We start from the raw sequence: 64319 nt of genomic DNA on the forward strand, positions 1-64319 counted from the left end.
CCAACTTCCTCAGGAGTCAGCTCACCTCGAGTGAGCTTGGTCACCGTCTTCTCCAGGTCCGACGGGCAGATATAGTCATCATTGTTAAAATCTGGACCAAATGGTGCCATTGAGATTCACCATGGCCTTGCAGCAAAAGCCCAAAATGGAGAGGGAGGGGCCCTGGGGTTGAGGGACTATGAGAAGTAGGCATTGTCTGGGGATGAAGAATTTAGAGACAAGGGGTGACCAGAACAAGTGACAAGAGAGGCAGATAGTTTCCAGGGGTAAGGATAATAGAGGTAGGTTTTATTTCGGTATAAGAGTAACAGGAGCAGGCAGTGCCTGTGGACAGGGGTGTTAGGGCTGAGGATTGGCCCAAGTGAGCCTATTAAAGGCAGTCAGTGATGGGTGCAATTTTAAGTCTATTAGAACTGGAAAGTCCTTGGAGATACTCCACTTTGCCTTCCCCAGTCCCATTTATATATGACAAAACTGAGGAACAGATTGGCAAAGTCACTTGTGGGACCCAATTTTCAACTGCTTTCTCACCGTTTGGGTTTGGCAGAATTGAGACCACATTCTAGATGGAAAAAAATATCTGGCCTCAGAGTTCCTGTCTTTCCCTAGAGCCCCATGGCCAGATTCCTTTCACTTACCATAAATTTTAAAAGCATAATATGCTTTTAGATCTCTAGGAGCCATTTCACTCATCACAGAAAACATATCCAGAAAATCATCCAAGGTCATGTTCCCATCCCCATCCTGAGAAAAGACTTGAGCAATCCTCTCTCTGAATGGGTTATCCTAGAAAAGAAAAAAGGAGTTGAAAGCACCTTAGGTAGATGTAAATCTTATTGGATAGCCAAGCCCAAACAGTAGTGATTAATAGATCCAGTAGAACGTAGGCTCCTTGGAGGGAGAACCTGTTTTCTGTCTTGACATTGTATCCCCAGTACCACCAGCGCTTCCTTCTCTGCGAGGACTTTCCCAGTTCCCCCAGCTGGTAACATCCTGACTCCAGAACCTACCAGGTATTTATTTTGTATATGTTATGTATATTCTTCTTATTTATTTATATATTTATAATTCTATTCTTATATATCTACCCTGTTAGACTGTAAGATCCTCTGAGAGCTGAGACTCTTGAATTTTTGTCTTTAATGCAATTACTGAATCGAATTGAATGGCTCAGTTGTCAACTGGAGGAAGATCTCCAAGATCTGCTTCAGGGATGTGTCCTTAATCCTATTCTGTTAGAGGGTTTATTTTTGTTCATGACTTGGATGAAAGTATGATGATGTGCTTGCCAAATTTGCTGATGAGCAGGCACATCCCTGTTACTGGGGGATGTTGAAGCTGCGGGACCATTTGAGTATGGAAGTTCTGAGCTGCAGTAGGTCTAAAGCCTATCCAGTAACTACACCAAGAATAACTCTAATATGATGAGGCCCAGGAACAGAGGACTACCAGACTGGATAAGGACGAGGAAGCTGTCCCAAGTCATAAAAAATGGAGCAAGTTAGCTTTCCTACCAATCACCGTTGGGATCAAACCTGTGAGTGGCCAGTATACTTTTAGCCTGGGAAATATAGGGAGACCCAATCTCAAAAACAAATAAATAAATAAAATACAGATGACACAAAGCTAGGAGAGATAAATAAAATATTGAGTAACAGAATTAGGATCCAAAAATATTTCAGTGGATGGGGATAGGCCAAATCTAAGAAGGTGAACTGAACAGAGACAAATGGAAAATGCTACTATTGGACTCAGGAAGTTAACTTAACAAATACAGAATAGGGAAAGGCAAATTGATACCAGTTTGTTTGAAAAAGATCTGAGGGTTTCAGTGCACCATAAGCTCGATATGAGTCAACATAGCAACCAAAAAAAAGCCAACAGAATCTTAGGTTGCATGAATAGAAATGTGGGGTGGAGCATGAGAGCAGCCTTCAAGTATTTGAAGGGTTGTCACATACAGGAGGACTTGAATCTGTTCTGTTTATTTCCAGAGGTCAGAACCAAAAAGAATAGATAGGAGTTGCGAGAAGGTAAATCAAGGCTTGATGTTAGGGAAAAAAATATTCCTAATGATTAGAACTCTCCTAAAGTAGAGTAGGCTGCCTGGAGAGGTGGGAGATTCAGACATGGGCTGGGTGGTATTTCATTCATGTTTGAGTCAGACTAGATGGTGATTGAGGTCCCTTTCAGCTTTCATATTCTGTGATTCTATGAAAAATTAAGGAAATGCTCTGATTGGATGAGGGCTGGGGAACTGGTAACAAGGAAACTAAGGGCTCTGAGGATTCCTGGGCTTTGGAATTGCTAAGACTAGTCAATTACCTCAGGGCGGTTAAAATGGCATTAGAATTCTCCCAGCACTAAATACAGACCCCACAAAACTCCGCAAACATGCAGACTACCCTTAAGCCCTTAAAACAATGGCTGGTTGCTATTTTTAGGCAATAAGGAAGAGGAAGAGCCTGTGCAAGTTCCCTCACCTTCTCTACAGGTTAAACTGGGGGAAAGGGGATCTCATGGGGATAGATCAATGGGCATATTTTGACCTGTCAGCTGGACTGGCTGACATTGAGCTTTGGTAAGAAGGAGGGGCTGGGAGAAGGTCCAGGGCAGGAGGAAAAGAATTCCAAAGTGGTGAGAGGAGAGAAGCAAGAGGTCCCCAAGGTGCCCCAGGGAAGAAAAGTCTGGCAAGTAGGGAACCTAGTTGAATACCAGTGTCATCTCACAGCTGTGCTGAGGGCTGACTCTCCTCTGAATCCTGACAGACTCTCCCTCTTAACTCATACCTTTAGCTCAGGCATGCTGCTAATGACTTCATAGGGCACCTTCACACTGGGATTGCTGTTATAGTCAAGAGGAACCAGTTGAGGAGCCAGATCCTGAAAACGATAAAATAGCCTGGGATAGGGAAGAAACAGAACTGTTTAGGATGTAGCCTTTCAAGGCTCCGGGAGAGAGCTATGGGAATTGAGTGAACCAAACTGACTCCATCTTGTGACTCAATTCTGGATCTAGCTCAGTTCCCTTTCTATTCCATTATGGGTCTAGTCCAGTTTCTATCTTGTGAGAAAACTTTATTCAATTATGAGAATTGTGAGAAAACATTGTTATATCATTTTAACCTAGCCCTGCATGGCTAGGAAGCTGGACCACCTCTTAACTGCTGCTTTGTGGTTGTTCAGTCATTTCAATCACATCTGACTCTCTGTGATCCCACTCGGTGTTTGTCAGCAAAGATCCTGCAGTGGTTTGGCATTTCCTTCTCCAGCTCATTTTACAAATGAGGAACTGAGGCAGTGTTAAGTGAACACTTGTTAGACACCTTTAACTAAGGACCTAGGTGATGCTGCCTAGAAAACCAGTCAGATCTTAAGACTGATAGAAGTTTTCTCATAATTATACATCTCAACCAACCCATATGTCGTCTGAAAACAGCCCACACTGATCAATCAGTTACTGTTTCCTTGTTACTTTGAATACAGACGCTTGAGGGGGTCAGGGGAACACCTCTTTTTCTGATTTCATGGAATTGCACCAGTTTTCTCTCCCCCTCCCACTTTGTAAAGTCACTAATCTTTCCTCCTCCAATTAGAAATCAGATTGCCTAATTTTGTAGACTGGTTTATATCCTGTTTATTGTTTTCTTTTAATGCATAAAAATCTGTCTCCCCCTGCATTTGAGGTCCAGTGCCAAGCTAAGGAGGCTTGGTCCCAATTTGTTATGTAATTGGCATGCATTGCTTAATGAATTGATATGCTCAGAAGTTCAAACCTTTGCTTCCTTGGTTATTTCAGATTTCACCTATCACATTTAGCATAAATGGATATCAATGGTTTGTATTCCTATTTGACATATCCCTTCTCTGTGATCTGCCTCTGGTTCTGGTTCACACAGTTCACAGTGCCTAAAGCACTGAGAGGTTAAATGACTAATCCAAGCTGAAACAGCCATTATAGTCAGTGACAGGACTGGAACCCAGGTCTTCCCAGGTTCAAAGCTGGCTCTCTAATCTCTCTACACTGCACTGCCTCTCACCTGGCACATACAGGCACTTAATTAATGCTTATTGATTGATTATATAACGTTGCATGTAGTAATCCTGTGACCTCGGGCAAGTTATTTTCATTCTCTAGGGCTCCATTTCCTCACCAGTAAAATGAGAGGATTGAATGAGATGATCTTTAAGTCCACTTCAAGTCTAGATGATCTAGATCATCTAAGATCCAATGACCTTATGGCCTCAGTACAAGTCATGGACCTGTTGTGCTCCCTCAGGCATGTATTTTTTCCTCTTTGAGACTTAGTTTCCTCACCTACATAATGGGGCTAATAAGACATGCCTGACCAACTTGACAAGACCATTGAAAGGATCAAACATATATGTTGCATTGATTTGCCTATCACCTCCTTGAGAGCAGGGACTTTTTTTTGCCTTTCTTTGTATCTTGAACACTTATCACAGCATTTGGCGTACAGTAGGCCCTTAGCAAACGGTTATTGGTTGACTTGTTGGCTAAAATATGCTATCATTATAAAGTATTCTGAAAATGTGAGATATTATTATTAAGCTCGTATCTAGGGGATTCATTTGACGAGTGACTCTGGCTTTCCCCTCTGTATCAGTGTCTCCTTCTGAGATGAAGTCCACAAGCCCATTTAAAGCTGTCATTATTGGACAGGCCTGGAAACAATAGGGCAGTATTTTGAAAAGGATTTCACATCAATAATAAATGCCTTATTCCTGACACAATTATGAGCTTGGCCTCCAATCAATACATGATCAAACACCAACCCAGGCTTGGGTTTCAGGTACGACAGACTTCCTGACCGGGGCAGTCTGGGCTTCAGGTGAAGAATACAATAGGCTGAGGGTCTTGCAAAGGGCAGATGAATTATATAACTAGTGACGTGGCCCAGCCTGGGCCTTCTGAAGATTCCATGATTTCTCGAATGTCCTGAGAGCAATTTGTGCTGAAAGTACCCTGCAAGGGAGAACAATCTCCCTCCCACCTGTCTGACCTGATGTCTAGGGTCACAAAATCACAGAATCTCAGATTTGGAAGGGCCCTCAGGACCATCTAGTCTAACTCATGCCTAAAAAAAAGAATCCCATCTTCAACCTAGCCTTGACTCAGACAGACCTCCAGTGTACGGGAAACCCAGAATTCCCAAAAGCATTCCATTCTACTTTGGAATAGCTCTAATTGTTAGGCTACTTTTCCTGACATTGAGCCAAATTTTACTTCTTTGCAATTTTCATCCATTGTTCCAAGCTCTCCCCTCTGAGAGGCCAAACCAAACAACCAGTTCTTCTTCTAGGTGACAGCCTTTCATAGACATACAAAATAGACATGTGTCTACTTTATAGACATGAAACAAAAATATAAAATGGACATGCGTCTACTTTATAGACATGTGAAACAAATATGCAAAATGGACATGTATCTGCTTCAGAGACATATGAAACAAACAAAATAGACATCGTCTACTTCGTAAATATATATGAAATAGACATGAAATAGACACGTGTCTACTTCATAGATATATGAAACAAACATATGAAATGGACATGTGTCTACTTCATAGATAGCTATCAAGTAACCCCATAAGTCTTTTTTTCTCTAATTTAAACATCCCCAGTTTAAACTTCTCTATTTTAAACTACTCTACTTTAAATATCTTTTCTGATCTCAATATCCCTATTTTAAACATCTTCTCTAGTTTCAACTAGTCCTCTTATGGAATGAATTCAAGAACTTCCATCCTCCTGCTCATCCTCTATGGGCTGCTCTCCACTTCATCTAGGTCTTTCCTTAAATCTGGCACGCAGAACTAATCACCAGTACTTTGACATATAGTCTCACCAGGGCAGAGTACAACGCGACTACCAGCTCCTGCTCCTGGAAGCCACAGCTTTTTTAAAGCAGCCTAAGACAACAATAGCTTCCATGGCTACCATATGACACAGTGGACTCCCATTGAGCTTGTGGTCCACTAAGTACTTGTCACAAACTGCTGCTAATTATGCCTCTCTCTTCAGATTTTTACAGTGTATGCGTAAGACTTTTCCTCAAGTCCTTATTCAGTTTTATCTTATTGACTTGGATCTGATATCCTAGCACCTTGAAATTCTCTTGAATGAGTCAAAGATCCAAAGCTTAGGCTTCTCTATCAGACATACTCATATTCAGAAAGCTATCTCTCTTCATTCATCTCTATCTTTCAGAATCTTTCTCAAGTCACAGCCTAAGTGCTGCCTCCTCCATGAAGTTTTCCGTGATTCTCCAAGCTAAAAGTGTTTTCTCTCTTCCCGAATTTTCTTAGAGTACTTTTATCTTCTCACCTTTGCACCTATCACGCATCACTTTGTAGTGTTTTTATGTAATAATTTCCCCTAATAAAAGGTAAGGTCCTTGAGGGTAGAGAATGCATGATTTTTTTTTCCTCCATAGTCTCCATACCAAAGTGTCTTACATATAATAGCTTCCTAATAAACACTTGTTGTTGAATGGAAAGATTATGGACCTGGTGCTAAAATCAACGAAAAAGTTAGGAGAATGACCTAGAGGTTGATAAAGTGATAGCAATAAAAATGAGTAGATTGGATGGAGTCCAAAGGAAGAAAGGTCATGGAGGGATCATGGTACCCTAGCAGGATTGCCAGCACCTGCCTTCTCTCTTACACAGTCTGAGTTATATCTCTTTCTCCCTCTCAACCTCACTAGTTTCAAGATCCTAATAAGCATGCCGGGAATCTCACCCCAGATATTCTTTATATAGCAGCTTAAGGACAACATCTGGCATTTCCATAGTACTTTGCCATTTACAAAGCTCTCTTCTTGAAGCAATCCTTTGAAAAACAGTGTTCTTATCCCCACTTTATAGATGAGGAAAACAAATCCTGGTTATGAAACGCTTTGCTCAAGGTCCCACAGATAGTAAAAGAACCCGAATTTGGACCTAGTTCTCCAAACTCCAACTTCAAATCTCTTTCTATTAAACACTCTGCCTATGCTAAGCATAGACTCCAAAAACCCTGCAGTCTCGACCACTTACTGGATAAGGCCCACCATCTCTCTGACTCTCAGTTTCTCCATCTCTAAGATGAGAGAATTGAACTAGATTGGAGTTCTTGATCTGTTTTGTGTCATGATTCCTTTTGCAGTCTGTGAAGCCAATGGGACCCTTTTTGGAATAATGCATTAAGTGAAATACATAAAATTACAAAGAAAACCAGTTACACAGAGTGTCTCAGGAGTCTTAGTTTTTAATTTTGATAGCTTAAAACTGCGCAGTTTTTAATCTGTTAAAGTTTAAAAGTAAGACTTTTAATCTAAGTTTTCAACTTTAATAGCTTAACAGAGCTTTTAAGCTATTATGGTTTAAAACTAAGAGTTTGGGAGCACCCAAAGTATTGAAATAGTTATCCCATTTTTTTTTTAATGTTTACAGACACCAAGATAAGAACCTCTGGACCAAATAATCCCTAAACTCCCATGCTGCTCTAAATCCCATCATCTATTCTTCAAATTGCTCTCCTTTAATTTAAGGGTTTGATCTCTGTTACAATTCACCACTCCTTCCCCCAATATCCTGCCAGGGCTCATCCTTGAAGCTATCAATTAGAGAATCACATAATTTGACAGTTAGAAGGGAACTCCCCAGCCATCTAGTCTGACCCAAACATGAAGGAACGCCCACCATAACCTAACCTACCAGTAGTTACCTAGTAGCCTCTGCCTGAAGTCCTCCAGTGAGAGGAAACCTGAGCATTTTAAGCAGCTCATTCCACTCAGGGAAATCTCTAATTTTTAGAAAGCGTTTCCTAACATCAAACCTAAATTTGCCTCTTTGCAATTTCCACTCACTATCCCTGATTCTCCTTCTGGTACCAAACAGAATAAATCTAATCCCAGTCATTCCTAGTACTTTATACTTTAGTCTGAGTGAAGGCTGTGGGAGACAGATTTTGACAGGGATGAGGAAGAGGGAACATGATGTACTTCTCACTGTTACCTGTTCAATTAGGGAGGACCGGCCAAGAAGTCCTTTGTCACTGGCCAACTGAGCTGTCAATCAGCATCAAGCCAAACAATCAATAGTATTATCATCAGTTATAATCCTGGCAGAGTGACCTGATGATGCCAACTCACAGTTAAGCTCATGGTAAAAAGAAGAGAGTTTGCTCTACCCGCCCCCCCCCACCTCCATTTCTCTGTGTTTATCTCTCTTTTGAGAGAGTATGACAAGATCATTGCATACATCCCTGCCCTGAAAACAAAACTGTCAGCTTTGCAGTTTTGCTATCTGGTATACTTGTCCCGTGATGCATTGCTCTGAGCAAAACACACGGAAGAATACTGAATTGGGGGTCAAAGTATCTGGATTCAAATCCCCGCTCTGTTACTTGTTGTTGCCTGTATGAAACTTAGGCAAGTTACTAAAATATTGACCTCAGTTTCCTCATTTGTAAAATGATGAAGTTGGATTAGACTAGGGGTTCTTAACCTTTTTGGAGGGGGTCGTAGGCTTCTTTGACAACCTGATAAAACCTATAGATCCCTTCTCAAAATAACATTTTTTAAAGGCATAAGATAAAATTCAGAGGATGATCAAAGAAACCAAAGGTTTTTTAAAATAAACCCACCCAGGTTCACAGACAACCTGAAATCCTAGGTTAAGAACCCCTGGATTATATGATCTCTGAGATCCCTTTAAACTCAAAAATCCTATGATCCTATAAGCACCTACCTTCAGCTTGAACCTTCCCAGTGATGGCTGAGTGCGTCCCAGAAGAGACTTACCTCAGAATTTCTTTCCTTGTAAAGAAGGTGCAGTCCTGCAAAGAAAGGGGCATAGAGAATGTTGATTTATCAAAGCTTCCCCTTCCTCCTTTCCAGAGAGCAGGGAATTAGCAAAGATCCTCCTATTTGTGCCACAAATATGCTTTTTCATAAGGGTGGCCAGATCTCCATTGGACTTCATGAACACAGCCATCAAAGGTCAGTCATCTATCAACCTGAAAACTATAACACAAATCAACCATTTTGACAAATATTTTTCCTTAAACAGCTGAATTTCTGGTAGAATTGTTTCAGCCCCACACAAATGTAGTCTAGGTCAGCGAGTGCAGTAGCTATAATCCAAGATGGAGCAGTCTAAGCAGTCAAAAAGAGACACAAGGTCAAAGCAGAGGGCACTCATCTTAGATCCAGAGAATTCTCCCCTTTCCAGTCTGTCCTTCACATGCTTCCAGAATAATCTCCCCAAGGCACAGGTCTAGACCCTGCTCAAACTCTTCAATGGCTCCCTATCTGCAAAAGAAAATCCAAACTCCCTGATTTAATATTGAAGACCCTCCGTCATCTGGATCTAATGGACTTTTCCAACCTAATGGCAAATTACCACCTTTCTCTCTATATTGCAGTCAAACTACTGAACTCAACATCTTTCAGTTTCATTCTTCCCATCCTGTCCTTTCCTATCTCCATGCATTTGCACAAGCTATCCTCCATAACAGGAAGAGATGCCCCTTGTCCACTTCTACTGGTAGAAATCCTTCCCTTTCTTAAAATAAAAAGTAAATGTCCTTGAAGCCTCCTCTGAAGTGATCCTGCCTGACCCAAATCTCTCACCTTTTCTATTTAACCTCTTGTACGTCCTTATCACATTCCAATTTGTCTTATAGTTATTCCTATTTATCCCCCTTAGATTGAAAGATCTTTGAGGGAATAGATGTTTTTCATCTTTGTTTCTCTAGGACCAAGCAAAAGAACTCACATTTAGTTTGGTGGACCCTTAATATGTTGAACTAAACCAGGTTCAAATGGCAGACTCTTGTTCCTCCCTCTCAGGGCTCTTACCTGATATGCGTCAAGCTGTTCCGGAGTGAAAACTGTCTGCTTGCTGCCCATGTCTAAATTCAGGTTCAGTTCTCCTAATGGCTTTCCTCTTAAACTCAGTGATCACTTGATTTAAAAAGCAGGGGAAGGAGCCTGGCATAGGGGAGTCAGTCCCCTGCCAACTGTGAGGATTACTAAATCACCCCCAGGAGTATTTAAGCAAAATCCCTGACTGGCATCAGGCCCCTATGCCCTCCCTTTGCTCTCAGCCCCCACCTTCAGCCGGACTCACATTACAGCCTCTCAGGGAGCACAGCCCAAAGCTGCTTCCTGCCCATCTTGTCCAGTCCCACCCTCTGTCCAGGGAGTATATGGTAGACAGAGGAGTATGTTGAAGCCTGGACCAAGAAGCAGAAGATTCTCATCCTGGTTGTGCCACTAATTACCTATGATGTTGAGCAAATTATGCCCCCTCTCTGGACCTCAGTTTTCTAATCTGTAAAGAGTGGGTGTTAGACTAGATCAGAAGTTCTCAATCTTGTTTATGTCTGGAACCCCTTTGATCGTCTGTAAAGTCTAAGGACTCTTCAGAATCAGAAGAATAATGTTCTTAAGCATAAAATAAAGTACATAGAATTAGAAAATAAACCAGTTTTATTCAAATGCAGGTATCAAAGTATTTTTTAAAAATAAATTTATGGACCCCAGGTAAAGAATTCCTGGATTAGAAGATCTCTAAGATCACTCACAACTCTGGCATTCTGTGATCTATGGTCTAAGGGTCCTCCCAGATCTGACGTTCTATGTTATGTGTTCTAAGCTCCCTTTCAGCCCTATAACTCCTATATGCTGTTTTTATATACTGGACATGAGTTTCTGTTCCTTTTTGTCCTTGAGGCGAATGAATATCTGGATTACTTCTGCCTAAGACTAAATATATTACCATATATAGCAATACACAAGACTATTGCTGACCCCTCTCCCTCCAAGGGCCTCTCCCTACCCCCCCAGCTCTGGACTCATGCATACAGACCACATTCAGTCCTAGAGGAACCAAACTCTTAAAAAGAAGGGATTTACTCGTATTCTTGTAAATTTGACTCAGTTCTCTATATATTTTAGAAATGAGGCCTTTATCACAGACATTAGTTGCAAAAATTCTTTCCCCGTTTTCTACTTCCCTTCTAATCTTGGTTGCATTGGGTTTGTTTGTGCAAAACCTTTTCAATTTAATGTAATCAAAATTATTCATTTTGCACTTCATAATGTTCTCTATCTCTTGTATGGTCAAAAATTTCTCCATTCTCCATAAATCTGATAAATACACTATTCCTTGCTCCACTAATTTGTTTATAGTATCAGTCTTCATACCTAGATCATGTATCCATTTGGACTTTATTCTTGCGTACAGTATCAGGCATTGGTCTATGCCCAGTTTCCACCACACTGTTATTCAGTTTTTCCAGCAATTTTTGTCAAACAGTGAGTTCTTATCCCAGAAGCTGGGGTCTTTGGGTTTATCAAACAGTAGAAAAGCTATATTCATTAACTACTGTGTCTTGAGTACCTAACCTATCCCAATTGATAAACGGTCAAAGGATATGAACAGGCAGTTTTCAGAAAAAGAAATTAAAGCTATCTATAGTCCTAATGCTTAAATCACTATTGATTAGAGAGATGCAAATCAAAACAACTCTGAGATACCACATCATACCCATCAGATTGGGTAACATGACAAAACAGGAAGATAATAAATGTTGGAGAAGATGTGGGAGAGTTGGAACACTAATTCATTGTTGGTGGAGCTGTGAGCTGCTCCAACCATTCTGGAGAGCAATTTGGAATTATGCCCAAAGGGCTACAAAAATGTGCATACTCTTTAACCCAGCAATATTGCTTCTAGGACTATATTCCAAAGAGATCATAAAAATGGGAAAGGGTCCCACATGTACAAAAATATTTATAGCAGCTCTCTTTGTGGTGGCCAAGAACTGGAAATCAAGGGAATGCCCACCAACTGGGGGATAGCTGAACAAGTTGTGGTATAGGAATGTAATGGAATAATATTGTGCTATAAGAAATGATGAACAGGAAGACTTCAGAGAGGTCTGGAAAGATTTATATGAAATGATGCTGAGTGAAAGGAGCAGAACCAGGAGAACTTTGTACACAGCAACAACCACAGTGTGCAAGGAATTTTTCTGGTAGACATAGTCCTACACAGCAATGCAAAGTCCTAAAATATTCCCAATGGACTCTTGAGGCTAACTGCCTTCCACATCCAGAGAAAGAACTATGGAATTGGATTGCAGAATGAAGCAGACCATTTTCTCTTGTGTTATGTTTTGTTTTGTTTTATGGTTTCTCCCATTCATTTTAATTCTTCTATGCAACATGACCAAGGTGAAAATGTATCTAACAGGAAAGTATGTGTAGAACCTATATAATACTGGGGGGGGGGGGGGGAGGGAGGGGAAGGGAGGGGAAATATCTAAGATACATGAAAGTGATTGTAGAAAACTGAAAACAAATAAACTAATTTAAAAGAAACAAAAAAGAAGGGTAAGGCTCCTTTTCTGGTCCACTCTATCTTTATTCACTGCTACCCCCTAGTACTAGGGAAAATTACTTATAGCTCAAGTTTGGCTCATGTCTGGGGTATCCCCAAAAAGGGAAATCGAAAGGTACTCTGTACAATGAAGATCAGGTATAGGACAGCTATTTATTTCCTTCATTCAAAAGAAATGCTTAAAACACAAAACTCACAAGCATGAGTTGATCACATCAAACACAAACTTGCAACTTACAATCACTACCATGCTCTTCCAGGAGGTTGAGATTTAAAATGTTAAGACAAGGAACATTTGGTGGTACTGTTGAATGGGCATTTTATCTTCACCTTGACTGTACTATACAAACAGCTGCCTCCAGATCCATGTCTTCTGGGAAACCAGGCTGAGGTTTGAACTCATCTTCATCCTGGGAGTTCTCTGAAAAACATTACAGTAGCTTCCAGTGGGGGAATCCTCCTGAAATGCAACCAGCACCAACTGATGAACCCAAGAACTCCCAAACTCTCAGTATAGCCATTCCAAAAAGATCATCTCTCAATCACTGTTTAATCTAACAAAACATAAAAGGCAGCCAGGAGCCCAAAGCCCAGGTCAGGCTTGACTAGAAATACATGAACCCATTGTCACATAGAAGCAATGGCCAAAGGTCCCAGGGTAGGCAGGAGACATCCCACCTCCTCCACATACAGGAAATTCCAGAAGGCAAAAACATTTTTGGGCTGCTGGATATGCAACCACCTTACCATTAGACTGAACTGTCTGAATTAATCATTTCAATAGTAGGGAGGCAAGGTACCAATGTCTTGCTTCCTTTTATTGAGATTTTAACCCTTATAGTTCCTCCAATTACAGGGCTCACTTGGGAAATCCTCTTCTATCTCCCAGAATCTCATTCTCTCTGTCTCTCTCTGTGTCTCTGTCTCTGTCTCTCTCCAGTCCAAACTGCTTAGGAAATCAAGATTCCTCATTCTCCTTGGCAAAGCACTTGGGTTCAAGAAGAATATCAATGAACCCCTCCCCTCTTGGGTCAAGTGGTAAAGAATATGTCCATCTCTACCCTGTGCTTCTCAAGGATCTCTTGCTACTCCTACACAGCTTAGGGGCTATAATCTCTTGGCCTTAATTGGATATTCTTAGCAAGTGCCACTGGCTTCTGCACCAAGAAAGTCATTCCTGGGAAGAAAGTATATAGATGTATATAAATCTCATTCCTTGTCCCTCCCAGACCCCAGGTCCTCTCTGCTGAGTTCAAGTCCAGCCTTAGACACTTACAACCTATGTAACCCTTGGCAAGTCACTTAAAAAAAATTGGTTTCAGTTTCCTCAGCTGTAAAATGAAGATAACTCTACCTATCTCTCAAAGCTGTTGTAAAGATCTAGTAAGATTAATATTTTTAACACACTTAGCAAAATGTTTGGCACATAATAAGTGCTATATAATGTTAATTCCCTTCCCTTCCATGGTTAGTTGACGTTCTTTTATAATCCTCACCAGGGGTGGCTCTTCTCACAAGAGTCTATCCTCCCATGACCTTTTGTTGTTATAGTTCAGTCATTTTTCAGTCTGACTCTTTCAGTTTGACTCATCAAGGTTTCAACTGGTGTTTTCTTGGCAAAGATACTGGGGTGGTTTGCCATTTCCTTCTCCAGGGTCTCCATTTTACAGCTCAGAAAACTGAGGCAAACAAGATTACATGACTTCCCTAGGATCACACAGCTAGTAAAAGTGGCTGCCCAACTCCAGGCCCAAGTCCTTAGCTAATTAAATATCTTGGGGACAACTCCAAGTCACTGAAATCTGGCCCCTTGTAGAGACCAAACCAGCCAATCTCTCCTAGGATGACCTCAATCTTTGACAGATAATCTGGAGTTTTCTTTGTCCTCTTAACAGTGGGCAGAATGATAGTCTATAGGGAGGTAAGTTTATCATATTGATCAGGGGGAAGTCCTTTAATCAACCCCCCTTCTTATAAGAGCATCTTACTTCTTACCCAGGTTGCAATGGGAGATTATTAGAAGGAAATTGTGGTGTTTTGTTGATTTCCAAAATACTCGTGGTATGGAAACTGCTTCCTGGAGTGGGAGACATCTCTTCCAGGTGTCAGGGAGAAAGGATATTAAGGTGTATGGTCATGAGATCTGTCATCTTATCCCACATCTGAAGTTATATCATCTACCTCCACATCTAAAGTTATACCTGCAGCTCCTGGCATAGGGAGCTACCCAAGGGGCGGACGTAGAAAGGAATGGCTGATAACACCTACAGGCTTCTGTGAAGAAGCTTTGTTTGCAACAGGTACAACCCTGAACTGCAGCTTCTGACATCACCTACTGGTAATAACCAGGAACTGCAGGATTGCACATTGATGAGTTGTCCCCTACGAGCATTCAAAAATTACAGAACACCTGCTTAAACAACAATGGTATCCGATGAAATAATATATGAAATTACTTTGCAAACCCTAAAGCATTCTTTCACAATGCTACTATATATTGCCCTGCCTATTAGGAACTTTGACTGGGAATTTATATAAATTTTCCCCTCAGGATTGCTCATTAGAGAGTCTGTACATTTTCCAAGGGTCTCTTTTGATCAGGCAATAAAACTTTCTTCTTTAACTTTGCAAACTAGGAGCATTCAAGTAAGAAATAAGTGTTCGCTTCCTAGAGGTACTATGCATACATTTTCCTAGTTTTCCTAGGCTGAAGATTTCCAAAAGAGTTTTTTTTAATTCCCCAGTGTAAACAAGCCCTTCATTCTACAAAAGCTTCTGACACAAAGATTACAATAGAATCAGAGGCTATTTGAGTGTGAAGGGACCTCAGAGATCTGTGGCCTCGGGATCACAGGTTCCCCACCGCTGTATCTATTCCAACCCGTACCTTAGCAGAAAGCCCCTCTTTAATATCCCTTACACGTCATAATTCAGGAGTGGTGACTATTCAGATGGGCCATTTTGAACAGATCTAATTGTAAGGATGTTTTCCTCATACCAAACTGAAATCTATCTTTCTGCAACTTCTCCCATCACTCTTACCTAATGCAGCTCTCTGGGGCAAAGTAGAGCAAGTCAAGTCCACAAGCATTTATTAAAGCCCTACTGTGTGCCAGGCACTGCTCCATGTGCTAAGGATACAATGAAAAGCAAAAACAATGCCTGACCTCATGGGGTTCAGTCTAATGGGAGTCTAATCTTTCTTCCACATGACAGCCTTCAGATATCTGAGGACAGGTATTATGTTTCTTGAAGTTTCTTTTTCCTTAGTTCTTTTAAGTAAAAAGTAAATTCCCTGAGGTTAAAGACTTTTCAGTGTATATCTTTGGATCTCTAGTACTTCTCTTACATCTGGCACTAAATAAATGTTGATTGAACTGAATTAAATCAAAGCCTGTATGTCATGGATTTAAAAATACTTACCATTCTGGTTGCCCTTCTCCCAACAAGCTCCACCTTGTCAAGTTCCTTCCTAAAATGTGGTGCTCAGACCCCAACACAATGCTCATGATGTGGTCTGACCAAGGAAGCCGAGGGTTAGTCTATTTTGCAGCTACACACAAGTATCAAATGACCTATATTTATTAAGCACCACTATCCACAAGGCTATGTTCAATGCTGGGCATATATAGACAAAATAAAACATAGTTTTCTTCAAGGAGTTTACAATCTAACAAAAAAAGCTATCAGACAAACACAAATATGTAAATACAAGAGAGAATGTCTTGAGAACCAATGAGAGATCTAAATAGTGGTATGAAAAGTCTGATAAGTCAAGGTTGCTTCTATCCGAGGGCATCAGTAAGTAAAAAAAGCATTTAAGGGTTTACTACATGGCAAGAATCGCACTAAACACTAGGAAAACAAAACAATCCAAATCAACAAGCATTTCTAAAGCACTTACTAAGTTTCAGGCATAGTGGTGCTAAGCACTGGGGATAAACATACAAACACAAAGATAAGCCCCTACCTTCAAAGAGCTTACTTTCATCTGTTAGATAGACTTCCAGTGGGGCAGAGCTGGAAGAGGAATGAAGAAGGGCTGGCCTTAGGTCCTTCCACAAAATGGAGATTCTGAGAGGAACTCCAATGGGAGAATGGGGCCCACCAGGGCAGGACATTTCAGAGTGAGAATGTAACAGAAGATGAGGGTGAGAAAACAGCTGAGATATAGTGGTGGAATCCACAGAGTCAGAAGCAGAACTGAGAGAGAAATAGGAAAGCTGAAGTTAAAAAGGCCAAAGTCTCCCACTGCATCCTGGGCCATCACCAGTCTTCTTGACTTATGTCTTGACACTGGACTCTGATGACTCTAGAGGAGAGAGTGAGGTTGATGACTTTGCACAGCTTTGGTTCACTTAAATTCAATTCACTTGCAAGTCAAGACATCAATCTCCAGATGTCATTGGTCCTCTTCCAGAATGAAGAACAAGCAACTACAAGGAAAGCCACAATCTCTGCCCTCAGGGAGGTTAGATTTTAATGCCAGGGAAACAATAGGAAGGTTCTAAAGTAATGGAGAAGTCTAGGTTTCCAAAGCATAAAGTACCAGGGCAGGTGACAGGGCCCCAGGGGTCTAAAGAGCAATGATCATGAATAAATCAGTGTATTTGATGACTCCCCACCTCCCATACTCATCAAAGAGTTGGACTCTTTTCCAACACCTTATGAATTGCTATATCGGTCCCATGGCCCAAAACCTAGAGAAGGACTGGCTTGTGATTTTGGGGAAGGATTGATGGAAGAAATGGCATTTTACCTGAATACTGAAGAAAGTAGAGAGAGTAGTACGGTGGACAGAATGAAGAACAAGAGACTTTAAAGTCATGAGATCCAGGTCTGAGTTTAGCCAGCATTTTGCTGATTTTCTTTTGCCACATTCTAGATTACTGTGTATAATTTATTCATGTACGTCTTGTACATGTCTCTGTTGTTCAGTCATCCAGCTGAGTCCAACTTTGTGACCCCATGGATTATGCTGTCCATGGGGTTTTCTTGGCAAAGATGTTGAATTGGTTTGCCATTTACTTCTTCAGTGGACTATCTACCCCCAGTATATCTCCCTATCCCCAGTAAATTTTAAGCTCCTTGAGGGCAAGAACTAGTCATTTTCTTTTTACCTTTCACATCTTCTCAGTGTCTAGTCTATAATAAACCTTGTTGAATTGCATACGTATTAGTTGTATGTCCCTGGGCAAGTCACTCAGACTCCTTGAACTTCATCCTCCTCATCTATAAAACAGGACTGTTTTATTGTATTTCCTATTTGCAAGGTTGTTGTGAAGAAAGAACTTTGTCCCCCACAAAGGGCCACTCAAGGTCACAAGTGGCCTTCTAGGTCCTAAAGTGCAGTCCTTTGATAGAATCCAAACTTCACAGAAGAAATCACCTTAATGAAAGGATTTGTTCTGTAAAACTTGGACTCAGTCAAAAGGTCACACTCAAGGACCTCGAAGGCCACATGGTCCCAAGTTCCCCACCCCTGGGCTAAAGAAATGTGAATTGTTATTTTACACTTTCTCTGAGAATTCTGGAAGGGTTCAAGGATCCATGCAGCTCTCAAATCCCATGGTCCTCCCAGGGCTCGTTCAGGGTCTAGTGGGAGGAGCAGGGCTAGAAGGTCTGTCATCACACTTGGGAATCATGGGAGTATCTTCTACAAGTGGATGGCTTTACCTCTATAGTTGGTCCTTTTCATAGGGCACAGAAGCCTTGAATAAATGGTGAAAGATGGAAAAACAATCACCTAATTGCTTTTATTTACGAAATAAATGACTCATTCTTTTTTTGACACTAAATTGATTTCATGATCCAGCTACACAGGGGCCACATCACTTCAGATGCAAAATGGCTATTGAGGGCCCTTAACTGCCAAGCTGGCTAGGTGAGTGAGCCAAGTGTGGGTCTGGGCAGCTCTAAAGTCCTTCACATGTAGTTAACACCAGGCTAACTGATGTGGAGGCCTTGTCTGGAGACTGAAGAGGCAGGGAGAAAAGCCATGAATTTAGCCTCAGAAAACTTTGATTTGAGGTTTGATTGAGTCTGTTACTAGGTGTGTACATTTTTTTAGCAAGTCAGCGCCTCTCTGGGGGCCTCAGTTTTATCTGTAAAATAAAGGGGCTGAACTAGATGATCTGCTGTCAAGACATTAGGAGACAATTATTTTTCCAGAGCTAAGGCCCAGTAAGCAAGCTGTGCCCTGAGTTTGGCATAACAACAATCCTTTGCGCTCACCCTTTGGATGATCTCACCCTCTGGAAAAATCACACAATTATCATATTGCTTTGACCAGCATCAGGTGATTTTTTGGAGCCTGGACAAGCACTGGACAAGCTCCCACAAGTTCTGGTTCCGAAGCGCTGCTATGACTCAAACTTGTCACATTGTTTCTGTTACCCTTCATTGTCAGGGCTCCACACAACTCACTGTGCAACTACTGGTATAAGTATGAACCTTTACTCACATTAAAATAGGTCCTTCCCGCTAGGGGTAGGGCCCCAACATATGTGTCTAGTTTGCCTCCTTGCTAGAATTAAATGTCTGCTTGATTCCTGACTCTCCAGTCTTTATAAAGCCTGCTGTGTTCAACTCTGACCACCCACAGGTTAGAGGCTGATTCTGTCCAGTTGATTTTGGAAAGTCCATTCCCAACTACTTATGATAATGGTTCCTACCAAGTGCCAAGCACTTATGTACTAGGCAAGTAGTTGGTAAAGTGGATATACTGCCAGACCTGGAGTCAAGAAGTCAAGAAGACTCATCTTCCTGAGTTCAAATCTGACCTCAGACAATTACTAGCTGTGTGACCCTGGACAAGTCACTTAACCCTATTTGCCTTAGTTTCCTCATCTGTAAAATGAGTTGGAGAAGGAAATGGCAAATTACCCGGTATCTTAGCCATGAAAACCCCAAATGAGTCACAAAGAGTTGGATACCACTGAAAATGACTAAAAAATATGTGTCAGGTCCTGTGCTAAGTGTTGGGGATACAAAGAGACAAAGGCCATCCCTACTTTCAAGGATAGTAGGATAGTAGGATAGTCGGATAGAGGAGATGATATGCAAGCAAATATATACAAAGCAAGCAAAAAGGCAAACAAGGAAATATTTAAGAGGGAAGGCACTAAAATTGAGAGGGGTTTGGAAAGGCTTCCTGTAAAGTTCCCTTCTAAGTTTCTTTCACCCAGAGTCCTCAGCTGAAGACCTGAGACCTCTGCTCTGAGTTCGGAGAAGGAATGGGCTCTGCTATCTCTATTGTATCTTAGCCTCAGAGCCTCTTAGTCCATTTCAGTCCCTTAGCTCTTAGAAAGGTGGGACCTTCATATATCCAATCATTGGCTTAGGAAAGAAAACTTTCACTTAATCCCTTCCATATATAATAGCTCTAGAGATGGAAGTTACCAGTCCAACCCCTCATTTTCCAGATAAAGAAACCAAGGGCCAAGGAGGTGAATAGTCTGACAGAGGATTTGAACCTAGGCTTCCTGACTCCAGAGAGTCTTTCCACTACCACGAAAAAAAGAGAGGAAACAGTCTTCACTTTCAGAAACCAAGCAGTCCTACAAACTTGTAATACAAAATTATATGTAATAAATGCATAATTTATGTGCCAAGAAAACAATACAAAAGGTGTGAAAGGGCAGGTCATCATTGATGGGAGGAAGCCTTTTGGAGGAGGTGGTATTTGAATTTAATTCAACAGACAAACATGGAGGAGGACACACTTCAGGCTTAAGTAATACCACAAGGAAAAGCCTAATTGTGGAAAAGTACAGGGCATAATCAGTTTGGCTGTACCATAAGGTTGATAAATATTAGTCATGGTGCAATGAGCAAGCATTTATTTATTAAGCCTGTACTATGTGCCAGGCATCTCCTTACCTTGAAAGAGCTTATATTCTACCAAGGAAAACATGAACACAACAGAAAGACATCTGAATCTGAAACCCAGTTCTGCCACTTACCAGCTACTTTTTTTTTTTGCAATCAGGGTTAAGTGACAAGCTAGTGTCTGAGGCCAAATTTGAACACAGGTTTTCCTGACTCCAGGACTGGTGCTCTATCCACCGTGCCACCTAGATGCCCCTCTAGTGGTTTAATTTTAAGTAAGTCACTTAATTTCAGTTTCTTCATCTTTTTTCATCTATAAAAGAAAGGGGTCACCTATGAGGTCCCTTCCAACATTAGGTTTATGAGCTATAGAAGGAAAGCAGCTGAAGTTTCCCTTCCTAATCCAAACAAAGGTCTTTTCCAGTTCTAAATCTACTACTAGCCTAGCTGTATCTCATGAATCCTAGCTTGGGTTCAAATGGACTGAGTCCAATTCAGAAGGGTAGACCCCAAAAGGGTCTATTTTCTTTGATTTGTTGCCCTCACTCAGAGTTTACTCATATTTCCAAATAAGCTTATATCTAGGTTTCCACAAATGTGAATAACAAAATTCATCAGCTCCAATTACAAGTACTCACAGTGACAAACGTATATCAGGTAGAAGACTTTATTTTTCTATACAGAAAATACAAAAGATTCAGATCATTCACTGGAGTCCCATAAATTCATGCAGAAAAGATAAAGCCCTCACAATAGCCAATAAACTTTTCTCAGAAGAGATTTAAACTTGGAATTGCCAGTGGGGAAGGATTCCAACAGTGAACCTCTCCAACAGGTTTCAACACAGGCCTTCTCAGATTGTGTCACTGTTCTGGCCTTCCTACAGGAAGCAAACATATTCTGGGGATACGGTGCTTCCCCATTCCAGTCAGACTTGACCTGTTGAAATAATTCATGGTAATAGTGGGAGGCAAGTCTCAACTTCTTCCTCTCCCACAAAACACCTTTAATTCACTTGAAGCTGTTGGGATCATATGAGCAATTCCTGTTTTTCCCCCAAGAGATACACAACTCAGGAATTTCCCCTTCTCTCTGGAAGGCCAGATCCATTCCCTTTCAAACTTGGGCTTACTCTGGAAGAAACCCCAAGGCCCAAGAAATCTTTCCTTCTTAATTGGTTCAATTCCGGTATCATGCTGCCTGGAAAAATTTAGATTCCCTTCTCTTCTATAAGACTGCAGAACAGCGACAGATCTGCATTGTTAGAAGAGGAGAGTCTGCTACAGATGAAACTGCATTCCATAAGCACTTATTAAGCAACCACTGCACGAGGAGCTGGGGACACAACAACAGCAAACAAAAAAACTGAGACATGAAAGGTGACTTAGGCAGAGGCAAAGAGGGACAAGATGTCGAGCTCAACAAGGAGGCCAGTACGGAGGGGGCATGGATGACCTCCCCTGTGCCAGGGACTCATAAGGCAGGCTCTCAGCTAGGGGGAGAGGGAGGACAGAAGCTCAGAACAAGGACATGCCAGGATGACCCCCCGAGAAGCAAGGCACGAACGCCCTCCTCAGCCCAAGCTCCCCCTGGAAACCCTAGCTCAGCTCGGGCGTCAGACCCCAGGGGAGCCTGCCCCTCGTGGGGGATTTCTTTCCTTGAATGCAGCGCCTCTACCCATGGGGGAAGGCCCGATGCTCCGGGAAGCGTCCCACGTGTCTTGGTGTCCCCAGAGCCTGCCACGCCATCCTACCCTTCGCCAGCGTTTGTGCCAGGCGCACCGTGCCCGCAACCACCCTGAGAAGGGGGTGCGTGTAACGAAGAGGAAAGCGAGGCAGTCCCGGGTTAAGTGACTTGCCCAGGGTCACACAGCTAGGAAGGGTCTGAGGACGTAACAAATGCTTCTGGAAATCAAGTGAATGGGGGGATCCGGAACAACACCCAAACGGCAGAGCTGCAGCGTCGGGGTTCGGGCCTCCACAAAGAACGATCGCAGTCACTTCTCTCTCCTGACTTAGGACTCAGTTTCCGCCGTCTTTCTCCAAAGGGAATATAAGTTCGTTCCGCCTCCCTCTAGCCGCAAGCAGTCTGCGCAGGCGCACGGCCTATTTTCCGTCCTCCGCGGGGGCCACCAAGACACTTCCCTCTGCAGCGAGGCCGCGCAGGCGAACAGTCTAATTTCCCAACATCCTCTGCGGCGCCCTAGGCGGACTCTCTCCTTAGCCCTGGCGTCCGTGAACATAAAGGACCCCACCCTAAGCGCGGTTCGCGTCTTTCCCGTCGTGCTTTGCGTGGACCCTAAACAGGAAGTGAGGTAGAGCAGAGTCGGGCGGAAGTTGCGACTATGGCGGAGTACGAGCAGGTACAGAGGAGCGCTCTGAAGCTTAAAGGGGTGTCGGAACTGGGGGTCACGAAGCGGTAAGTGCTACGGCAGCATCGGGGCCGCCGGGGAGACTGGAGCAAGGTGGGAGGCAGGGTCCGAGGCCCGGAGCTGGCCCGTCTAAGGGGACCTGGTCTGTACGTCCGTCCAACCGTCCTTCCGTCTGCTCTCCCAGGAAGAAGAGGAAGGATAAGGACAAGAGCAAGGTCCTGGAGCAGATGGTGACGAGCAAGAAGAACGAGGAGGAGAAGCGGAGGGGGCTGGACAAGCGGACCCCGGCGCAGATCGCCTACGAGAAGATGCAGGAGAAGAGGGTGGGCATGGAGGCGTTTTAGCTTGGGTGGTTTGTGATGTTGTGAGAAGGGCGCCTCCCCCAGACGGCGTGGGGGGCGGGGGGGCTGGCACAAACCGGGTGAAGAAGCCCGGCTCTGAGGCCTTGGGTGGCGGCTAAACAAAGAGGGAGGGAAGAGATCCCCTTTACTTCTGCCTGATTCTCACTGGCTCGGTTCCGAGAGCCACAGTTTATGAGGAACATTGGGAAGGCAGAGAGAGTGACCGGGATCCTGAAGGGACTGGAGATCGTGGAGAAAGGTGGAAGGAACCGAGGGTGTTTTTAACAGAATACTGGGGAGGGGGACGTGGAGAGGAAGAGGAAAGTGTTACATTGTAGCAGCCTTAAGGTATCTGAAAGGTTGTCATGTGGAAGAGAGATTTTATATGTTCTGCCTACCTCAGAGGATAGAAATAGAAGCAGGGGAGGGGGGGCAGTGAGTGACAGGCAGAATTAGGCTTAATTTGGAAGAAAATACTGGGTTCAGATTCCACCTCTCAGCCTCAATTTCCTTACCTGCAAAATGAGGGTCATTTGTAAGTAATACCTGCTTTACTGGCTGTGATATCTTAGAGTTGGGAGGACCAAACAAGATAATACATGCCAAGCCCTTTGCAAACTTTAAAGTACTGTATATGTGTCAAATAGCATGAAGGCTGTTTCCAAGAACAGTGGTCTGCCTTACGGTACAATCAGTTCTTGAGGGCTGGATTAATACATGTCCAAGATAAGTTAGGGATTATTATAAATTGTTGCTGGGTTTTAGGAAGGAGTTATGCTCAGGTACTGGTTGTAACAGAAAATTTTCCTATTTTGATATTAAGATAATTTTTAGATCATAAACCACTAAGTGAAAGCCTGAGCAACCACTGTAGGAAACTGGGATTCCTTAGCTTTTTTTTCTATAGCAATGAAAATAATTCCCCAAACATTATGTAAGTAATTAGATCATTGTTTTGCTCGGAAGCTGCTGCACAATGGTAGAGAATTGAATATGATTTTCCAAGAGTAATGACAGCTCCTGTACCTCTGTCCCTTTCCACTTCACAGCATCCCATTCTCTTAACAGCAAAGAAGATACTGGCAATTTATCACAAGCTAAATACTCAGTTGCTGAGGGAAATGTGGCATAAAAGAATAATCATCGTGGGAATAGAATAAAAATGGCTTCATAAGGCCTGGAAGCTTCATCATGTGAGATTCCAGATACAAAAGGTCCTAGGAAGGAGTAGAAGACTAGGACATTTGGGGAGGATTGTTCAGAGCAGAGGTGGCTTACAAAAGAGAGGCAAAGTTTTTTGGACTACCACAGTAGGTAATATGGAACCATAAAAATACTACAGCAGAGAATAGCAAGTATTTATATGGTGTGCTAAGGTTTGCAAACCACTTTACTGTAGTATCGCATTTGATCTTTGCAACCCTGCAAGGTAGATGCAGTTATTAACCCCTTTTTAAAGAGAAGGAAATTGAGGTTGAGAAAGCCCTAGTGATTTGCCCAGAGTCACAACAGCTGGTAACTAAAGATAGAAATTAAAGTCCAGACTTTTCTGACTCCCAAGTCCAGTGCTTTTTCCACTGTGCCACCTAGTGCAGACAAGTCTTTGTATGAGAAATAGTTGTCTAGCCATGTTTGAAGGACATTTCAGAGGCCAAAGCTATAGTACTGGAGGGGGAGGGAGAGTGCACACAACACCATACTTTGTAACTTGTTCCAGGAGCAACTTTGGACAAGTCACTTACCTTCTGTGGGCTTCAGTTACCGCATTCTGGAATTAAGTGGATACAACTAGATGATCCATGAGATTTCTTCTACATGTGATGTTCTTGAGAGGATGTGGAGCAGTTTATTTACAACAGTGGAGTTTCCCAGAGGTAGAGAATGGTGTAATAGGTAGGGGTAGGATTAAGAGGGAAGTGTCATCATGCTTTGTCATTTTATCCCTTGCCCAGTATTGTTCAGAAACAACTTGTTTAATATAGCATAACTACAGTGCTTAAAAATCCTTCAAACTCCCTATGTAACATTCTTCTGCCAGTTGTCAGCGGCACGTCAAATTGTCTAATTATAGCCACTCTGTAACATTTGAAGAAACCACTCAAAATGTTACAGAGGGCAATTAATTCCACCAGAGCTACACCTCCCTGCTCTTAGTGAGTCCAGATGGTGGTTAGGATGTGTGAATTTATAACCTTTCTTTTTTCTTTTTCTTTTTCCTTTAAGCAAATGGAAAGAATCTTAAAGAAAGCATCCAAAACTCATAAGCAGAGGGTGGAGGTAAGAATTATCAAGCAATAAAATACTTTGAAACTCTAGGTTTTAGCAAGCTTTCTGAGTCCTATACATTGTACACCTTCACTGGGCAGGAAGTAATGGTAGAATGCAGGAGGATTTGAGAAGAGGCATTTATCTTTGATTTGCTTGTTGCTTGATTAGATGAGAATTCTTACAAACCAACATATTATAAGTGCTCACCAAATAGGTAAATATGAGGGAGATAGTGAATAGGGAGGAGGATTTCCTGGGAGGTGTAATTGATAACAATAGCTCACCTTTATAAAGTGCTTTGGGGCTAATTAATGCACTTTAGCCATAATAGCCAGGTATGGCACATATCTCAAGTATTTATTTCCATTTCACAGTGTAGAAAAGAGACTTATTCAGGGTGACACTGTAAGGCCCAGAATTAGAATTTGAAACTGTTTTCTGACTCCAAAGCCCATGTTTTTTCCATTTTGCCACTGCCCCTTTCTGGATTTGTGGTAGCAAAAAGGAAGAGCTTCCAGCCTGTGTTAGGATGGGGATCAAGGGGACAGAGTATATTAATTGGAGAGGAGGACACTTTGGGAAGTAGCAGCTGAGATAGGGGATTTGTATAACTTTTCTGGTCTTGTGGTGAAGCATTTTCTTTTCTTCCTCCCTTCTAGGACTTCAACAGACATTTAGATACTCTCACTGAACATTACGATATCCCCAAAGTCAGCTGGACAAAATAGACTCCTGCACCATTGTGTGGTGTGGCCCTGAACTCTTGTTCATCTGTGTTTGTTCTGGATAACTGTGGCATGTTCTGTAAATGCTTTCCCTCCCCCCCCTTTTTTTTTTTGGATGTTTCCTGCTAAGACTATTTTTAAAGGCGCTCTGTAATCAAGTTAGTAACTTGTCACACTTTATTAAAGTGGGACTCATGGTTATTTAAGTTTCTTTGTGACACATTAAATTTCTAATCTTTTAGGTTAAAAAAATTCAGTTATTTATACAAGGTCATTGAAACTTACGTACTAATAAGGATGTCCAACTCGGAAAGTGTGAGAGCTAACAGTTACTTTTATTACACTGTCCACAGAAAAAAAAAAACTTGCTATGCCAGTACCAACAGACTCTAAGGTGCTAATTATAGCCAGTTATCATTTCATTACTCTTCTACTTGAAGATAGTAAAGTGTTTTAAAGGATATGTTAAAGAATGATTGCATGAGTGTAGGATCTCCCTCCACCCAGTGTTTGCTGTGATCACTTGGTGACTACCCTTCTAGTGAGGAAGCCTTCTCCTTATCAAAACTAGGTGGATATCAGACAACAGGCTCATAGGTAATCACTGGGATTGTATTCAAAGCCTTCCCAATTTGATAGAATCTGCCAGTTTGTGCTCTATAGCCATAGTCTGGGAGCCCAGAGCTGCTTCCACATTTGGATACAGGATCAGGAAGGATTAGAGAAGCAAGGCTGCTCTTAGCTTGCTGTACTTTGCATGTCTCATCTGCTTCTTATTGTGCCAACTTGGGAAAGTCATTAAATGTCATTTTCCTCACCTGTAAAACGAGAAGGTAGTTCTCAGTGACTTCTAAGGTATTTTCCAGCTTGAAATCTGTGATCCCATGACTTGAAGGAGAGTACGTGAAGAGTATGTTAGGGCTAGGCTCCACGCACTGCCCGAGAGAAGTTCTGGGCTGGCCTGCTGCTGCTTTATTCTGTTTGTCCAGGCCTTCAGGGCTCCCAGAGTGTCCACATGCAGTATAGTGTCAGATTGTTGTCCCCTGAGCTGACTGGACTCGGCCACTGTCAGCCATCCAGGAGGTTCTGCAGCTTCAAAGTGACAGAACTGTAGGCTCTCTTTTGTTCTGGGATTTCTGCTCTGGTGTTTCCTCTACAGGCTTCAGACTGGGCTAAAAGCTGGAACTGAGACCCTGTTCTGCTCCTGGGATCTGAGCCGTGCTGCAGCTGCTGCTTCTGAACTTGCTGACACAGCCCAGAACCAACAACCATTGAACCACTCCCTACCCTGGAAAACCACTCAAACACAATTCCCTCATTCTGTAACATGGAAACAGGAAGTAGGTGACAAAACTGCCAGTTGGTACCTGTTACTGCAACTCTGCACTTGTTGGCCCCTATGGATTCACACCCCCTTGGGTGCTAAACTCCCCACCCCATCCCCACCTGGCTATAACCTGTCCCCAGTGTCCCTCTTAGTCTGTCTCATTCACTGGGACTTTTGTATTTCCCCATCAGGATTCATTCTGGTGCATTTTCTGCATCTGTTTGGAGGAGTTTGGGACCTCACTATATCTATTCCTACTGCCCCACCATCTTGGCTCTACCTCTTTTTACACAACTATTTAACTTCACAACAAACATGTACATGTACACCATGGTTCCCTTTCCCACAAATGCCATTGTATCTTCCCCCTCCCCACCAAAAAAGGCAGTTAAGTCAAACTTTTTGATACAGTGACTGACTAATAGACCTAGTCCAAATTACTTAACAACTGTTAAGAAACTTTGTTTTTTAACAAAGAATATGAACTTGTGTTTTAACTTCAGCTATCCAGAACAACAATGTCCATTATATTTGATCTGAGTTTTCTTGAACTCTTTTAGTGATATTTTCATTTACGTTATTGTCTTCATGTATATCCCACGTGCATTGTTCCAATCCTTTAACACAGGTTTTTCCATGTTTCTCAAAAGTTCTTATATTCAATCCTTATGGCACAATAAGGAAATGAATAAAGAATATAAATTACAGTCTTATACCATGATTTTGTTCAGTCATTCCCCAATCCAGAGACAACTTTATTTCCAACTTTTTGCTATTATAAAGTATTGCTATAAATACTTTTATATGCGTAGGAACAATTTTCTAGAAACTAACAGATGAGGGAACCTGCGGCCTAGAGGCTGCTGCTAGGATCTCTGCTTGCTGATGGGTGGGAAGAAGAGGGAGAACAATCAGATCTAGAGGTCAAAGGGACTTTAGGGTTCATTTAATCCACCTTTCTTCTGAAGAAACTGAAGTCAGGGAGAAGTTATGTGACTTCCCAATGATACACAGGTGGTAAACGTTAAGAGGTTTGATTTGAACCTGGGCCCCCTGACCATAGTCAGAGTTCTTTCTAATGTGTCACAATGCCTCCCCACATTAAATTTATGCATATGAATAGTTTGATTTCCCCTCACCCATTATGCATAGGAAGTCATGCAGAAAAAGATAGACTTCAGCCTGCACTCAGAGTCCATCAGTTCTCATTCTATAGGTAAGATAACATTTTTTTTATCATGAATCTTTTGGAATTGTTGGGGATCGTTGTATTGATGAGAGTTATTAAGTTTCAAATTTGATCATCATTACAATGTTGCTGTTACTACGTGCAATGATTTAGATCTGTTCACTTCCTTCTGCATTAATTTACATAGGTCTTCCTGGGTTTTTCTGAAACCACCCTCCTCATACTCATAGCATAATAGTATTCCATTGCAATCAAATACAGTACATATACATGTACTGTACATATAACTTGTTCAGCCATTCCCCATTTGATGGCCATCCTGGCAGTTTCCAATTCTTTGCCACCACAAAAAAGAGCTGCCGTAAGTACTTTTGTACATGACTCCTTTTCCTTTGATCTCTGGGATACAGACCTAGTAGTGATATTGGTAGATCAAAGGGTATGCACAGTTTGATTGACCCATTGAACATAGTTGAAATTATTCTCCAGAATGATTGGACTAATTCACAGCTCCACCAATGGAGCATTCATGTCCCTATTTTTCCACATCCACTCCAGCACTTGTCATTTTTCTATTAGCCAGTCTGGGGGATATTAGGTGGTGTACCTCAGAGCTGTTTTAATTTATATTTCTCTAATTATTAATGATTTAAGACATTTCTTTCCATTTTGTTTTTAATTTATGGAATAAACCAAGCATTTCCATAACTGTAATAAGGGTGATTGCACACAAAACTGCAAATCATTCATGTACAATTTGCTGTTCCTTTTAAATAAATAATAGTTATATAAATTTTTTTTCTTCCTTCACCTGCCCTAGAGAAGGCTACCATCACACACACACACACACACACACACACACACACACACACACACACGTAAAATTATTCAGTATTCATCAGTTCTTTTTCTGGATGCAGATAACATCTTTCGTCATATGTCCTTTATAGTTTGGGTATTTATAATAGTCATAAAAACTTATTCAGTCACTGTCATTCTTAAAACAGTTATTACTGTTACTGTATACAGTATTCCCTTTGCTCACATTGCTCTTCATTATTTCGTGCAAATCTTTTTCCATGTTTTTGTAAAATCATTAAGACATTTTAATATGACTTGATAACTTTGATTTCTTCTGAAAATTACCTGTTATATCCTTTGACCACTTAGCAATTGGGGAATGGCATTTATTTTTATAAATTTGGCTCAGTTCCCTATATGCCATAGAAATAAAACCTTTATCTCAAAAATTTTCCCGTTTCCTGCTTTCCTTTTGAAAAAAAGCTCTAGCTGTATGTTTTTAATTTAATGTAATTAAAAATACTCATTTTACCTCATGTGAGCTTCTTTGTCTCTTGTTTAGTCATGAACTCTTACTATCAATAGAACTGTGCTCTCCTAATTTGCTTATATCACCTTTTACATCTAAACCACATACATATTCAGAGTTTTTCTTGGTATTCAGTATGAGATGTTGGTCTGTGTATAGTTTCTGCCAGACTGCTTTCCAGGTTTTTCCAGCATTTTTTGTCAAATAGTGAGTTCTTGCTCCAATAGCTGAGATCTTTGGGTTTATCAAACACTAGATTAGTGTACTTATCAGTTTGACTTTTTTTTTTTTTTTTAACATCATTCAAAATTGTTTTCCAGGAAGATTGAATAAGTTCAATTTCATCAGTGCATTGGTGAACAGCCCTTCCTATACTGACTGCTTCTGCCCTTTTTCCAGCTTAGCCAGTTTGGTAGGTATGAGATAATACCTCAGATGTTTTAATTTGCTTTTTCATTTTATTTCATTAGGAAGGGAGTGAACAACTTTACTCATGTCTTAGAACATTTCTTATATAGTTGTTAACGATTTGCATTTCTTTCAAAGATTATTCGCAGCCTTTAGCCACATGTCTTTTGGATAATATATTTGAGTCAATTCCATGTACATTTTGAATGTCAGATTTTTACCAGAAATCCCTGATACTAAGGTATTTTTTCCCCATTCCATAGTCTCTTTTAGATTAAGCAGCATTGGTTTTGTGGGGCATAAGCTTTATAATTTGACGTAATCAAAATTGTCTTTTATAATCTCTGTCCCTTGAGAGACAGCATGACAGCAGGAAGAAAAGGTGGATCTGAGTTCAAATTCTGGTTTTACTTTACCAATGTGGCTTTGGACAAGTCACTCGGGGCTTCAAGTGACCTCATCTGAAAAATGTAGGGTCCCTTTACCTCTAAATTTATAACCTTTGTGTGGTTATGAATTCTCTCCCTAACCTGTTGAAAAGGTAAGTTGAGAAAGATACAACCTTTTAGTCTTCTCTTTTTTATGATATAATGATCTTTTATATATAAAGCATTCACCCATTTGAAGAAATTTATGGCATAACATGAGGGGTTTGGTGTATTTATTATTTAGTTCCTTAGAATGGCATATTACTCCACTTCCTACATGGTACAGTCCAGCCAAACTGGCCACCATGCTATTCTCCCACACATAGCCCCTATCCTCTCCATGACTTGGCATTTGCTATTTCCCATGCTACACCTGTGCCTCTTATGATCTTGTGCCCTTCAAAACTATTCAAATTACACTTTCTAAGTGAAGCCTTTATAGATTCTCAATTCTGCCCCACCCTGCCCCAGCCCCTACTTCCTAGGACCTTAATCTCAAAAAAAATTATATTGTATTTATTTTGGGTATATACTTATTAATATCTGTGTAGTCTTCCCCATAGAATTGTAGGCTTCTTAAGGACCGGGATTGCTTCATGTTTGTCTCTATGTTCCTGGCACCAAGCTTAGTGCTTTTAATAAATGCTTGTTGCTTGTTGACTGATTGATTGTAGTCAAGGTATAGATGATTTTCCTGGTTCTGCTTTCTTCACTGCACACTACATACAAATATTCCCATGTTTCTCTGAATTCCACATCATTTCTTACAATAATATTCCATTAGATTCACAACCTACAATTTCTTTAGCCATTCAATCACAAAATATTTGCTAAGCACCTACTAGGCACTAGGCACAAGGTAAAACAATCCCTGCTCTCAGAAAGCTTCCAGTTCTATCAAGGAGATGACACGTACATGCAGAAGCATACACAAAAAAACAGCTAACTTCTGAGGGGAAGAGACCAGCAGCTGCAGGGATCAAGAAAGGCTTCTTCTAGGAAGTGGGGCTTGAGCTAAATTTTAAAGGAAATAAGGGATTGAGAAGCTAAGGGGAGAATATGTAATCCTAGTGTGGAGGTAAGTTAGTGAAAAAGGGGGAGAGGGAACAAACATTTATTAAGTGCCTACTATGTACCAAGCACTTGCTAAGGGTTTTTATCAGATATCTCATTTGATTCTCACAACAGCCCTGGGAGGTACATGTGATTTACCCTTATTTTATGGTTGAGGAAACTGAGGCAGACAGAATTAGTGTCTTGCCCTAGGTCACATAGCTAGTAAGTTTCTGAAGCTAGAATTGAACTTTCTGACCCCAATACTTTATCCACTGTGCCACCTGGCCATCTCCTCAGACATTCCTCAGTGGATGTCCATTTTGTTTCTACTTCTCTGCTACCACAAAAAAAAAGTTGTGCTATAAGTAATCTGGTATACATGGGATCTAGCTTCTGCTACTGGAGTTGATAGTGGTGGGCCTGGGCAAGAACTACTTCAAGCCTGAGGATACAAAACCTGGTAATACATCTCCTGCCTTCTGACCTCAGGGCATGGGTTCCTCTCCATCCTTCTCTGTCGAGGAATGAGGCAGCATTTAAGATACTGATTACTAGTTATCTGGGACCAGAGAAGACTGACCTGGTGAAGGACAGAAAAACAGCTTGGGATAAAGGTAAGGGTCTTGTACAAAAGTGCTTGTTTATTTGAATTGAAATGTGGATAGTCACTGGTAAAGATAAAGTTTATTCTGCTGAGCAGGATAAAGGAGCAGGAGTCATGGATCCTATGATGAAGCCTATGGACTCCTTCTCAATCATAATTTATCCAAGTGAGGTTCCACAGGCCTGCCCTCCACACTACTGGGGAGGGTGTGGCTGGTAGATTGCTTGCGCTCAGGTGTTCCGAGCTTGCAGTGGAGCTGAAGTTGATCAGGATATCTACACTATGATCAGCACCAAGATCATGAGCCCTCGGGGCAAGGGAGGGGAGGAGGATGAGGAAGGACACCAGGCTGCCTAAGGAGGGGGTGACCCCGATCCAGGACAGAAATGGAGCAGGGCAAAGAAAGTTTTCCTGCTGGTCAGCAGTGGTCATTGCCAGAACAAGACAGGAGACCCAACAATAAAATAAAAATGTTCTCAAATGCATACAATAAAAAATGTAGGATTACAAAAGAAACATTGAAATAAAAATGTAATTTGTTTCCGTCTAACTTTACAGGCCCTCTGAAACTATCCATGGACTCTGTATTAAGGATCCCTGCTGCAGAAGGGAGGAGGGGAGAGAACAAGTATTAAGCACCTACTATGTGCAAGGCACTATGCTAAGTGATTTTACAAATATCTCCTTTAATCCTCTCCACAACCCTATTACTATCCCCATTTTACAACTAAGGAAACCGAGGCAAGCAGAGGTTAAATGACTTGCCCAGGCTCACACCGCTAGTAAGTGTTTGATGCTGATCCAAGCCCAAGGCTCTCCTCACTTCCCCCCCACACCTCCGCCCCCCTCCCACTGCCTCCACCTCTGGTGCTCTCAGCCACAATGCTGTAGTCACTCGCAGCTCCAGAATCTGTGTTTTCAACAAATATTATGTGGACCCATAATGCAGACTGCTAGGCCGGGAGTCAGGAAGACCCGATCTCAAATGCAACCTTAGATGTTAGGTGTAGGAGTCTGGGCAGGTTATCTGACCTGTTTGCCTTAGTTTCCTCATCTGTAAGACGGGGATGATGATAGCGTCTGCCTCCCAGGGTGGTTGTGAGGTAATAATGGTAAAGTGCTTAGCCAGTGCCTGGCACGTACACAGTAAGTGCTATGTAAATGTTTGCTTTTATTGCCTTCCATATGGGGAAAATTAGAAGTGTAAATGGAAACAGGCCCCTGCCTTCGTAGGGCCCAAAGCCCAGTAAAGGAAATTCAACAATGTAATCTTAGGAGAGAAGTCTACTGGAGAGAGGGCTCTGTGAGGTCTGAGGGGAAGGTGGTGACACGGGGTTCGGGGGGTTTCCAGGACCGCCATGTGAGTTCAGTAAGGGACTGAGCAAGGAATCCAAGTTAAGAGAGCAGTGGGATGGAGCGGGCGATGCAGGGCCTGTCTTTGGACCCGGGAAGACCCTGGGTTCAAATCCCCGCTTTGACACAGGCTCTGTGACCCCAGGCAAGTTTAATGGTCTCTTGGAATCTGTTCTAAGGGCCCTCTTAGCTCCCCCATTCTATGCTCCAGGGGCCTTGTTCTAGGGGCCCCTCCCGGCCCAGATGTTCCCTGCCCCAGGGACCCCTCCCGGCCCAGATGTTCCCTGCCTCAGGGGCCCCTCCGGGCCTGACGTTCTCTGTTCTAGGGGCCCCTCCGGGTCTGACGTTCCCTGCCCCAGGGACCCCTCCCGGCCCAGATGTTCCCTGCCCCAGGGGCCCCTCCCGGCCCAGATGTTCCCTGCCCCAGGGGCCCCTCCGGGCCTGACGTTCTCAGTTCAGGGGCCCCTCCTAACTCTGACGTTCCCTGTTCTAGGGGCCCTCCCGGCTCTGACGTTCTAGTTCTAAGCTGCCCTCCGGCGCCACCGTTACGGATATTATGACTATCTGCGGGGCCTGGCAGGCTCCGTCACTCTCCGTCTCCTCCATCTCCTCCCTCTCGAGGTTTCCCCCTCGGCCCCAGGGCTGGGCCGCCGCCTGAGCTCGCTGCCGCCTGAGCTCTGGGAGGACGCATGGCTTCATCGGAGCTCAGTGCGCCTGCGCCTCGGCGGCGCGCGCACGGAGCGGACGCCCATGCCCTCCCTCCCCTGCGCGTGCGCCAGAGGCCAAAGGCCGTTTCCCAAGCCGGACATAACGGTTCCAGGGCGGAAGTGGAAGTGAGGTGCCGCGGGTCGGGTGCGCCCGCCTGCTCGCCCCGGTGCCGCCGCCTCTCTTGCTGCCGCGCCTCGCCCTCCACCTCGCCCCCTCCCCGCCGCTGCCGCCGCCGCCGCCATGTCGGCCAGCGCCGTGTATGTGCTAGACCTAAAGGGCAAGGTAGGGAAACCTGGCCTCGGTCCGCGCCGCTTCCCCCCTCCGCGTTGCCTGGTAACGGCCCCTCCCCAAGGCAGGGGCGGGGACTTCCCCCACCCGCTCGCGGTCCCTGTCACCCTGTCAGTGTTTGACCGCCGCCTTGCCTGTCCTGGTGGCAGCCCCAGCCCCGGGGCAGCCCATGCCATCCACGAGCACTTTACAGTGTGCCAGGCCCTGGGCTAAACTCTGGGGATACCGAAGATGGGCAAGAGGCAGTGCCAGCTCTGCCGTGGGACCCCAGACGTCGAGCTGGAAGGGGCGTCACGGTTCAGACGCGGAGCATCCGATGGCATTTGAACCCAGGGCCTCCCACGACCCAGCCGGCGCCCTTCTCGCCCCAGCGCGCTCCTCTGGAGGAGGGCGCCGGGCAGGGCTAGGAGAGAGAGAAAATGCCCTGGTGGTAATGGTGCCAAGGTCCACGTTCAGTGCCTTAGAGACGCACAGAGCGAAGGCGCCTGACTGGGCCCTCAGGCCATAGGGATGAGAGGGCAGAAGCCACGGTGCCGCCGCAGGGCGAGGGGCCCTGTCCGACCGGAGCTCCGATGGTGGAGGGGGGAAGAACGCGTGAAAAAGTAGGGTGGTGCCGGGCTGTGGAGGCCCTGGGCTGTGTGGTGAGTGCCGTCCCCCCCGGTGCTGACCTGGCGTCCCAGGCCGCCGATCTTCCAGCCGTCTCCGTCTTAGTGGGTTCCGCCGCGCTTCGGGCCAGCTCTCGTCGTTAGGGTCCAGACTGAAATGGCTTCTTTGCAGCTTCCACGTTGTCCTTAGGTCTCTTTCCTGGGTCTAAACAGAACAAGTATTTCTTCCCAAGTAACTGCCATTCAGATAGTAGAAGACAACCGTCCTATCCCTCCTAAAGCTCTTCTCCAGGCTAAAGAGCCCTTGTTCCTCCAACCAGTCATCCCCTGATGTGCATTCAAGGTCCTTCACAGTTCTTTTTCCCCCTCCCTGGGGCATTTTCCAGCTTGTTAATGCCCTTCTTAAAACATGGCGTGCAAAATCAAACAGTACTCCAAATATGGTCTGACCAAAACAGAGTAAACTCAGCAGAGAATATCTATCTGCTCCCCCTTTCTGAATACCCGTGCTTCTTAGTTTAACATCATTCGGCTGTCCTGTCACCCTGTTGACTCATATATTCAGCTTGCAGCCCACTAAAACCACAAGATCTTTTTCATATGAACTGTTGCTTAGCCGTGCCTCTTCCAGCTTGAGTAGCTGACCTTTTTAAACCCAAGTGGAAGACTTTGCATTAATCTGTTAAATTTCATCTTATTAAATTTAGCCCAGTGTCTTAGACTGTCAAGTATTTTTTTGGATTCCTAGCTCTGCCATTTAACCTATTGGCTGTCTCTCCTAGCTTTGTGCTTTGTGCTTATTTCATAAGTGTGCCATGTGCACCGTTTTCCAGATTATTGATGAAAATGTCCAATATTACAAAGCCAAGCACAGATTCAATGGACACTGCAGTAGAGAGTCTTTTACTGTGCTTTGGGTATGGCCATTCAGCCAGTTCCAAATCCTTCTAATTGTGTTACTGCCAAGCCCATACTTCTCCATCTTGCCTTCAAAAATAGCATGAGAGTCTTCATCAAATGCAGAGAAGTAAACTGTATCTATCACAGTCCCCTGATCTACCCTATCAAAAGAGGAAATGAAGTTAGTCTAGCATGACCTGTTTCTGGTGAAAGTGTGACACTTTGTGATTACTACTTTCTTTTCTAAATGTTCACCACCTGAAGATAGACCCCTTTCAGTGACACATTCTAGAATTTTCTAGGAGTCAAAGTCAAGCTTATTGGACAATGAGTTTCATATTCTACTCTTTTCCCTTTTATGAAAATAAGAGACATTTGCCTTTCTCTAGCCCCAACACCCCTCTTCTTCTGCCTGATCCTTTAAAGATGACTGATAGTGGCTCAGAAATAGCATTCAAAAGTTCTTTCATTAGCCTGGAATGTAATTTACCTGGGCCTGGTCACTTGAACTCATCAAGGGCAGCTAACCACTCTTTCAGTGTCTCTCCATTTGTTCTGTCCTTTCCAGTCCAAAGACCATTCTCCTTAACACAGAAACAGAAGTAAGGTCCTAGTTGAATAATTGTCTTCTCTCCATTCATTATCATTGTCCCATCTACATTGAATACTTCTTAACTCTTTTCTCCAGTATAGCTTTTAAAAATCTTTTTTTGTTGTCCTTAGCTTTCCTTGACAGTCTTAGTTCATTCTGACTTTTAGTGTTCTAGTACCTTTCTTACAGTACTTCAATTTGGCTTAAATAAATTATTTGACATCTTTTTTGATGCTGCATATAATTCCCAGTAAATACCCAACCACATCCCTCCACAAAGTACATTCCCTGGAGAAGAAAAGTAAGTTTATTGATTATTAACAGAAATGTAAGGTGTGTCCTTTAACTTGGGCAGTATTACATTGACCGTTGTTTTTTACCAGAATTTTACTGCTTCTCCAGTGTTAATTGTATTTACTCTCATTGCATATGTTGTTCTTTTGTCTCTGCTTCCTTCACTCTGTATCACTTCATATGAGTCTTATAATTCTCTGAATTCTCTACATTTGACACTCTTTATGGCCTAATAATTTTCCATTATATGCATGTAGAATTATTTGTTCAGCTAGCCAATCATTGGACACATAGTTTGTTATTATAAATAAAACTTTTTTTGTTATTTTTAAATACTGTTAATGAACAGTTTTGGGAGAGTTCTTATCAATTGCCTTTTATTAATAATAGCTGACATTCTTATAGCCCTTTTAAGTGTTACTATACGCCTTATGTAGATTTGTATCGAATTAAAAAGAAATCTCCTCTGCAGAACAGTAGAAGATCCTGTAATCAATCAACAAACATTTATAAAGTATTAACTATGTTCCAGGTACTGGAAATATAAAGACAAAAATGAAAGCCTCTTCCCTCAAGAAACTTACATCCTTTCAGCATATAGTAGTCATTTTGAAATGTTTAATAAAATTGAATGAGTAGATTCAACAGGTATTGTCAGACTTCCTCTCAGGTACTCACTGCTGGCCATCAGTTGTGATGAAAGGGTCTTTCTAATCTAGGTCAGTGAACTCATTAATTCTATCATTTAGGAAAAAACTCTTAGACCTAAGTTAAAAAATAGCTCCCCTCCCCTTCCTTGCTTGTCAGCAAATCCTCACAATCACACCACCATACTTGTCCGTTTAAGTTGTTCATTTTCCAAATGAAGGAGCAGAAGTCCAGAGGGAGGAAGGAGCTCAGAACACCACAGAAGAAGAAGGAGCGACAGAGGCATGACCAGAATCTAGGACTCTAGATACCTAGCTCTTGGGGTCACCTAATAAGTCTGAGGCCTCTTCCATATGAAAATCTTTAGATATTTTGAGGACAGTGATTATGGTCCCACCAAGGTATCTAATGTAGATACTCTTACTTCTTTTACCTAATGGTTTCAGAGAATGGGCTCGATTAGATGATCTCTGAGGTTCCTTCCAGTTTAGATCCTGTAATCTTACTTGGAATGAGCTGTAGCATGCACACATCACTTCTTTCTAAATACTACTGTTCTGGCCTCTTCTCCCTTCATATCTAGAATCTTCAAGTCCTTTCTTGGTACTTCCAGGTGCCAAATGTCCATGGACAACTTTGTTGTCAGCAAGCTTGGGAAAGACAAGACAAAGATAATTTGGGATTCATCCCACTGTAAAATGGGATTATTTTTAGATACTGAAAGTCAAATTCTGAAATTCATTCTTCTCCCAGCCACACTCCTCATACTCTGGATTTCACCTTCTCATCAGTGGCCTTCTCACCATAGAGATGCCTCTCCTACAGGACCTTTTCTTCTGATTTTGGGGTGCTTGGCCTGGACCACCATTTCACCATCTCTGGCACCTACACTATGCTCACTTTGATTGTGCTCACTTCTCACTCTCTAGATTTCACCTCCTGGCCACTCAAACCCCTCAAATTCCAGAACGTCTGTATTTGTTGCCTTCTTCCATTCGTATTTAAGCTCCTTGAGGGAAGGGTTAGAAATTGTCTTTTTTGCTTGTATTTGTAACCACAATGCTTCTAGAAAATAATACTTAAAAAATGCTCTGTCTACCTGCATGCTGAGTATCAGAAGGGAAAAGAATCTTATATTGAAGAAATAGGGACAAATACATGTGATGGTTGGTTCACTGTTTGCATGAAATACTGAAATCATCTCCTCACTGTGGTTTGGGAACAAATTAAAAGCAATCCAGGGAAAGGAGTCTCAATAATGGATTACGCATTGGATGTTGGCTTTGGTCATTGTCCAATGTTGATGTTACAGATCAGATCACTCAACAGGCTTTGCAACATTGCACCAGTGCTAGTCATGCTGTTTTCCTACCAAGAAAGAAAAATGCTAAAAGAAAAGAGAACAAACCTCTCACCTCTCATCCCAGTCAAACAAATCACTCACTTGGTTGTTCTTTAGCTTCTTAGCTCCCCCAAAATCCTATCAGCAATTAAAGCAAAAAAAAAACAAACCAAAAATACAGTGTCCTGAATTTTTCTAAAGGATGGGAGATTTTTGAGTAGGTTGGTCGATTGATCAGTCAGTCAGTAACTACTGACTATATGCCTTTCTAACCTGTGTCAATAATCCAAATCTATGTTCTAATGAGCTATGATTCTATGACCCAGTGATATCTCACAATTGAGACTTTATCTCAAGGAGGTTGCTGATAATAAGACTCTTATGTACAAATATGTACATCACACATACAAACTGTGTGATTTTGAGTAAATCACTTAATCTCGCTGAGGCTATTTTCTTATCTGTAAAAACCTGCACTATCTACTGCACAAGGTTCTTTCTTAGGAGGCTCAAATGAAACATGCAGGTAAGGCATATTGTAACGTTTGAAAGTGCTGTATGAATGTCAGCTGTTATTAATAAAGGGCAGTTGATAAGAACTCTTCCAGACCTGTTCATTAACATTATAACATACTCTGCAGTGAAGTGTTACTGGTCTCCTTACTGTTTCTCAAACAAGAGACTACACCTTCCAACTCTGGACATTTCTTTTGGCTGTCCCCTGTGCCTGGCATTCTTCCCTCCTCCTTTCCTCCTCCTGGTTTCTCTGACTACCTTCATGTCTCAGCCAAAATCTCTGTTCTACAAGAAACCTTTCTGGTTCCCCGTAATAGTAGTGCCTTCCTTCTGTTGATTATCTCCAACTTCTCCTGCACTTAGCTTGTTCATAACAGTTGTTTGCATGTTGACTCCTGCATTCTACTGGGAGCTCCTTGAGAGCAGGCACTTTTTTTGCCTTTCTTTGAATCCCCAGAGATTAGCCCTGTAGTAGGTCTTTAATAAATACTTATTGACTCACAGAAAAGTAGGGATTTAAAATGTAGGTGCACCTTGGAAGGAGCCATTTCCCCAAATTCAGTCTGGTCAAGGGTGCAGAAGAGGAATAATAACCTTACTTAGATTAAGGTGTTCTCTCTCTTAGACTGGTTGCCACCCTTAATTCATTCTCATGTACCTTAGAATTCTCCTTCCTTCCTTCCTTCCTTCCTTCCTTCCTTCCTTCCTTCCTTCCTTTCTTTTTCCTCCCAAGGCAGTGGTATTACATTTTTCCACAAGCTGGGGAAAGGGAACATGGAGGAAGAGTATTAACAATAGTATTGACACCTAAAAAGGGACCTTTGGGATCATCATTTCATTTCTTTCCTTTTCCAGAGGTGGGAACTAAGGCCCAGAACGATTAAATGTACCCAAAGTCACACACAAAGAAGTAGCAGAGCCAGTTTTTCTAGGGATGCTTGAGGTGTCTTTGACCTTGACTCCAGTTCAGTTCTTGGAATATAATCAATGGTGGGACTCCCAGTAAAAGTGAAAGCCGGCACTGCTGGAGTTCAGCCACAGAGCAATGGACATTAGCATTTTTGCTCTCTGCTGTTAAGGGTAAAGGTGAGGATGACCTGGTCCTCAGACAAACGTCCAGGAAGGGAGGGTGGTAAGCAACATCAGATAGAGAGGTAAGAGGTCAAGGATTAAGACTGAAGAGAAACTGTATTATCTGGTAATTAAAAGATTGTTAATAGCTTTGGAAAGAGCAGTTTCAGTTGAGTAATGAGGTTCAATGTAAAACTCTGAGGAATGAGTGAGAAGAAAGAGGTAGAGGCAACAAGTGTAAATAACTTTTTCCTGGAGTTTGAAAATGAGGGAAAGAGAAGAAAGCTCTAGGACAATTGCTCGAGGGTAAGTGGAGCCAGGTTCTGAAAGTGACAGTGGGGGTGTCCTGGTGTTTTGAGTCTTCATTCAGCTGACAGGCATTTCCTACATGCCAGGTGATATGCTTCAAGTGTGAGAAAAGGGACCGGCCATCACTGAAAAGGGGAGAGACAGGTTTCATTCAGCATCAGAGAAAAATGTTCATCATGAAGGAGAGCTTAACAATAGAGTGAAGGCACAGCAGAACAGGCAGGCAAAGAATAATAGGTACTAGAGAGGGAAAGGGGATGAGCTGGACCAAGGAAGTAGGGGCTAAAGGGATTTTTATTTTTACTCAGGCATGCAGTAGTAGTTTTGAACAATTGGAATAAGAGGAACAGGAAGTTAAGATTTATTTATCATAGGATAGGACCAGAACTAAGATTGCAAAATAAGGCAGTCTCAGAGCTCAAAATAAAATGCTACTTTACTGGAGCCTACACAGGTCTTGTCTTCCAGGGGAATCCTATGGTCTTGGCTTTGAACCCGGGAGTCAGAATAGTTTAGGACAGGGCTGAAGGAAGTAAAATAAAGTCTCCCCTAGTAAAGTCTCAGAAGAGAGCAAGAGAACATATAATGACTCTTGGTGATTCAGAAGATTGAACTGGACATGGAATCAAATGCTTTTTCTTTTACAGGTGCTTATCTGTCGAAATTACCGAGGAGATGTGGACATGTCAGAGGTGGAGCATTTCATGCCAATCCTGATGGAAAAGGAAGAAGAAGGGATGCTCTCTCCCATCTTGGCCCATGGAGGAGTTCGTTTTATGTGGATTAAACACAACAATTTATATTGTATCCTTTTGGAGAATACCTCTTGTGACCCCAAATTATTCCCAAAGAGAACCCTTGGTGTGTGACTGGAGGTAGGGAACCTAGGTTTTATCCTCTGCAGTGTCACTAATTTGCAGATTTGTTGTAAGCTTGGGCAGGTGCCTTTCCTTCTCTTCTCCTTAATTTCCTTACTCTATAAAATGAAAAAAAAAATGGATTAGATGATCTCTGAAGTTCTTTTTATCTCTGATATTCTGTATTTTATGGACTCCCTCAGCCCTTTTTCTGTATATACACACAAACACACACACTTGCTCTTTTGTCAGGTCCATATTAATGATACTTTATTTCCCAACATTCCTTACTCTTTTTTGTACTTCCTCTTTACTCCTGTCTGAGCCAAGGTACCTGTTCCTGAACTCAGTAAATGCCCTATTTTCGAGCATCTTGTTATTCTCGAAGATCTGATTATATTAAAGGATAACTCTTCTTTAGTGTAAAGAAATGACCCTAGTGGGGCCTAGCCCAACTTGTGTTTTTTTCTTGTACTTCTTCTCTATTGCAGGTCATGTACCAAAACTGTTAGAGTAGTAACCTTTTTGTCTCTTCTCTGCTGCCATCACTTGAAATGGCCCTGTGCGAGAAGGGACTAATGACAACAAGCTGCTTGGCCTTCTCCTGACAGATCTAGCATTTGACACTATTAGGGAATAATGTTTAGGTTTCAACTGTAAAAGCTATTCCATTCCTACTTGAAAGATTATTTTTTATCCATGGACAGTCCATAATGCAGGCAGGTATTATCCTTGCTCCCTCAACCGGACCTCCTGACCAGATCTGACTCATCACAGCTATGCCACTAAAATGCCCATCATGGTCAGACCCTAAGTGTGAAGGAAAGAATCTAGGAGAACTGAAAGGTGTTAGAAAGACCTGAATAGAGCACCAAGAAGAGAAAGCTCTGAGTAGCTCCTAAATGTTTATACTCATATGGAGACTGCATCAGTGTGACCTTTTTCATTGTGTATATTCATTAGTATAAGGATTGAGTATGTATACTGAAGATAGAAGAAGCTAGAGATTAAGCAGCCATGAGGGCAGTGCATCTCCTCAGTCCTCTGTGCCTGCCAGACCATGGCAGGGAGGAGAGTGATGAAGCAGGATGGAATGTGTTTTGCCCTTGCCTCTTGGCTGTCCATGCTGGAAGGTGCTCCTGAGGGAGATGGGGGCGGGGCGGGGGGGATGAGAGGGCAATGCTGGCACATTGCAAGGATAAAGAGCATTAAAGCAAGTACAGATTAGAGTTAAAATCTAGACATCTGTCTAGAACAGAAGTTCTTACCTTCTGTGTGTGTGTGTTGTGGGCCCTTTTGGCAGCCTAGTGAAGTCTGCAGACCCCTTCTCAGAATCATGCTTTTACATGCATAAAATAGAATATATACAATTACTGAGGAAACCAGTGATATTGAAATAGTGTAAAAGTATTTTTTAAAAGAAAGTTCACAGACTGGTTCACATTCAGGTCAAGAACCAAAGTCTAAAATGGCCAGAATAATAATTTATACATTTATATAGCATATAAATATAGCTTTCCTCATGGTGAGTAGGTAGTAATGCTTTAGATTTTTGTCACCCCCTCTCAACTAGCCAATTAGGAATTACTAATCCCATTTTACAGGTGAGGAAATTGAAGTTCCGAAAAGCAAAGTGACTCCCCTAGGTCCCCATGGAGTGAGTAACAGCCCCAGAGCACAGACCTCGAGCTTGCCACTGCACCGCACCACCTTTTGTCAGCAGGCACATGATAAAGCAGCAGATCACAACCTGAACACAAGTGCTTTAACACTTACATATAGGGACGTAAAAAGAAAGGGAGAATCACAGACTGGGAAGGAGAAGGGGGTAAATTCTAGGGGGCATTCTGATAGACATGAGGCTTGAACCAGTCCTTAGAGGTTAGGGAGAGGGTTTCATGTGATCTGTGCCCTCCTCTTTGAAGCATTTAGGGGCCACGGTCACATATGTCCTGTTGATGATTGATCTACAATGTGATCTGAGTTACCACAACAATTCCATCAGGTCATTTGGCCTGTGGCAGAGTAAATGATTATCAGACCTTTCCAAATGTACTCCCTTTGAAGGCTCCTTAATAGGTTTTCTGTCAGTGGTTGCAACATCTAAGAAAAATGCCTGTGTGTCTCTAGTGTTTGCCTTTCTTTACAAGGTAGTACAGGTAAGTGGCAAATTGGGGAATTGGGTTTTCCTTTCCCAGAAAATATAACTTGTTTCACTCTGCACAGCCAACCTCCATATGACCCTTGTCATATGCCCTTTGTCCCCCAGGGGGCAGTACTCTACAAAAGTTGCACCTTGGACTTTGACAAGAGTCCTGCAGTGGTGGAGTAGAGGATTGTAATAGGGAATGGTTTGAACTGGAAGATGATAGTGGAGTGGGGATGCGAGTGAGAATGAGTGAGAAAGCTCTTTGGCAGTGTTCCCTGAGGGAGGAAAATAAAAAGTTTCTTGGAAGGCGGAGGTGGAGGCCGGAAGTGGAATGTTGTTCTAGGCCTAAGAAATGGCCTGAACCAACAGAGGCAAGAAATGGCAGCGTGAGTTGAGGGGAGCCTTAACATACAATAAAAATAAGAATAACAATAATAATATATATAGGAGAGCACTGGGAAATAAGACTGGCAAAGTTGATGACATGACTTGCTGTTGACTTTGATTTGAGTGAGGGAGGGCTGTGCGAGGTCACCAACCTCACTTTCTTCTCCAGAGCCATCTGGATCCAGTGACCTGATACTCATTAGGAGTAGGGTAGTACTAGAAGCCTTAAATACCAGGTTTGGAAATGGATTTTCTTATTTGATAAGCAAGAGCACATTGCTGAAGGCTTTTGAGCAAGGGGAGGAGATTTAATCAGATCTAAGCATTAATTAGGAAATGAGATGATAGAGCCTGAGGCAGAGAAAGAGGTTGACAGACTATTACAGTAGTCTAGGTTATGAGGGCTTAACTGAGAATTAGGAAAGGTGATCAGGAAGGAACAGCACATTACAGAGATGACATATTTGTCAGAGGTCTAGATTTGACAGTCATAGGGTCTCCTAAAGGTGATAAAAGAAAAGAAGCATCTAGAAAGAAGGGGACACAGGTGTCTGCAGGAGAGTGTGCTGCTGACCAAGTTTTTAGACCAGCCAGTTCTCTGCCTTCTAGCCAGGGTTGAACTTTTCATCCTGCTACTTGATGTTCCATCCTCAACATAGAACTGAAGAAATTAAATGTATCATTGTCCCAAGTACAGATGATTGAAGAGTGACACATAGGCCAGACTACAAAGTTCCTTTCCAAGTTGTAGAATCAAAGATATATGTAGGAAAATCAGCTGTGATTTTTTATCTATTTTTCTCTCTCTTTCATTTTAGGTGTTTTCTGAATATTTCAAAGAGTTGGAAGAAGAAAGCATTCGTGATAATTTTGTTATTATTTATGAATTACTAGATGAATTAATGGATTTTGGATACCCGCAAACCACTGACAGCAAAATTTTGCAAGAGTGAGTATCAGTAGCCAGATGTATGTAATCTCTTCCAGTTCCTTCTTGTAGCATGGAAGTAACCTTTCCATGGCAGGTCCTGACAGGCATGGCCTAGGGGACAATGGACTTTGTGTCTTTCAGGCCAGCCCTAGCCTACGTGTAGAGAGAGTCCTTTTCAGCCACAGCAATTTACGAACTCTATCACATTTGAAGAGGGGCTTTGATCTGAGTCAGCCCCTGTACCATCAAATGACAGCTTCTCAAAATCCTGAAGCAATGCATATTGGTATCCCAGTGTTACTGATACAGCCTTAGAAACACTGTTTGTCTCCTAATCTTTCATATGCCATCCTTGAAGGGTTTGAATAGACTCATATTGGGGCACTTGGGCACAATTTAATGTGGAGTTGATGCCTTCAATTGCCATGATGCTTTACGCCGTCAGAATGTTTTCGTTAGGTTTTATCTTTCTCTCGTAAGTTTCTTTATTGGCAGTCAGATCAAGTCATGGATTAAGTGACGTCTTTTGACTTGGGAAAACCAAAAACTAAGCTTCTCTTTCCTAGAGCTTAGGTAGATGAAGAGAGGGCATCTAGACTAAATCCCTGTAAACCACCTTCCAAGTCTAAGGTTCTGTTCTATCATTCTGTGCACTAGGCTATTTCTAGGGTGCCAAGAGCTTCCTTTGTTCACTTCTTGAAATGTAGCATTAAGTCAGTGACTGAAATTACTATTTCTGTGTTAGTCATACTTCCTTAATACTAATCATTTGATTACAAAGATACATCACTCAGGAAGGCCACAAACTAGAAACTGGAGCCCCACGTCCACCAGCCACGGTCACCAATGCTGTGTCTTGGAGATCTGAGGGAATCAAGTACAGAAAGAATGAGGTGTTCCTGGACGTCATAGAGTCTGTTAACCTTTTGGTAAGTCCATTGATTTACTTGCATTTTTAAAAATGAAAATAAAAGCTACTAAACTTTGCAAACTAGTACATCTGCCGATGCCTAAGACATCTCCAAGTGGATCCGCAGTGGAAAGAGCGCTAAAATTTGTTCTGGTTGTTTATTAAATTTTAATTTCTTCAGTTAACAAAAATATTTTTTCTCTCCCATCCTGCGCCTCTGGGGAAAAAAAGAAAAAGACCTCTTGTAACAAATATGCATAGTCAAACGAGATTCCTGCCTTGGCCACATCCAAAAAGATATGTCTCATCTGCACTCTGAGTCCATCACCTTTCTGTCAGGCAGTGGTAGCATGTTGTATTTCATCATTTGTCTTCTAGCATCATGGTTGGTCATTGACCAGATCAGAGTTTTACATCTTTCAACGTTGTTGGTTTTTACAGAGTTGTCGATATTGCATAAATTTGTTCTTGTTCTGTTCATTTCGCTCTTCAACAGTTCATACAAGTCTCCCCAGGTTTCGCTCTACCACCCCATTTCATTCTTTTGGCACATAGCGTAATTTGTTCAGCCATTCCCCAAATGATGGGCATCCCTTATTATCCAATTTTTTGTTACTACAAAAAGAGATACTATAAATATTTTTTCCTCTTAATTTGATTTCTTTGGAGTATCAGTTACAAGATTGCTGAGTCAAGTACAGTTTTGCCGCTATTGGGGCAGAATTCCAGTTTATTTTCCAGAGTGACCGTATTAATTCACAGATCCACCCGTAGTGCATTAATGTGCCTCCTTTACTGCAGTCTAACCAACATTTGTCATTTTCCTTTTTTTGTCAGTTTTATCAGTCTGATGGGTATGAAGTGGAACTTCAAAGTTGCTTTAATTGACACTTCTATAAATATTAATGATTTTTTTTATATGACTATAGATAGCTTGGATTTCCTTCTTTGAAAACTTCTTATTTTTATCCTTTAATCATTTCCCAATTAGGGAATCACCCTTTAGTCTTCTAAATTTAAGTCAGGACCTTACATACCTTGGAAATGAGATTTTTATCAGAGAAACCTGCTGAAAAGATATTTTTCCCTAATTACCTGCTCCTCTTCTAATTTTGGCTGCATGTTTGTGCAGAAACTTTTAAGTTACATGTTATCAAAATTGTCCATTTTATCATCTGTGATCCTCTTTATCCTGTCCCTTGTTTGGTTGAGATTGCGGAACTAAAAGTCATGAACCCGGGTCTGAACCCTGATTCTGAATCTTGCTAGCTGTGCAACTGAGCCATGTTCCTTTTTTTTTTTCTGGTCCTCCATCTAGAAGATAAGGTGGTAGGTCATGATTTCCAAGGTCCTCTTTAGTTGTTATGTTCTATAAAACCACATCTAGATGACCAAGACCTACATTAAGCCTGCTTCACTCAGTGTCAGTATCAGTGTGGCATGAAAGGAAAGGGTTCCCAAAGTTTGGGAAGCAAGGAAGGAATCGAAATAATCTCTGCTCTCTTCCCACCTATTCTGCCTGAACTTAATTTTTCTAACCCAATACCAAGCTGAAAGTACAATTTGTTCTTCCTTAAACTGACTTCTATCCAGCTTAGAGAGGTGGGAACACTGGAACATGTGACACTGAGACTAGAAGAAATTTGGAGTTTTCACCAACCACCACCATTTGCCCTTTCCGCATAGAATGGAAGACAGTCCCACAAAAATCTTAGAGGACGATTTATTTCTGTGTAAAATCAGGCAAGAATAATTTTATGTATTTGTCCAAATTTGGATGAATGGCTTGTTTTTGACTAGAAAGAGAGGGTCTTTTTTTTCTGAAGCAAAAGTAGGAAAATTATTAGATTTGTGTGGTCAGAAGACTTGGATTGGAATCTTGCCTTTGATACTTACTAGTCACTTTCCTTCTCCAAGTTTCCATTTCCGTCAACAATACTTGGCAACCCCTTGGATGTTACCTTAGCAGAAATAGTGAAGTCAGGAGAAGAGAATGGGTTCAAAGGGAAAGCCTAATGAGTTCTGTTTTGGACCTGGTGAGGTCGAGATGCCTATGAGACATCCAGGTGGAGTGTCCAGCGGACAATTGGTGGTGTGGGACTAGAGCTCAGGTGAGAGGTGAAGGCTGGATAGGTAGATATGGGGGTCATCTGCATAGAAATGATCCTATTTTATTGAAAGCCCAGTCAGACTTGTCAAACTCTATGCCATCTTAAGATCTGTCCCAGATACCACCACCTATTACTAGTACCTTCCCTCTGAGATTACTTTCCATTTATGCTGGATATATCTCATGTACATCTTTTTGCATGTTGTCTTTTCCCATAAGAATGTTTGTTCCTTGAGGACAAGGATTATGTTTTTGCCTTCCTTGGAATCTTTGGCACTTCTCACAATACCTGGCACATAGTAATAACTTGTTAAATGCTTGTTGATTGATTGATCTAATTTCATTATATTAATGTACAAAGGCTTTTTTGATCCATCTCACAACAGTTTTACCTCACCTGCTTGATTCCTCACATAGGTCAGTGCCAATGGGAATGTCCTTCGTAGTGAGATTGTGGGCTCCATTAAGATGAGGGTGTTTCTCTCAGGGATGCCAGAACTACGCCTGGGCCTCAACGACAAAGTTCTCTTCGATAATACAGGGCGTGAGTATACACACCAGTGGCCTCTTTATGAGCTCCTTCTCCATGTTTCCTCTTGACTATGTCGCTGCTGTATAAGGACTTAGTTTTTCCTTTGGTAGGAAAATGAGCCTCTGATTCTTAGAGGTGAGCGTGACACCCTCTTCGCTGTTCCAGAAAAGTAATAGGTGGAAGAAAACCTTTCTACCCTAGAAAGAAGAATTTGCTAAGCAAATAAATGATAGGAATGAGATTTTAAGGCAATTATTTGCTTATCCATAGGAAGAAACTGATCTCAAGCTCTTTTGAAGTGTTCATTGTTCAGGATGGCACTTTGTACAAATTACTTTTATTTTTTCTTTAAAATTGGGCTTTTACTAGGTTGTTTGGAATTGCTATATACATGTAAAAACTGTGAAACTGTTTACAAGTCGAATATGATATACATTTTGTCTATTCCAGATTAGCTTTGTCAGTAAGTCTTACTAAGTTAAATTTAGCATATTTTATATGGTTTACTCCATAAATAAGATCATCTAGTCCAGGCATCTCCTTTTTCAGGTGAGAGAAATGAGGCCCACAAAAGAGACATGACTTGTCACACAGCTAATCAGCAGTTCAGCCAGGATGGGGACTCAGGTCACAGTCCAATATTCATTCTTCTCAGACAGTCAATAAAATGTATTAAATGTTTACTATGTACCAGGCACTGTCCTGTCCTCTTGGCTGCTTCTTTTCCTCACATTCTGTCCTTGCTGTCCTCCAGGTGGAAAAAGTAAGTCAGTAGAGTTGGAAGATGTGAAATTCCACCAGTGTGTGCGCCTCTCCCGCTTTGAGAATGACCGCACGATTTCTTTCATCCCCCCTGATGGAGAATTTGAGCTGATGTCTTATCGCCTCAACACCCACGTAAGTATGCCTGGGCTAGGGTATGGTGGCAATGATGGTGAACTTTAGTTAAAAAGGTAAGCAATGCCTTGTACTTCACCAAGATCTAACTACAAAGTGTCCTCTGAGACAGAGAAGAAACAAGGAATGTCTTGCCAGTTGTTGATCAACATGACATAGACATCCATGTGTCCCAAGGAGTGCTGTAGATATGCTTTCTCCTGACTGGGGAGGCAGCCAGCCATCTCTGCCAGTAGGGCTTTGCTTAGCCATTCTGGGAAACTGTTTAATGAATAGATAAGAGTGGTTTGTAATTAATGTATTAAAGCACCAGCCTAAAGAGATAATCAGACAGATGGTAACAAACTGGGAGCTCTGGCCATGAGTTTTGGCTGCAAGCTAAGCCTGGCAGGTTCAGAAATCCCATGGACCTAGGGATAATCAGGTATAGGTAAATTGAGTCACACCTTAACTGCGTTCATAGGAGACCAGTTTCTTGACCTAGTATTCATCCTTCTGGAGTATTCCTCACTGTGGGGAGACAAGGTATAAAAGTAAAATAGAGAATGATACAAATCAGTGTTATCTCATACAAATGATTTTTCTTAGAAATTTAAATCAATCAAAGCATGCTATTTGCTCTTTTTTTCTTTCTTGTGTTTCCTCCCATTCATTCTAATTCTTCTATACAACATGACTGATGTGAAAATATGTTTAATAAAAATTTATAAGTAAAGTCTATATCAGATTATACACCATCTTCGGGAGGAGGAAATGGGAGGGAGGTAGAGCAAATTTAAAATTCAGGGAAGTGAATGTTGAAAACTAAAAAGAAGTTAATAAAAAAAAGAGATTTAATAAGTCATCACATAAAAATATGAAATAAAACCTCCAATAAAAACCGTCGAATCTAAACTATTTACATTTTAAGTAAAAAGGGGAAGGAATAGTACTATAAACTTGAGTAAAATAATAGCAACAGTTTGCTTGCTCTTTGTTCCATTCCAATTTCTTTTCTACCAGTGAACTGTTTTGTTGCTAGTGAATTTTTTAATATAGTTGTAATTAATTTGTTTATATTTTTCTGCTTTGTTTTTCTGCAACCCTTTGTCATAAGTCTCCATATTTCTCTATGTTTATCCTTTTTACAGCACAGTAATTGTATGTGCTTTTACTATACCACAGCTGGTTTAGCTATAGCTCAGTGATTGAACATTCTAGTCCTTGGGTACCATTGTTCCCAGTTCTTTGTTACTATAAATAGGACAGCTCTAAATATGGCTCTAGTAGGGGAATCCCTGGGGAAGGAAGCTGGGCATTCCAGATTCACATGCTACATTGTGTGATACAGACGTTATTTTCTAGAACAGCAACATTTCTCCTCATACCCTGAAGGAAAATGTTGACCTTGGTGGGAGGAGGATGAAGAAAGCCATGAGGTCTGGGTGTAAATGCTCAGGAAGGAGGAAGCCAAAAGGACCACTTTGGGCAGCCTGACTTCTTCAGAGGGTGCAGTACTGAACAAATGGAAAATTGGTGACTAAGTGAGGATCTTTCATTTCTTACATGTCAACCTTCATGAAACTCTGAGCCTTTCTATAAAGCTACCAGCACCAATTCTGTGAAAACAGCCAAGCTGATTTTTCCCTGTCTTAGACCAGTTTGCCAGATATGTTGTCTTGTATCAGACAGTTTTGAGGTGTCTGTTTCTGACAAGAGTTAAATTGCTACTAAAATCAGACTCATCTCTTTCATGGTCTTTGTGTCTCCTTCCAGGTAAAGCCCTTGATATGGATCGAATCTGTAATTGAAAAACATTCCCACAGCCGCATCGAGTACATGATTAAGGTCAGTTGCCCCTTCAGAAATCTGGTCAGCTTTAAATGAATCCTGCCCACCAGACAAAGCACAGATTTCACTTTTAATCCATTCTTTTATTGGTTGAAGTGGTAGTTTTAGTAATAGCTCCCATTTCTATAACAGTTTAGGGTTTACAAAGCACTTTTCTCCCAACTGTCCTGTGAGGTAAGGGACAGTTTGCTTTGAAAATGGTAGGCAATTTCTCTTGTCCCTCAAAGGAGAATTTTAACTCAAGGCTTATCTCACCCATGTAAATTGAGCTATAGATTATAATTAGTATAGTAATGATATTTATCATTATTATTACCACTACTATGAATAACTCACATTTCTATAGCTTTTAAAAATGTTTTCCTCTTAGCCTTGTTGTAGATAATGTGTACATATATATATATATACATATATAATTATCCCTGTTTTACTAATAAATGGAGGCTCCAGGAAGTTTGTGACTTGCCCAGGATCTCATAGCTGTTAAGTATCAGAGCCAGAATTTGAGTTGACGTCACCTGACCTGACATCACAGCTCAGCCGCAGTTCCTGGACACTTAATGAGTCCCTAATGGATTACAAAAAGTGAGTCATGCCCAGAGGTACCTGCCCAGTGCTCATATACCATGGCATATGAGATTCAGTTGAAGGAACAGGGAATGTTTAGCCTGGCAAGAAGGAGACTGCGAAGGCAGGGCTTCCCCAAGGGCCGTCATGTGAAAGACAAAGTGGACTTGTTCTAGATAGAGCACTATGACAGAGGTGAGAGTTACAGGGAGGCAGGTTATTGGCTGCCCAGTATTGGAAGTCACTGTGTAACCAGCTAGAACCATGGAAAAACAGACAGGCTCCCTTGTGAGCAGAGAGCTCCCCATCATCAGTGGGGTGCGGGATGGATCTCAGTCCTCACCGGGATTGTTCGAGTGAAGATTATGTGAGCAGGGCAACTCACGTAAAGAAGAAGGAGCCACTTATGTGGAGGGCTGAATTTTCCAGAGGAGATCCTATCGTAGGTCATAGCCAGTTGCTTTGTCTCATGGGGCATTTCCAAGTTTCCTTTATTTATGCCAAATGAAAAAACAGCTTTTATTCATTTTATTCGCTCATGAACATAAACATAACAAATATGAAAGGACTTGCTCAAGGTCACACAGCTGAGACGTGTTGGAGCTGGGGCTCAGAGGCAGGTCTTTAACTCTTAGTCACACAGTGAAAATAACACAAAGACCCAATTTAGTTTGTTTTTTAATCCACAAAGGCTTGAATAGAAGCCAAACATGTAGGGATTTAATTTCACTTTTCTGGCATATATTTACTAAATGTTTCTCCCCCTGCCCAACACCATTCTTTTCATAATATTACTCAGAAAAAAGCTTCCCTCCTTGCTCAATTTCCTGACCACAGCTGCAGTCACATCCCTTCATGGCTTGCAAAGAACAAGTTGCAATAAAGGAGTGGGGGTGGTGGATCTTGCTTTTATCCTGTGCTAAGAAAGCTTAGCTTGTTTGTGGACTTTCTATAGGCAAAGAGCCAGTTTAAACGCCGATCGACTGCAAACAATGTGGAGATCCACATCCCTGTGCCCAACGATGCCGACTCGCCAAAGTTCAAAACCACTGTGGGGAACGTCAAGTGGGTCCCAGAGAACAGTGAAATTGTTTGGTCAATTAAATCCTTCCCGGTGAGTAGGTACTTCGGTCCCAAACTGGTAGCACTTTTTCTCCATCTAAAAGCTGAAATTTAGCCCCATCCATTATGTGTTTCCCCTGTTTAAGACTCTCAAACAACTTTTCAAGTGCACCAAGAGAGTGGCTGGTTGTGAGGCCTTGATGATAGCCCAGTTTATCTATATATTGTCATCTTGGCCCATTGTTGCTGTATATACCCAGAAATGAATTCTAAATTGAAAATTCAGACTTTTCACTAATCCCTTCCCCCACAGTCTGAATGAGGAAGGCTCAGATCAGCACATTTATTAAGTACCTGCTGCATGCAGAGTCCGTGATTGGCACAAAAGGAAATAAGGAGACTAAATGACTGAATGAATGAAAAAACATTTATTAAGCACTTACTTTGTGCTCAGTTCTGTGCTGAGCACTGGAGATATTTCGTGTAAATACAAAAGCAAATCCAGTCCTTGCCCTCAAGGAACTTACATTAATGAGGAAACATATATGTAGACTGATAATAAGACCCATTCCTTGTTTTCTAGAAGTTTCTAGATTAGTAAGGAAGCTAAGAATGAAAGATAACTATAATGAAAAATCATAATCCCAGTTTCCATTGTAATAGCACATTAAAGTTTACAGAGAGCTTTTCTCTAGAAGTAAGCAGTATAACTGTTGTCCCTATTATATGGATATAAAACTGAGGCCCAGAGAGGTTCACTGACTTCTCCAGGGTAGCACAGCTACTGAGTGCAGAGCTATGGATTTGGGATGCAAAATAAAAAAAAAAAATGTGAACTCAGAGACCCAAGGAAGAAAAAATTAAAATGAAGGAAGGCAGTTGAGCTGTACTTTTGAACTGAGAGAGGGATAAGATTTCCACAGGTCAGGACGGGTTTGTGGAGAAGGAATTCTAGGTATAGAGAGTTGTGTTGGCCATAGCTGGCAAGTAAAGCACAAGTCCCTTCCAGTCAGAGCACAGAGTAGAATACTGGAAAGACGGGGCAGTGCCAGGTATGGAAGCCCTCAAGTATACAGCCAGAGCATCTGGGCCTCTCTTGTTAGGTCTTAGGGGAACCACTGCTGGGCTTCAGCAGCAGGGTTTGGGGATCACATAGGAAGATTTTGTTCTCCCTTTGCTTTTTCTATTTGTCTCTACCTGGAGTCAGCTGGGAGTTTGGAGAGGGTCTGACTCAATTAGGCTGGAAACATCAGCACTTAGTGCAGATTTCATCAAACCAAGGAGGTTTCAACCCAGCTGGTTGACTTCCATTTAGAGGTTTGTGTCTAAAGTGGACCAGGTCCTACAGATCCCTTCAGAAGATCATTCCTATATCTTTAGCCTAATGTGCCTGCATGTGACCACCATTCATATTCAGCTTTTGCCTCCTCCTCTATCAGGTGCCAGCTATAGACATAACTCCAGCTATTTTTTGGGGGGGGGAGGGGGAGTAAAACTGGCAGAAAGTTTGAAAGCAAGCATGGTACATGAGAATGACTCACTTCCATACAGCCATTGCAAGTGAGAAATGGTGTGCTCGTTCTTGGACTTTTCCCAGTGAATTTATTACTCTAAAGCAATACTTAGGCCGGCCAAAAATATGATCAAGGTTTGGGGTGAGACTGTTGACTAAATTTGCATCTGTTTCAGTATTTACTCTTTCATCTTTCTCTCCTCTCTGCATAGGGAGGGAAGGAGTATCTGATGAGAGCTCACTTTGGCCTGCCCAGCGTTGAAGCTGAGGACAAAGAAGGAAAACCACCCATAAGTGTCAAGTTTGAAATTCCATACTTCACCACCTCAGGGATACAGGTCTTTATAGGGGTGCTATAAAGTTGTTGGAAGTGTATCCAAGGCAGGGTGGTGTGGGGGGGGGGGATATTCATATTGTTACTTGCTGGTACTACAAGTTCTTTTTCAAAGGAAAAGGATAGATCTAATTGGAAAAGGGGGACAGGGCTGTGGGAGTGAAGAGGCTAAAAGCTGTTTCAGATAAGAATTTCTAATACTAGTTAGTAATTTAAAGCCCTGAAAGCATCAAAGCACAAAATGGCAGAGCTGAGAGGAATGTAGAAGGTCCAGACCCTTAGCACATAGAATGCCAGATCTGGGAGGACTCCCTAGAACAAGGGAATGTTAGAACCTGGAGGGCATTTAGAACATGGAATTTCAGAGCTGGGAGGGTCCAGAGAGTGTCAGAACTGGGAGGGATCTTAGAGATTTAGTCTCACTTTCTCATTTTATAGATGAGAAAACTGAGATCCAGAGAGGTAGAGTTGCTTGCTGAAAGTCCATGCAGGGAGCTAGCTAGTGGCAGAGCCAAGACTAGAGCATGGTTACCTGGCTACCCGTCAGAGACTGTTTCCTAGACACTGTCCTGGTGAGAGGTCATGCATGGTTCCTTCATCCATATGCTACCTATTGAAGCAGGTTATCATTGGGTTATCTCAGTGTTTTAAAAATAAAGGACCATGTGCTTGACTGCTTTTCCATACTTCTGCATTTGCTTACAATGAAACATTTGCTTAGCATTTCCAAATTCTGGAGTTAAGTGAGCTCTTCTTTCAGGAGGAAAGCAGGCTGTCACCAAAAAGGTAGTACTGTATTCTGCTGAAGATAGGTAAATGTTCCTTGTTTGTTCTTGGGCCCTGCAGGTACGTTACCTGAAGATCATTGAAAAGAGTGGTTACCAAGCTTTGCCTTGGGTTCGGTACATCACCCAGAATGGAGGTAAGTTGGGTTAGTCTGGCTGATCCTGTCTCAGATCCTTTGGCATTAGCATTACCCTTTCCCCCACCCCCATGATCATAACTCACATTTGTTAGCATGTATGAGTTCACAAAGTACTTTCAAAGCACACATTCATCTCACTTGAGCCTCACAAACCCTTTTAGGGAAGCTAAGCAGAGGTTATAGTCCTCACTTTAGGAAAAGTGACTTATCCACAACCATTAAGTGTTGGAGCTGGGACCCAAACCCTGCCCGGTGTGGGGCTCATCAGGTTGCTGTACCTGAGGGGCTGTCAGTTTCCCACATCTAAGTTCCAGGAACGTTATAGATAGAGAGGTCCCTTCTTCTCATGCTTCACAACCAATATGATCCAAAGATATGCCATGCTTTTTTCTGTAATCTGACTTTTATAAAACTTGAGTGTGGCTTACAGTGAAAGTATGCCATTTTTGTTTTTCCTTTCAGAGGGATCATATTTTAGGGATGTAGTCCATACTTTGGGGTCACACTGTATATTTGTGACTGATGATCTAATTAAAACCCTGAAAGTCGTTGTCCTTAAAGCTCTTCTGTGCAGCTCAGAAGGAAACCATGTCAGTGTTGACATTACTCATCATAAATAAAGACAGACGCACACATGCAACATCCCTTACACATTCTCCTTTAAGACGTGAATAAAGGACTTGGTAAAACTGGTTTTATTTTGTATGCAAAGGCAAAAAGAAACAGAACATCATGGAATATTTAGTTATCTCACCTTGAGGTCTTCATGATAAATATAAGCAAGACAAGCAGCAAGAAAATATAGCAGTTTTTGTAGCCATATATGTTGCCAGGAATGAAGTAGAGAAATTCAGTGAAGAGGCAGAGAAATTCTATGGAGAACTAAAGAAGTCCTGCAAACAAAGACAGCAGATGGATATACATACACACCCACACGCACATACATACATATACACGCATACACAGAGAGGGGTAGAGAGAGGAAAGATTCTGTTACTTCATTGCAAAGATAGGCATGGGAGACCAGGACAAACAGTATGGTTCAGGATTCAAAAATGAAAAAGGTCAAAGGCTATTCATGCCTAGAAATCATGAATATTTTCTTCCAGAAGATATTAGAAGGTACTGGACGTAGCAGTACTAAATGGCATCACAAAATTTGAAATTGTTTCTCTTAACAGAAAATAACTGGTTACTGGTGGGGGTGGGGGCTTCATTGCTGAGTCAGCTGTTAGTGTGTATTCAGAATAACTAGTTAGACTAAAGGTCAAAATCAGTAATAAACAAGAAAAAAGAATAAATTTGAGAAGACATTGCAAACCCTTACAACAATTTCAGCTCACACAAGCTATTGATGCTGGGAAATGGATGAAGGAGAAAATATTTTCTACTGAAATTTAACTGATCGAAGAGTAATCGTCATGACAAAGAGACCAGAGGAGCCCAGAAACTTCCTCAGCCTGTCAACACTTGATATTCTTGCCAAGAAGAAATATGACAGTCAAGTGTAATGTTGGCTAATAACATAAACTTGTGCAAAATATTGCAGAGGAACAAAATAGAAGACTGGGCTGGATTTCCTCTTTATAAAGTTCAGACTGGTAGAAGGGAGGAAAGAGATTGCAGAAGGCTTGGCATAAGACAATTAAGTAAAATCAACCTAGGAGCATGTGTAGATGAAATTAGATGGAGAAAAACAAATAGGAAAAAAAAAAAAAAAAAAGGAACCAGAATCTACCAGTATTCTTAGTTACCTAGTTTAGTCATCAGTGACAGTGGAACTTTGTGATTTTGGATTCAACAGCTTAATCCCTCATGGGCTACACGATGAAGTGTTATTTAAGAAAATGAGATCGCAAAAAACAGCTGAACCAGACCAAATACACACAGAAGGGTTCTGTGTTGTAGGCAACACAAGTGTGGAAGCATTTGGACATGACCTATCAAAATATTTAAAAGGGAGGAAAGATAACAGATGGTTGAAAAATAGGTATTGCAGATGGAAAGTGAGCTGAGTTTGGAACTGAAGAGAAGAGAGAACATGTTATAGTATGTTTGGGAAAATAACCACCCTAAGCTGCTTCCTTATACACTCATCTTTTCACACCAATATTGTTCTGTTGATACCATGTGACTAAATATCATGAAATATTACAAACTAGGGATTGTAGATCAGAAATTTGGGTGACACAAAAGGGTAGAGGAAAGATGAATGGTGGCCATAAATAGGCTACGATATATTACCAAACATGACATGCCCAAGAAATACTGAAAAATAGACCTTCCAAGAGATGTATTACCAGAAAAGGAGGTGGTGCAGTCATGTCAGAAGAACAAGGAATAACGGACAGCATAAGGGCTACAGTGGTACCTATGTGAGGTTAACAAGCCTAGAGGAAAGCCTCTGGCACCTTGGGTGTACCTCCTAAAAAGGATTTATGACTGGGTATGGACAAGAATTTCACAGGATTAAAAAGAAAGATCAGGTCATGATCTGTATCATTAAACAGTGACCAAATCAGGAAAATCATAGATCCATTGATGTCTTTCTCCAGTTCACTCCTGGTTTTTCCATACCGTAGTATAGAGCATTGAGATATGTATCTGTCAGCACACAGTAGTCTGTGTTTTCTCCTGTTTGATCCATCTTCCAGGCTCCCCACTCATTCTTACTTTGTCTTAGAGTGAGAAAGATCTTTGTGTTGACACAGGTTCTCAAATGTCATTAGTTGTCTCCAGAAAATCTGGACATAGGCAGAATAGTATTACAAGGGGCTCTGAGGTGCATAGAACAGAGCCAAGTGGAGCCCTTACAGATGGAAAGAGGCCAAGAGCTGCTCACGTTTACTAGGCTTTGGTCTGTGGTTATCATTTTATTTTTAAAACACGTGTTGTTTGGTTACATCTGTATTTCATTAACCTACTGATAAAAAAGAGAGGGAAGTGGGAGAGCAGAAGGAGATAAATAGCAGTTATCAGTGAACTTGTAAGCTCATCTCACTTTTTCTCAATTATCTCTCTTGTAGACTATCAACTCCGGACACAATGAGGTTTCTCTGGCAGCCCAGATGACACATCTTCAGGCCTAGAATTTATTTGTAGGAATTTCTTGGGGTACTGAAGACTGTCAACGTCTTGTCTTCAGTGGTGATTTCGATAAATCTGAACGAACTGAGGAGAGAGAATTAAATAGATATTTATTGACTTTGACACCCAGCATTATATGCCCTGACCATGACTGTGTGGATATCTTTTCATCATTTGTATACATTGTTTCTGCTGTTATCAGCTGTTCAAATTAAGAGTCACACTTTGTCCCAAATTAGGCGGGAACACAGGAAGAATCTGAGAATTCCCCTTTCATGCCAGCCCGAGCCAATTTTGGAAGGAGACAAAAGCCCCGTTTTAGATAAAATGCTCTTTTCTAATGTGTTGTAAGCTCGGTGGTACCAAAAAGGATGGTGTTAGATTTGCCAAAATAACTGCTAAGTGAGTCATCTTACTGAAAATATGGTAGAGACACCAGTGAAGTAGCACCGAGTGAAAATTTAGGGAAAATTATATATTCTGCAGGTTTGTCCTTTGAGGTCTAGCTCATGGTGGGGGGCATCATCAGGCAGAGTTTTGGAGGTAAGGACATGAATATTCACCATGATTCTCACCACAGCGCATCTGCTTCCAGAACTGCTCCTCGAGTTGGGAGTCTAGAGGATGTCTCCCTGACAGGGAATGGGGTACAGTGCTGAATGTTTACAGAGCACATGCTGCCTGCTTTCAGGCTACCAGAACTCGTTTTCCCAGGTCATTGGTCAGGGTAGTGAAATGACCCACCATCATTCTACTCACCATCCTCTCCTTCCCTATCCCAGTATACCACACAGAGCTCTTAAGGATGAATTTAAATATAGAGAAAATGAGATTGTACTTGAGATTAGGGTAGGGTTACTGATTCCATGTAGTCTTGTCGGAGAAGCCAAATGGAGAAGCTAGTTGAAATTACACTTTTTTAGTTCAGGTGAATCTTTGAGATCTTACAGACCCTTTCAAAATCCATTGCCCCACTTTGGTCACAGCCATGCCAAAAGGTTCACAGGCTGTGTGTGCCTTCAGTCCAGGGGCTTTGCTGACTCTTGAGTTTTGGATGTATCAAAACAAGGCTGGGGCCCTGGCTCTGGGACCCCTTACACACCACGTGCCATTCTGTTAGTTTTACAAACCAGAACAGTATTTTTCTAGCTCTGCTGGGGGGCTGATGGCTGATGAGTGTGATGTAGATGGGCTGTGTGTTGTGTTTGTCCCGTTAAGCAGCAGGGGCCTGAGAGTTGAGACATTAGGGCCCTTCTCACACCCCAGTCTGCTCTCATCTGTCCTTGTGAGTCTGACATTGTGACGTTCTAGAGGAGACTTTGGCCCAGGTGTTTCTGAAGATGCTCCTGGAGACAAAATAGAGCTTGTTCTGTAAATGAAAGTGCTGTATGTTTTGTTAATGCCAATTCAGTTACTGTTATTACCACCCACCTGTAGAACATATTGGTCATTATTGCATTAAATGCAGATTTCAAATCTACTTTGTCTGCTGAACTTGACTGGACAAGTCTTAGCTGCCCAACCAAAAGGTTAGTCTGGAGCTAGTCTAGAGCTGGAAATAGGCAGCCTGGTTTAGGGGGACTTGACTGCTGACTACTCAAAGCCAGCAAATCCTACTGCCACAAGTGATCTTCAGTCACACATCCAGCTCTCACGTCTAGTCCAACTTGTATTGGAATCAGGAATGCCCTCTGCAGTGTCCCTGACATGTGGTGGTCTCAGTTCTGCTCAAACGCATTCTTCAAAGAAGAAATTCTTCAACTTCTAAGTCCAGTGCATTTCTGGATAGCACTAAATTTTTAGGAAGTTTTTCTTTACATCATTCTGTGAAACCTGTACCCCTCTAACTTCCTAATTGCCACCCCACCCAAACTCTGAGCTTCCAACTTCTAGTAACCCCTCCCCCTTCTCCTGGCCTTTCCTACTTGCTTTGGCCTTATTTCCTTCATAATCCAGCCCTATAGGTAACTGGTTCAACCATATACTCCTGTCAAGTCCTTGGACTTATCTTTGCTCGTGCTTGCCAAATCCCCACCTTTGGTAACCCCCTTCCCCATCCGATTTGTCTGCCCTGCTCATGTGCTTCTTAACTACGTCAGATGAGTCCACAACAACTTTGTTAGCTAATCTCACATGTTCCTTCGCTGTTGTACAGCGATCCTTTTAGCCAAATGTAATTGACTAAATCTTTATAACAGCTGTTCCGAACCTCTTTACCAGCCCGGCTAGAAGCACCTCAGTGTCATCACCGGAAGGCACATGTCTCTCCAGATTCACTACTTCATCCCCCCTCAGCAGAGGCCCTGTGCCTTCTACAAGGACATAGAGGCTACCTGTTGCAAACTTGTATCTCCTGTCCCCCCATCTCAGAACCCCTCAACACCATTTCTTAGTCTTAGTTGCTAGAGAAGAGATGCCCCCCCCCCCACCTCCTCTGGCAAATTGCCCCTGAAATCTCCAAATTTTCAGCTTCTCTCTGCCTCTCCTCATTTCTTGCTCCCTCTCCTCTCCCTCTCTTTTCCCTCCTTCCGTGCTGCCAACAGATATGCCCAAGTCTCCCCCATCCTTAGGCCTTCGTTTGACTTTACCATAACCTCAAGTTATCATCTTATCTCTTCCCTTTCACAGCCAGATTCCTAGAAGCCTACACACATTACCTCTACTTCCTCTACACACACTGCCTCCCACTCACTTCTCAGCCTTTGAGAGTTTGGCTTCCAGTCTCACCACACAACTAAATTTGCTCTCTCCAAAGTTACCAAGGGCCTAAGCTTGCTAAATGGGACAAGCTATATTCAGCTTTCGGTGTTAATTACCTTTCTGCAACATTTCATGGTTGATCACTCCCCTCCTATTTACTCTCACTTCCTTAGGTTTTTGTGACCCTGCTTTCTTCTCATTCTCCTACCTGTTTGAATACACCCAACTAACTCTTGGGTGACCATTATAAGGCTTTGTGTTGGGCCCTCCTCTCTCTCTACCTTCTCTCTTGGGTACCTCAGCCCCTATGGGTTCAATGATTTCTATGCAGATCTATATTTCCAGTCCTAAACTCTCTTGACCTCCATTCCAGCAACCATAACTGTCATCTCCACCTGGAATGTGTCGTAGCCATGTTCAAATTCATGTCCAAAATAGAGCTGTCTTCATTGCCTAAACCTAACACTCTTTCAAACTTTTTTCTTTTTGTTGAGGATACCACCATCCTATTCACCAAGGGTTGCAGCCTTGGAGTCACCCAGGTCCCATCCTTCTCCACCCCCATATTCAATTAAGTTGCTAATTCTTGTTGATTTTATTTCCACATCTGTCCCATACTTCTCTTCATCTTTATGGCCACCATCCAAGTTTAGGTCTTCATTTGTGAATCATTGAATCTTTATTGTCTTGGGTTATTGAAAGACTCTCAATTTCCATTGTTTCCTCTCCATTCTGCCCCCTACAAAACTGCCAAAATAACTTTTCTAAAGCACAGGTCTGACCATGTCACTCCCTTGCTTTCAACAACCTTCTGTGGCTCCCTGTCGCCCTGTACAGTACAAATTCCTCAGCTTTGCATTTAAAGCCCTTCATAATCTGACTCCAGCCTACCTTCCCTGTCTTATTTCACATGCATGTCCTGCACTCTGTATTATAGCCAAATTAACCTGATGGCTTTTCCCCAAATTCCACAAAACAGCAAGGTGTGGTGGAAGGAGATCCAGCTCCGAGTCAGAGAGCCTCCATTCAAATCCTAGCTCTGCTACTTAACTGCGGTTCTTGAGTGACTAGACTCTCTGGGCCTCTGTTTCCTCTTCTGTAAAATAGGGAAGTGGAAGTTGGATAAAATGACATCTAAGGATCCTGTGATCCATCATCTCCCGTGCCATTGCTTGGGTTGTCCCCTGTGCCTGCAATATTCTCTCTCCTCATCTCCACCTCTGGGAATCCTGAGCATCCTTCAAGGCTCAGCTCAGGTATCATGTCCTGCAGGAATGCCTTTAGTCATCAGTGCACCTTCTCACAGGTAACCTGTGTGCATACTGAGTAGGCAGAGCAGAGAATGTTTTCACTTTGTTTCCCCATTGCTTAGTATATAGCCTCAAACAGAGTAGGTGCTAAATAAATGCTCACCGGACTGGACACTTGAAGACAGCAGTCACGTCTTTGACAAGAATCTCCTCTCCAGACTAAACATTCCTTGTTTTCTTGGTCAGTTGCCATGATCTCCAACCCCTCACTTTCCTTTGTACATTCTCTGGTTTGTCCGTGCCCTTTCTAAAATGAAGATTCTAGAAACAAACAGAACACAAGCAAAGTCTGACCATAGCGGAGCACAGTGGGAATACAGAGCTTTGAATGCCTGCCTTCTGATTTTCACAACTACCCTATGCAGTAGGTGCTATTATTAACCCCATCTCACACACATTCCTCATGCTCAAGTGACTTACATTCACACAGCTAGGAAGCGGCCGAACTGGAACTCAAACCGATGTCTGCCAGCTCCAAGGTCAGTGGATTCTACCCTAGACCAAAGGAATCTCTTGAGTGACTCACTGAGTTTACAGCACACTAAAACAACTTTGTTCTTTCTTTCACATGTGGTTTCTGAGCACACCTCCTCCCTCCTATACTTGTACAGATGGTTCTTGTGAACTCAAGAGTGAGAACTTACATTTACTCCAACTGAATCTGGTCATATTAGAGATGATCCATTCTAGCCTGCCAAGCCCTTTTTGGAGCCTACTTCCAACATGGCAGTCATACCTCCCAACTCAGAAACCAGCAGAAGCACGTTGTCCATGCCTTTATCCAAGTCACTAATGAAAATGCTGAACAGAACGAGACCAAAATCAAGAGCTGTCTAGTGAAGGGACTCAACTCTTGCTCCAGAGGGATGAATTAATTGGAATGGATAGGAATGATTGACAGGTTGGGGCTCAAACTTTGAATAAAAAAATCCAGGGGCTGAGGAAAGGCCTGCCTGTTGTATCTTCTCTGGTTTTTTAAAGGATCCTAGATTTTCAGTGTTGAAAAGGACCTTAGGGGTCAAGTTGGGTCACCTCGAACCCAAGCCACAGAGTCAAAAAACTGGAAGGAACTTTTAAGACTCACCGAAACGCTATTCCTTCTGCAGTGCTCTGCTTCCCCTCCCTGCAAGTGATTCTGCTGCTTCTACTACGTGGCCATAAGCGAGTCTCCTCATCTTTAAAAATGGGGGCGATTATTATCCTATTCACAAGAGTGAAGTAAAGGAAAGAAATTTTTAATTATTAGAGCTCTCATGAGATATGGGCTTCCATCTGCCAAGTGAGAGGAATGGATAAGGAC

General features: G+C 42.2%; 3 protein-coding genes across 11 annotated transcripts in view; 2 read left to right on the forward strand and 1 right to left on the reverse strand.

The window, feature by feature from the left end:
* The window catches only part of CIB3 (calcium and integrin binding family member 3), a 12217-nt gene extending 2124 nt beyond the window's left edge, over positions 1 to 10093 (reverse strand). Inside the window, exons 1-5 of the mRNA XM_072601228.1 lie at positions 9868 to 10093; positions 8809 to 8843; positions 2790 to 2901; positions 639 to 786; positions 1 to 91 (exon numbers count right to left, since the gene is read on the reverse strand). The exon at positions 1 to 91 is cut by the window's left edge and continues 105 nt beyond it. Of these exons, the coding sequence (XP_072457329.1) occupies positions 1 to 91; positions 639 to 786; positions 2790 to 2901; positions 8809 to 8843; positions 9868 to 9918 (437 nt within the window). The 5' untranslated portion in view covers positions 9919 to 10093. The remainder of the gene's footprint in view (positions 92 to 638; positions 787 to 2789; positions 2902 to 8808; positions 8844 to 9867) is intronic.
* Positions 10094 to 22379: 12286 nt separating this feature from the next.
* Positions 22380 to 26202, forward strand: FAM32A (family with sequence similarity 32 member A). Of its 2 annotated transcripts, XR_011965493.1 has the most exons (5): positions 22409 to 22663; positions 22801 to 22939; positions 24675 to 24831; positions 25181 to 25234; positions 25885 to 26156. XR_011965493.1 is itself a non-coding variant. In XM_072601246.1 (4 exons), exons 1-4 carry the CDS (start codon positions 22590 to 22592, stop codon positions 25951 to 25953), a joined length of 336 nt encoding a protein of 111 aa, XP_072457347.1. In that variant the 5' UTR covers positions 22380 to 22589; the 3' UTR covers positions 25954 to 26202. The 2 variants fall into 2 exon arrangements, 1 of the variants encoding a protein (XP_072457347.1); XM_072601246.1 differs by lacking the exon at positions 24675 to 24831 and having other exon boundaries at positions 22380 to 22663; positions 25885 to 26202.
* Positions 26203 to 32193: 5991 nt separating this feature from the next.
* AP1M1 (adaptor related protein complex 1 subunit mu 1) lies at positions 32194 to 60489 on the forward strand. 8 transcript variants are annotated; one of them, XM_072601240.1, is made up of 12 exons: positions 32194 to 32302; positions 41566 to 41722; positions 43867 to 43934; positions 45130 to 45260; positions 46024 to 46171; positions 48680 to 48806; positions 49549 to 49691; positions 51447 to 51518; positions 53044 to 53202; positions 54876 to 55001; positions 55844 to 55919; positions 58949 to 60489. In XM_072601240.1, exons 2-12 carry the CDS (start codon positions 41602 to 41604, stop codon positions 58969 to 58971), a joined length of 1194 nt encoding a protein of 397 aa, XP_072457341.1. In that variant the 5' UTR covers positions 32194 to 32302; positions 41566 to 41601; the 3' UTR covers positions 58972 to 60489. The 8 variants fall into 8 exon arrangements, with proteins under 8 accessions (XP_072457341.1, XP_072457345.1, XP_072457344.1 ...); XM_072601244.1 differs by lacking the exon at positions 32194 to 32302 and adding an exon at positions 33441 to 33600; XM_072601243.1 differs by lacking the exon at positions 32194 to 32302 and adding an exon at positions 33464 to 33790.
* Positions 60490 to 64319: the final 3830 nt, after the last annotated feature.

Source organism: Notamacropus eugenii, chromosome 4 (assembly GCF_028372415.1).
Source record: "Notamacropus eugenii isolate mMacEug1 chromosome 4, mMacEug1.pri_v2, whole genome shotgun sequence".
NCBI lineage: Eukaryota > Metazoa > Chordata > Mammalia > Diprotodontia > Macropodidae > Notamacropus > Notamacropus eugenii.

Coding starts and splice junctions, on each gene's coding strand:
- AP1M1 (XM_072601238.1), top strand. CDS start 35,214: ATGGTGGAGGGGGGAAGAACGCGTGAAAAAGTAGGGTGGTGCCGGGCT. Junction 41,723..43,866: donor TAAACACAACAATTTATATT/GTATCCTTTTGG, acceptor GTTTTCTGTCAG/TGGTTGCAACATCTAAGAAA. Junction 45,261..46,023: donor GACAGCAAAATTTTGCAAGA/GTGAGTATCAGT, acceptor TTGATTACAAAG/ATACATCACTCAGGAAGGCC.
- FAM32A (XM_072601246.1), top strand. CDS start 22,590: ATGGCGGAGTACGAGCAGGTACAGAGGAGCGCTCTGAAGCTTAAAGGG. Junction 22,664..22,800: donor GAACTGGGGGTCACGAAGCG/GTAAGTGCTACG, acceptor CTGCTCTCCCAG/GAAGAAGAGGAAGGATAAGG. Junction 25,235..25,884: donor CTCATAAGCAGAGGGTGGAG/GTAAGAATTATC, acceptor CCTCCCTTCTAG/GACTTCAACAGACATTTAGA.